Genomic DNA, 72089 nt, shown 5'->3' with positions numbered 1-72089 from the left:
TTACCGATTAGACAGTAGAAAGTACTCCAGTTGAGTAGAGGTATTGCACAAAGCGGTGGCATCTTCGTGCCTTGTTTTTCTGCCCTTCTGCCCCCTGTTAGACTCGTTTTTTGTGCCCTTTTGCCCTCTATTAGACTCATTTTTCCCTTGTTTTTCTGCGCTTCTGCCCTGTCAGACTCGTTTTTTGTGCCCTTCTGCCCTCTGCTATTCCCTTGTTTTTGTGCCCTTCTGCCCTCTGTTAGACTCGTTTTTTGTGCCCTTCTGTCCTCTGTTAGACTCGTTTTTGTGCCTTTCTGTCCCCGTTAGACTTGTTTTTTGTACCCTTCTGTTCTCTGTTAGACTCGTTTTTCCCTTGTTTTTCTGCCCTTCTGCCCTTTGTTAGACTGTTTTTTTGTGCCTTTCTGCCCTCTGCATCACCACATCATCACTCAGCGCTACCCCAGCATCACTCAGCACCACCACATTATCACTCAGCACCACCACAGCACCACTCAGCACCACCACAGCACCACCACAGCACCACCCAGTGCCACCACAGCACCACCCAGTGCCACCACAGCATCACCACAGCATCACTCAGCACCACCACATTATCACTCAGCACCACCACAGCACTAATCAGCACCACCACAGCATCACTCAGCACCACCACATCATCGCTCAGCACCACCACATCATCGCTCAGCACCACCACAGCACCACTCAGTACCACCACAGCATCACTCAGCACCACCACAGCACCACTCAGCACTACCACAGCACCACTCAGTGCCATCACAGCATCACTCAGTGCCACCACAGCATCACCACCACAGCATCACTCAGCGCCACCACATTATCACTCAGCACCACCACAGCACCACTCAGCACCACCACAGCATCACTCAGCACCACCACAACATCACTCAGCACCACCACAGCACCAATCAGCACCACCACAGCACCACTCAGCGCCAACACAGCATCACTCAGCTCCACCACAGCATCACTCAACACCACCAAATTATCACTCAGCACCATCACAGCACCACTCAGCACCACCACAGCATCACCCAGCACCACCACAGCATCACTCAGCAGCACCACAGCACCACTCAGCACCACCCCAGCACCACTCAGCACAATCCCAGTATCACTCAGCACCACCACAGCACCACTCAGCATCACCACAGCACCACTCAGCACCACCACAGCATCACTAAGCGCCACCCCAGCATCAATCTGCTCAACCATTCAACAACAACTGGTTCGAATATGTTCTCTCAATGTTTCAAGCTTTATTACAAATGTCACAAAAAGATGTTAATATTTCACTTCTGTTCTTGGATTTTCATCACAATAAAATACACTGAACATAATCTTCACAAAAGTTATTTACAAAAGTTTAAGCTATTGCCATTATAAATTAAAATCACTTTTATTTAAGTATTAATAATTTAAAAAAATTAAAAGCCATTGTAATTTATAATATCAATACATCTAAGTCACGTAAATACAAAACATGTTGCATTACAAATGCTATAGGTGTCACATTTGCGAAAGTTGTAACTATTGGCATTGTAAATGACAAAGCTATTAATTTAGCTATTTTCAAAAGCAACACATAAATAAAAAAAATTGTCATTTACAAGACCAATAGCTCAAACGTTCCTAATGCGAGACCTATTGCATTGCAAATGCTTGTTTTTATATCTGTCAGTGCTTCCTGTTGAGGTTTAATTTTCGTGACAGGCGCCTCATTGCCTACTTGTAACTATTCTCTGACCCTGATTCAAGGGTCAGAGCAGGGTCAGAGAATAGTTGCAAGTAGGCAACGAGGTGTCAGGAAGCACTTACAGGCTTACAGCAGCAGGTGCCCAAGTTGAAGTTAATTTCTTTGTAACCCTTTTGTAAAAAGTTACAAAAAATTTGCAAGAACCAGACAAATTTATAGGAGGGTCCAAGGGCATGTTTAATGACTCACATTAGGTACATGCCCCAAAATCATATGTCTCATCACAAAAAGGGTACCTAAAAGTCAGAACAGAATTGTCACTCAACTGTGGATAAGGCCCCAACACCATACAAATAACACAGTGGGAACAAACAATGTGAACTGAGTGTGACAGTAATCGAGTTAAGACTCAAGGGCATAAGGGAAAAATTCCCATCAGAAACCACACTGTACCGCCCTCATTTGCATCATTTGGGTACTCCTTGCCCAGGAGACATAACAAAACAACAACGGCCAGCTAGATGTTACCTTGACCGTTTACAAATGTGCATGAAATGTGTTTAGAAAGGGAGGTTATATAAAAGTGTATAGTATATGTGTGGCTACTGAAAAAGAAGTGTATGAATAAGTGAAAAGTGAGTGAGGAAAAACTTAAAATTGGATAGGCTGGGTGGATGTTAATGATTTATTGTTCTCCCCCAGCTCCCAACTCTGAAAACCAAGTGCAAACACAGATTTAACATAATATCCGTGATCAGTAGTGGTCAACATGTTTCAGCATATCAATGATAATGTGTCATGCCTTCTTCTAGGTAGTGTCTTCGCATCAAGTCTCGCTAATTTATACATACACAACTTCGAGCAACAGGAGGTGCTAACATCTACAAACCCATATCTATTGTCGCTTCACGTGTGGAAACGATATATAGATGACATCCTAGTCATTTGGCACGGGACTGAAGAAGACCTGTTGTAATTCCACCAATGGCTGAACACCCGGAATGCATATCTGAAATTTACTATAGAACACAGTCGAACTGGATTAGCATTCTTGGATTTAAAGATTTTAGCGACTGCGAATGGTCTTGAATCTGAGCTTAATCGCAAGCCAATGGCGAAGAATGCTCTACTCAATTATGAAAGTTTTCAGCCGCGGGCCCTGAGAAACAATTTGCCGTTTCGCCAGTTTCTCAGGGTCCAGAGAAATTGTTCTAATAAAGAAGCATTCAACACCCACTCAAAAAACCTGGAGAAACAACTTTGTGAGAAGAAGTACCCAAAGAAAATAATTCGACAATCCAAGAAGAGGGCATCAAATAACAACAGAGAGTCCCTTCTGGAAATACAACCACCAAAAGAAAAAAACAACCGTATTACTTTTGTGAGTACCTTCAACACCAGATCTAATCAAGTTCAGAAGATCATTAGAAGACATTGGTCTATTTTGAATACAGGGGGTGATGACATTCCGTTACCTCTATTTGCGTTCAAGAGAGGACAGAGCTTAAAGGACCAATTGGTCCATACACGCCCAAAAAACAAAGACCTCAGACAGGTGGGCACACTGTGGGATTTACCCCCAGTACAGGGTCATCACCCGTGCAGGGCGTGCTCTGTATGCCCTCAAACCTGCAAATCCACAACTGTGGACATAGGTACAAATAGACCTTGGGTACAATGCAGATTTACAAACTGCAATAGCGTGAATCTCATCTATTTGATAACCTGCCCATGCCAGAAGAATTATGTCGGCATGACGACGAGAAAGATACGAACCAGAATACAGGAACATAAGAGCACGGTCCACTGCGCGCCCGCTTCTCGGCCTGCATATGAGGTGGTTTGGGAGGGAGGAGCAGCTGGGAGACGGGAGTGGGGAAGCCAATGGGGGTGTAAGGGGGAGGGCCGCAGGGAAGCAGCAGGAGGAAGGGCCTGAACGGGAGCGGTGGGGGACGAGGGTAAACTGGTGCATGGGCGGGGGGAGGCGAGAGACAAGCTCAGGAACACCGAGACAGCAAGCTGGTGACGAGCAGCGGCGTGGGGGCGATCTGCCTGCAAGCAGGGTCAAAGGTCGCTCCTGCTACCGCTGTTCGGCCTGCACATGAGGTGGCTTGGGAGGGAGGAGCAGCTGGGAAGCAGGAGCAGGGAGGCCAATGGGTGTGTAGGGGGGCCGGACCGCAGGGAAGCAGCGGTGGGAAGGGCCTGAATGGGAGCAGTGCGAAACTGGCGCGCGGGCAGGGGGAGGCGAGAAACAAACTCAGGAACACGAAGGCAGCAAGCAGGTGACGAGCAGCGGCGTGGGGGCGACCTGCCTGCAAGCAGGGTCAAAGATCGCTCCTGCTACCGCTGTTCGGCCTGCATATGAGGTGGCTTGGTAGGGAGGAGCAGCTGGGAGGCGGGAGCGGGGAGGCCAATGGGTGTGTAGGGGGCAGGCTGCAGGGAAGCAGCTGCGGGAAGGGCCTGAACGGGAGTGGTGGGGGGCGGGGGAACTGGCGCAGGGCAGGGGGAGGCGAGAAACAAGCACAGGAACACGGAGGCAGCAAGCAGGGTACGAGCAGTGGCGTAGGGGTGACCTGCCTGCAAGCAGGGTCAATAGGAAACTAGTCACACCTGAAAGGATGTAACAACCGATTTTATGAAGTGGTAACAGTTAATTTAGAAGGTCTGGACATTGTTAAAAGCCAGGTATGGCTCACCGTTGAGCTCTCTACCATCAACATTTGAGATATTTACTCTGGCCTAAACCTAAATTTCTGTAAATTTAAAAAGAAAATCACAAATGTATAAATTGGCACATCGCGCATTGAACCTGGGGGCAGGACTAACCGGAGGCATTCTGGAGCCATCGCCGCTGGGGCCCTGATGCTGTTTGTTCTTCCCCGCCGCCGTTGCACCTACCATCAGACGGCCACAGCGGGGGAAGACTACAGCTCCCAGCCGGCATAGCGGCTGAACCTCCCACCTATTGGTGGAGCGCGACCGGAGGCGCTTAAAGTTCGCTAGCCTCCTCCGCGTCGCGGACGTACGCGGGCGGCGCCAGGCGGAGCCCGGGCAGAGGGCGGGCCATCTGTGGCCGTCCATGGACGACTGGGGACGGGACGGGCCACCCCCCTTTTCAGCGGCACTTAATCCTGAAAGTATCCGGCACCCTTCCACAAGTTAATTAACGAGGCAACCTACAGCAAATATGAGTAACCAGAGCAAGAAAACTAAACCATCTGCTTCACGTCCAAATACTAGACTTCAGGCCACAATGCCGCAGTCCCTCCCAACACTGACGGTAATTGATAAAAGGCTACAACAGATCATAGGGGTGGTTGCCAATGCAATTGAAAATACCGAAAGAAGATTATCCTTCCCACACACAATAAGCTCTAAAGACCATGGCGAAGATTGTTCGGCTATTGCCACTGATCCCACGTTCCTGGACTCTTACTTAACATCCACCTTTGCCGAGCTGCCCTGTGCACAGATTCCGGCTGAGACCTCAGTAGCTGATGATTTATCTTTGGCTTTAGTTGAGTCCTCTACTAACAATGACGACCAACCCTGTATCTTGACTTCCCCTCCCCCTGTGGCAAATTCAAAACCTGGTAGGGTGGGCACTAAGACAAAAAAGGATAGTCTTCCTAAAAATCTAGGTACAAAGAAACAGCCCAATCATAACTTGGTTACCCCATCTGACCATCCTCGGCACCCAACTACAGGGATACCCTGCTGGGTCACCAATATGGTGATGGAGCTCCAGAACAGCTTAGAGCAAATAATTGCTTCCCACATTAAACATTTGGTTTCAAAACTTGATAGATTATCTTCCATGTTAAACAATGAGACTTTGGGGACAACTAAGCCACATAACTCCCAAGGTAACTCGTTACCCCTTGCTCCAGTTGGTGACTCTACAAAGGTACCCTGTCTTGAGGTAGCTAAATTTACTGTTCCAGTAGTACCATATACAAAACCTGGACCGGCAATTACTGCCGCTAAATCGTTAAACCTCGTACCCCCTCCTACACCTGTAGCCAAACCACTAGGTCTTACTATATCTCCCGCTGCGGGCCTAACTTTTAAATCTAGTCAACATCCCAAGATGGGTAAAAACACAACATCAAAAAAAGTAGTACCTTCACCAAGATCTCCCCCACCTAAGGCAACCTTTAAACGATTGCCGACAATAAATCTGCCTCCAGAAGCACAACCATATGTAGTGGCCCTAGTGGGTGTTCCACCCCTTAGTGAGGGGAAGAGAGAACAGGAGGTAGACCTACATAATAAGTGTATACAGTGGCTGAGCCTAAATAGACTCTTACCTCCTAACATTTCAGGTCACACATTGGCAGTGAGAAAAGTAGACTGGATTGGAAGGGGCCCTAAAACAGTGGCAGGGGATGTTGTAACAATTAATTTCAGGGACTCCTCTGCTGTTGATCACATCTGTAGAACCCCTTCCCACAGAGAGTCCCAAATATTCCCTTTGCACCTGTCCTACTTCTATCCTACCCCAATCCACAAATCATCTCACAATAGGAGACCACAGTATACAAGAAATCCTCTCTCCCACCGAATGGGATTCACCATTGGCAGCCATTTGGGGAGGGTTTTCTTCCACACACCCCGTTCTACCCGATACAACCCCATTGGAATAGGTTTAGCGTCCTCGAGGAGGTAGACTGACTCACTCAGTCATGTACGCCCCCACGAGAACATAATGAGGGTAACTCTGAGGAAGGTGTCACAATACAGGAAAAGACACTATCCTCTGCTAGTTATGAGATCCTCTGCCCTCATGCCACAAAGAGGGAGGAGATAAGGGTTGAACAAAGCTTGGACCAGGTATTACCAAGAGAACAAGGGGGTGAGAAGACTAAAGTTAAGGTTATGGAAGGTAGTATAAAAATACTCTCGTGGAATGTCGCAGGCCTAAAGAGCAAGCTACTCGTACCAGACTGGTCCTCTTTTATGACCACACATGACATTTGCTCGATGCAAGAAACCTGGTCCCTCGAGGCGGGTGATAGTCCCGGTTTTGCTACCTATGACATCCCTGCAGACTCAGGTAGGTTGCCATATGGGTAGGCTTACACTTGGGTATGCAGGCTATACAGGTGGACACAAACTCGCCTGATATCCAATGTGTTTTGCTAACATCTGTTAGTAGATCTACATTGGCTATTATTAATATCTACTCTAGGCCTACCGTGAATGGGAAAGAATCGAGAACTATTCAAGCACTCGACCATTTCCTCCAGACACTTGACCCCGCAACCCCAATCATTCTTGGTGGCGATCTGAACTGTCAGTTCGAACCATTGGGTGGATCCGAGTTGTGTGAGGAGGATGAGGTTGATTTGCTCTGGCAAATTCCAGCCCCAAGAATTGCCCCGGTTAAGGCCTGGACCACGTTAGTACTACAAATCAAGGCCTTGACCCTTGCAATGTCTCAGCGGGCATGCAATGGAAGGGGCAACAACGAAAGTTCCGGCCTGCCCACGTATAATAGGACAAATCGAACTTCCACCTTGACTACCTCATGTTGGAAGCAAAACATTGGGGCAACTTTAAAGACTTCGGGGTTGTCGTAAGGCACAATAGTGACCACAATGAGCTGGTCCTAACGCTTAAACCCGGTGCATTTGGACTAACTAATCCTGACTCTAATTCCACTCTGATAGTTCCACCACATATTATATCTAACAATAGTCGAAGAGTCAAATGGCCTTCTTGCCTAGACTCTCCTACTCGTCTCGCAAAAATCTATCAGATAGCTGTTCCATTGATAAGCGATATGGGAAATTCCACCTCCCATGGGTAGACTATAGAGACCCATAGAAAGTTAGTTGAGAGTCTAGGGGATGTATTCTATCCGGTTAGTGGGACTAAGTCCCGCCAGAATAAAACACATCCCTGGTACAACCATGCATGTAAAAACTCAAAGAAAGACCTACTCAAGGCAATTAAATCTAAGGATATCCTTAAAACTAGACTGCTGTACAAGAAGGTGCTCATTAGAGCAAAGAGCGAGCGGGAGGAATCTAGGTTGGAAGAGTTGAGACTGGCACTACTCCTAAAAGATTCTAAGACCTTTTGGCTAATTGCTACTTCTTCAGTGACAGGAGAGAGAGACACTGGGGTCTCGAATATTGCCCCTATAGTGTGGGAGGCACACTTTAAGTCACTCTATACAAGCCCTGAGTTGGAGGAAATTGGGTGTCAGCCCCAGGAAGGGCTGCCAGACTGGTTTTGGAGCCTCGGGCCTGTGCACCACGGGACCTCCTGCATGAGAGCCGACTGCCGGGGGCCCCGGGGTCCGGGAGTTTGGTTCCACGTGCCCGCACAACCCGGGACCTCCCGCATGAGTGTCGATTGCTGTGGTCCCCGGGCACTGGGCCTTCTCCCTGTCAAAATCTTAGCTTTGACCAAGCTTCCGAGATTCCGGTTGCCCTGGACCCCCTGAATGAGAGCCGACTGCCGGGGGCCTTGGGCTCCGGGATCTCAGTCTCTTGTACTAGCACGGCCCGGGACCTCCCGCACGAGTGTCGACTGCTGGGGGCCCCGGGTGCAGGGATTTCCCCCTGTCAAAACTATAGTTTGAGCCAAGCTCCTGAGCTTCCCATGGCCCCAGACCCCCCGCACGAGTGTAGACTGCCGGAGGTCCTGGGCCCTGGACCTGGATCCTGTCTCGCAATAGTGAGAAAGGATGCCCCTACTGGGACTCCCACTTATAGTTCAGACAATATTACACTCAGGGAAGTTGAACTGGCAATTGGGTCTGGATAAGCTCCCAGGAGATCTCTTTCGCTCTCAGCCAAAGATCTGGGCCCCATATTTGATGGTTCTGTTCAATGCTGTCTTACAGGGCTCCCCAGTTTCTGAGACCTGGCTTTGAGCCGAGATTGTTCCAATTTTTAAAATGGGCTGTCTGCTCGCTCCATCAAATTATAGACCAATTAGTCTACTTGACACTACCCAGAAGCTGATGGGCTGAATCCTGCTGGAGAGATTATTGGGCTGGATGGAGGAAAACAAAACCTTGACCACCCTCCAAGCCGGTTTTAGATCAGGGGTCTCGACTCTGGACCAGATCTTTCGACTCCAGGTCCTAAACTGGAAAACTGCAAGAGTAGAGGGTGGCAGCCTGTACCTTGTTTTTGTGGTCCTGCGGCCCGCATTCGATCTGGTCCCTAGGGAGAGGCTCTGGATGGTGTTGGAGGAACTTGCAGCCTGATTCATGAAAACCGGAATCTGCGATTCTCAATTTGCAAAAAACTGCGATTTGCAATTGAGAAATCGCAGAACAGAATTCATGATGTTTTGCGATAATAAAAAGCGAATCGCACGCGGCCGCAAAAGCCGTTTGCGATTATCGATAATCTCAGAAAAATCGCTATTTCCGCCTACATCCGTGTCGGAATTGCGATATCGCAAATAGCGATATCGCTAATTGCGAGATCGCAAAAAGCGAGATCGCAAGATCGGGAAAACGGGAAGTCGCATTTCGAGCACAGTGATGACATCACAACCAGGAAGCAGCCAGTTCCCACCCCCATTCACCACAGTGAGGCAGACCTCGAGTCAGCAACTGGGAGAGCTCCTGCAGTTCTGATTTCTACTCTGAAACTACAGTGCAGCAATGTCTGAGGATGCAGTTCCTGGGCCCAGCAACACCACAGGGTGGAAGAGAAAGTTAAAATTCTCCGAGCAGGAGCTGGAGCATTTAATAGAAGGGGTGGTTGACAACCACTCCAAACTATTTGGGAAGGACTCTAGGAGGGTGACGGAGCAGGAAAAACGCAGGATATGGCAGGGTATTGCGTCCACGGTGAACTCTGTGGGTGTGGCTGATAGGTCACTGGACGAACTCAAAAAATGCTGGTACGACCTCCGAGGTCGTGCCAAAGAGAAGGTGGCTGAGCGGCTCGGAGAGTCATCGGGCACTGGAGGTGGAGGACCTACAGTCCCTCCAAACACCCCCTTGGAGGACCAAGTAGAAGACACGCTGGAGACTGAGGCGTGCATCGGAGTGACTCGCCTGGACTCATCCCACCCCACCCAAGACATCCAAGGTAAGTGGCATGCGACTGCGACCCTGTCCCCTATGAATGTCCATGACCATATAGCCTCCCATAATGTTCCATAGTCATGCCATTGTTGCACATCAGGTAATGCCCTGAAGCATTGTGGGACATGTAGTGTGGCCACAATGTAGAAGTACCACAATGCAGCCACACAGGTTCCAAAGTACGCAAAGCCATAGCCAGTCAGGGATTGTCACCCAGCATGCATGTAGCAACTGCACGTGTGACAGATACATGCAACTAATGAACGTCCACTTCCCCTCACAGGTGGCGCAGACAGCAGTGACAGCGAGAGGCTGCAAATAGATGAGGAGGCACAGGATGAGGAGGAGGTGCCGCCACATACACAGCCTCCTGCCCCTGCCGCAGCAACTACTCCCGCAGCCAGGCCCACTACTAGTGTGCCCCCTGCCTCTGCCACTGTTACCACTCCAGCAGCCAGGCCCACTACTAGTGTGCCCCCAGCCTCTGCCGCTGCAACTACTGCTGCAGCCAGGCCCACTACCAGTGTACCTCCAGCCCCTGCCGCACCAGCAACGCCCACCGTGACACCACCAGCAGCTGGTGCTTCAACATCAGGGCCCGCAACAGCGGCAACACAGCGGCCACCCACTGTGTCAGGCCAGAGGGCAGGCGTGGCAGGTCTCGCCTGCAGACCAATGCAGCTATCACCAGGAGGGGGAATGGACAGCGGCTGGCGAGAATGAGCATGGAACGACGCATGCTCCGTATACATCAGCTGCAAGCACGCCGGCAAGGTGCCATACAGCTTCAGCTGTTTAACATTGGCCGCAATGTGGCCGGAGTGGGGGACCGGATGGTCCGCATGACGGCAGCCATGGCAGGTGTGGGGGAGGGAATGGCCTGCATGACTGCTGCCATGGAGGCCAACACTGCTGCAATGACATCGCAGTGCAACGCAGCCCGCCGCCGCCACCGTCAGCTATTGACCCGGCTGACGGCCTACACCAGGTCCAATTATGTGGTAGGCAATGCCACCTCACAGTTATTGCGCCGGTCCCTTGCGCAGCAGCAGCAGCTCATCCAGTGCTGTGAGGATGTGGCCAGGGTCCTTGAGCACCTGACCACCGCCATGACAGCACTGCACCCTCCTCTAGCTGCCACTGTTGGGGGTGATGATGTCAGTGAGGGGACATCGAGTGTGAGCAGCCACTCTGCCTCACATGTCGGGGCACTCAGACGCAGCACCAGGCCCACTGCAGGGACACGTACCTTGGATGAGGAAGAGCCGCAGAGGCGCTTGGGTGGTTCGCGCAGGAGGCGCACATGACTTTATGAGACTTGTACAGGCACAGGCTGCGCATAAGCCTGGCCTGTGTATTGGGCACAGCAGTATGCTGGAATACTGTTAGCAATTGCAAAATTTAAACTGGTACCATTATTGTGAATGAAACAATAATATTTATTTTTGCTTCACACATTCGCGTTGTGTCATTATTACATTTTGCATGCAAATGTGATTTGGGGGTGAGGGTAGAGGGTGCACTAGAAACTGTTCAGTGTGATGTGGTTGCGACGTCTGTGGCCTTCAGCTGGGTTCTCCCCGCGTGCATGGCGCGCATGTGCAGGTGGCCGGTCGTCCCCTTCCGATTCACTGCCAGAGATGTCAACAGGTATCCGGCGCTTGGTAGCAATGTTGTGTAGGATAGCACACACAGCCACGATGCGGCAGCACACTTCAGGACTGTAGTACATGGCCCCACCTGTCTTGTGAAGTATGCGGAATCTGCTCTTCAGTAGGCCAAAAGTTCTCTCTATACAATTCCTTGTGCGTATATGTGATACGTTGTAACGCGAATCATAATTAGAGAAATAGTGATACGTTGTAACGCCGTTGCTGTGGTGTAGCAGGGTTGAGGTATGGGGTGAGGAGGTATTCACGCAGGGCGTAGCCACTGTCACCTGAATGAGAGGAGGAGAAGGTGAGGGCCTGTGCAGCGCAGCTACATAATCGCAATGTGACATTGTGGGCAAAGTGTACTTACCAAGTAGGTGTCCTTCCCCGAAATCTCCCCTGACCAGTCGTGTGTGGAGGCTGCTGTGCCGGAATATGAATGAGTCATGTGTACTCCCCGGGTACTGGGCCACTATGTCCGTGATGTATGTCTTTGCATTACAGACCATCTGGATGTTGAGGGAGTGGTAGGACTTGCGATTGCGGCACATGTACTCCGTAGTAGCAGGTGGGCAGATGTGGACGTGGGTACAGTCAATGCATCCTATCACGTGTGGGAAACGGGCGACATTGTAGAATTGGTGCTTGGTCTCATCCAATTCCTGTTGGCTGGTGGGAAATTTGATGTGGTGATGTAGCTGGGTCAGCATTGCGTCAAGGAAACTACGTAGGCAGCGGGACATGGTGGGCTGGGATATCCCCCCAGCTGCCGCAACTATCCCCTGGAAGCTCCCAGAGGCCAGGAGGTGCAGGCTACACAGTACCTGGACATGTGTTGGGACGGCATAGGTCCGCCTTGTTGGGTGCTGCATCAGGGGGTCAAGGTCCTGTATTAGCTTGATGATCATAGCCCCATTCAGACGGTACTTTGTGTAGATTTGCTCTCTGGTTGGGCCCAGCAGGGTGACCCGCTGGCGGAATATCCTTTCCTGGATTCTGCGTCTCCTCCTTGCTGCTCGCTGTAGCCTTTGCCGCCTGACCACCATGTACATTCCTGGCATTGTGAGACTCCTTCTGCTGATGCTGCTTCTCCTTAAGTGTGTTTGGTCAGGCCTGCACCAGTTACTGATTGGCCAACGGTTTTTAAAAAAAAAAATTTATATGGGTTTGATGGTTACCACCTGCTTTGGGTTGTCCTTAAATTGCGCCTCGCAAAATGCGATTTTTGCCTTTTTCGCTAATAGCGATTTTTCATGAATACCGATTGCGAGTAATGTGCGATTTCGAAATTATTTTCGCAGATTCTGTGCTTTCGGAATCGCAATTGCTATCCTGCCGGCATTCTGCGATTATTTTTGCGATTTCGCAAATCTGTGTTTGCGAATTTGCATTTTTGATGGTGAATTCGGATTATGGGAATTGCGCCCGCGATAGCATTTTCGCAGCTATTGCGTGCGCAATCTTGGTTCAAGAATCAGGCTGTTGGTCTCCCTCCTTACTTACTAGATGCCTTAACCCGGCTTCACACTGGGATTTACGCCCAGGTGAGGTGTGGGAAAAACGGGGAATTATCCGATCGTTTCCCTGTTACCTGGGGAGTACGCCAGGGTTGCGTACTGGCCCCTACCATCTTTAGCTTGTATGTCAATGGCCTGATAGATAGACTTAATTGTGTCAGGGATAACGATGCTGCACGCCTGGCCACTGGTAGGGTGCCCGCTCTGATGTTCCCGGACGACACTTTGTTGTTGTCGCGGACACATCGGGCATCCAGCGGGTTCTGGACGGGTTTGTTTCCTTCTGCGCCTCGCGGGGTCTGGAGATCAACCTGGAGAAAACCAAGTTTATGATCTTCAACCCCCCGAGGCACACCCGCCCAAACCCCACATTGAATAGAACCCCACTTGAGCGAGTTAAGACCTTTATATATCTGGGGTGACTTTGACTGAACACTTTACATGGGACCAACAAGTCTCTATCCTTGAGACTTGCACAGATTATGGGTGGCGTAGGCAGATTCCATAGTGCCTCAACCTCTAAACCGGCTACCCCTGCCCTAGAGATATACAAAACACAGGTCAGGTCGGCAGCCTTATACGCTGCTGAACTCTGGGGACACACTAATGCATGTAATCTAATGAAAGTCGAGCATTCTTTCATGCGACATCTGTTTGGTCTTCCACAAAGCACGCCCCTACTAACATTACGCTTGGACCTGGGTCTGGAACCTATTACTGATTTGGTGGCAGCTCGACCCCTGCTCTATTGGAGAAGGTTCTGGTCTGTGCCGGAGCTTGAACAGTTTAGAGCAGAATTTAATACTATTTGGGGGCAGCTAAAGAACAAGAATATACCTTGGTTGGTAATTGTTAAGAATCTCCTTTACCAAATTGGTCTTCCCCAACTTTGGGATACACCGGAGGACAGCTGTATGAGGATGCAAAGGACTGTACTGGTGGCAGCTGTAAAATCGCATAACCTCAAACTGCTACACTGTTCTACTTCCCTGGGCAGATTGTCCACTGAGTTCTTCATACCAAAAGTTGAATACAGGATGGAGGCGTTTTTGGACCTGGTGCAGCCTCCACTGGCAAGAAAACTATATATTCAATTGAGGCACAGCTCCTTACCGGTTGGGGCATTCACATCCAGATGGGCAAAAATTATGAAGGCTAACTGCCCTGTCTGTAATCACGCCAGGGAAGACATAATACATATCCTTTTCTTTTGCCCAGCATACAGTGAAATTCGAAAGTGCTGGATTATCCCATTATGCAAAAACTTGGGTTTTAGACACTGTGTACGTTCTCGTAGAGTCCTAACTTATGACACTGCCCCTCTTATTGTTTTTGCCATTTCACGGTTTCTATTCGGCATGTGGCGGAGAAGAACTGCATTTATCCACAAGGAATAATGGACTACTGCTTTTATGCTTTACTATTCCTTTGATAACCAATGTTTAATAACTTTTTAATTCTGAAGTATTTATGTTTTATTATTGTGCTTGTACATATTTTATTGCACTTTTATGGTCTTTGACCGAAATAAAGTTATCAAAGTGAAGTATAAATGATTGAGATGTTTTCAATGGACATCCCAGATAACAAACACAATGAAACAGAGCCCATTGATTGTGTAATCACATAAGAAAGCAAGTCTTGATTGCACTGTATTTTGTATGTTAACCGTTTCACCATTTTGAGCCTATAATCAGCATTCAGAATAGTGTTTCATAATACTCTCATCTCTCATATCAGAATGATAGGAGAATTAGTGGGATCAGATCTTGTACGTGTTTTGGTGTTTAGTTGCTGTAGCTTGCTAAAAGAAGCCTTCTTTCTCTAATAGTTGCCCATCAAGTTTGTAAAGTAGTATAATATCCGTATTGTAAATGTGAACCAGCAGCATATTTATCAAAAAGTACGAAAATTGATTGGCATTGGCAGTGTCTGGCACTTGTGTATTCGGCAACCATCATCATTTTTTAACTCTGTCTCTGGGTGTTGACAAACTTGACACCGTTTTTGTTGTTCGGCACAACACTGGGCAGTGTATGGAATCGATCTTCCACACAAGTCAATTTTAACTTAAGAATCCCTTTCTTTACATAGCTGTCAGTTGTTCTGTGTCTCTACCAATATCCAAATGAGAGGAGGTTGACAAACGGAAATACATTTTATGATATAGATAGGAATGGTAGGTGACATTTCACTACCTATGTTTTTTAACACAATAAAGGTTGGCATTTCAGACCAGTGTTGGCAAAGCCAATAGTTCGGCCATTGGCTACAGATATGTAGCTTAGTAAACATGCGGAAGACGACTACTTTTTATCTGTAAGAGTACAATGCTTTTACTCATAGAGAAGTAAAACAAGGGCTAAAGTAGGCCAACTCTTTGCCCCTGTGCCGTTTGCTATGGTGGGTGGACCAAAAATGTGAATGACGCACTTAAAGACCAGTGGATAAACAGAGGAAGCTGGTAGGCAAAAGGTACTAGGAAAAAAGTTGAGTTAGCTTGCCAAACAACGTGTTATGTAGTTTACTGTTGAAACACCTGATCTGCTATTTCAGGCACTGGGCAACGATTGCATCTGTTTGAAACAGAGAACCCGCTTTTCCGTGAATAGTCTACTCGTGAAGACTAGAGTAAGCATGGGCGAATTTTGCGAATCTGGCGTTCGCAAATTTGCGTATTGCGAACTCGCAATCTGCAAAATCCACGAATTCTCGTGAATTTGCGGATTTTTTTTGTGTTCGCAAGGGTTTCTGCCAGTTCGCGAGCGTTTGGTATCAGTTCGCAATTGCGAAACTTACTTGTCGGCTCGCAACGGTCGCGACTATGTTGTTTCTACGTCTGGTTCATCATCACAGGTTCCCAGCACCCTCTGTTTAACCACTGCCACCCTCTGTTTCACCCATGCCACCCTCTGGTACATCAATGCCACCCTCCAGTTCATCATCACTGTAGATTATGGGGAGCAAAAGCAAGCACACCTGCCCTGCTTCAACTGACATGAATTAATTTGGGGTTGGTTTATTAATGTGTTACTGTTTTAAAATTCCATTCTGGCACCTGCTTCCTTATCTGTAATTTGCTTTCTGTTGCAGTGCAACTTTTTTTTTCCAGGACCTTTGTGGCCTATTTGTAGCTATTCTATGAGCCTGCTGTGAGGGTCAGAGCAGGGTCATTCAATTGTTGCAACTAGCAACTAAACTCTGGAGGGGCCCCAGTCAGGAAGCACTACAGGGAATGGTTACTATTACTAATGAGGAGTTTGAACATTTGCACCTGCTGAGTGCTTTCATTTTTGAAAATTCGTTTTTCTGCAGAACAGCAACTGTAATGCCCCAAACAAACATAGGCAACTAAACTCTGGAGGGGGCCCTCAGGAAGTACTACAGGGAATGGTTACTAATGATGAGTGAACTTTTGCACCTGCTGAGTGCTTTCTGCAGAACAACAACTGTAATGCCCCAAACAAACTTACTTATGAAAGTTGATTTCTAATCCAAAAGTGATCTAAAGAGAGTCAAAAGGCCTCAAATCCAAAAACGTGCAGGAAAATGTCAACCTGAGGAGTTATTCTGATAAAAATCATCATTTTCAGAAGGTCTATGCTGCTTGCTAGTGGATTTATTATGCAGAATTGCAAATTTTGTAATTTCGAGAGCGCGAGATTGTTGTTGCCCGCCGCACCTACATGTTTGCAATTACGAACTCTCGCGATGCGTCGCCAAACTCCCGCGGGATCCCACAGCAAGATCCAAAATAGCGCAGCACTCGCAATATCGAGAAAAACAACTCGGCAAACGCTGAATGACGGTAAGTGAACGCCGCACGCCGCAAAATTGTATCACCAAGAAAAAAAATCCGCTGCGTACGAATTTGCGGATTTTGCCGGAAATTCACAAATCTCGCGGATCGCGAATTTACCGAAAATCCGCAAAATCCGCGAGCGGAACGGATTTTCCACCCATGCTTAGACTAGAGACAGTCCCAATTTCGATCTAAATAAATATGTGAACAATTGTAGAAATATGTGAACGTTTCAGTGATAAATATGTGTACACAAACTAAAATCTTTGGAAATGACTAACACTTATTTCTTGATTTAATGCAAAAAATAATACAGTGAAAGTTACTGCAATTTACTTACAGAATTCACGCTAAGTTAAATATGCGAGACCTCTATCCCTCACGCACCTCTTTTCTTCCTGCATTTGTGTGTATTTGTCAGTCGAATTCCAGCACTTGTCCCGCAGTATCACGTGTTTTGTCACTTATCCACACCCTCCACCCCTTCAAAATCACTGATTTATCTATGCCTTTTGTGTGATTGGGTCCCTGAGAGGACACATGCTTGCCACACTGATGTAGAAGACGGTCTCCACAAGGTGGCTGAAAGGAGTGATCAGAGTAGCTTCCCTACAGAAGTTTGCACTGCATTTTTTTGGTCATCAGCACTGCTTATAACACTGCTGCTATTTGAATAGGCAAGCATTGGCTAAGTCAGTAGGTCTGGCCCTAGAAGACTGATTCTGTGGTTACCTAAATGGGGCAAACAATTCTTATGAAATGCTTGCCAAATTATATTTGTTTAAATTAAAAACAGGAGGTCCTCTGATAAAACGCTGTCACTAACCAAGAACGCAGCTTTGAAATTTGCCTGGACACATTTTTACATGCAGAAAAGAAAAGGGCCCTCTATCTACAATTCAGACTGGGCACATTGCCAGTGGCATCATTTACTAAAAGATGGTCACCAAATCCTGAAAAGGGAGTAGATATGTGCACGTGTCCCTTTGGAGGTACAGAAACACTAACCCATTTCCTAGAAATGGTCTTCCACAAGCACCTGTAGACAATAATATCTTTTTCAAATCTTATATTTTCCGTAATATGACCATTGAAAGCCCTGATTTATATAAAAAACCAAGCTTTGGATTATACCATTTCCCACTGAAAGGCAATATTTATCTCATGTGTCCTCATACCTGGTGTGTCACGCAGTTAGATGCTTACTTTCACTCCATGTTAAAGAACAGAAGATGTTTCAGCACCCAGGATAATGCCCTGCATACCTAAATACATATAGGGTCCCAAAGGCGAGACTGATTGAATTGCAAATGCTTGTTTATCTAAGGTTTTCATGTTCACAAAATGAATGCTATGCATTACATTGACCTGAGAATAATAAAGGACTGAGTAGGAGCTGCACTGAGTCTGACCCACTCAAATTATGGGTTCTGAGTCAAGGCACACTGTGGTTAATATGCTATTTTTATTCACAAGCATAACAGTGAAAATCGGTTATGAAAGAAACATTAGTTAGTATACAGTCAACTGCTAGTCACATTGAGCGCAGATATTATGAAGAAACTCAATGGCCTCATCATCACCACGAGGCATAAATTACATAACAAGAGAAACAGAGATGCCACATTTAATTTGGATGCATTTGATCATTAATTAAGGTAGATGTCCATGTGTTTATTTTAGGAAAGTGGCCATGTGCAGTGCATCATACTGATAATCTCAGATTCTAATACATTGGACAAATACAATTTAGTGTGTGAAAAGTTCTAAATTCCTCCAGACTATTAGGGTCAGAATTATAAGTCTTCCCTGTTCCCTATCAAGGTTAATGGAAGTCTTTCAGGTTGGAATCATTGCAGTATTGTTTTCTCAGAGTTTCATACTGAGCAGACCTGACCTGAGGGCATTGGAACACTTTGCAAAACAACAAAGTGTTCATCAATGGGAAGGTTAAGTGACTTGTCCAGATTTGCAGGATGTTGAACTGCGGTCCAGAATTCAAACCAGGGCCAAGATTACCTCAGTGTTTGCCTTGTCCTCTCGTCAACAAGGTAAAGTATTAAGTAAGAGTTATAAAAGCAAGCAAGGGGTGATATGCATGAACTTGTAAATAAAGGTAATGCAGCACATTAGCTTGTGCCACATTGCTTTAGAGTTCATAGTAGTAGGCATTTGTTGACTGAAGCATTGGCGTTCCTGTGCATCCACGTGAAGCATGAATATTCCTGCGCATCCACAATTAAATTTGATGCAATTCTAAATTAATTGAAATCAGAGAATCTGAGACTACACTAAAATGGTACGCCACTCAACCATGGCATAATGAGGACAGATATATTTATTTGTCCTTGTTATTTCTTCTTTCAATATGTGATGCATTTTGCATCACACATTGAAAAAGGAAATTGCTTCAGAAAGCTATATACCTATAGTGTGGCTCACTGGTTAGAGGCGGCAGACCCGAGAGCAGAGGACGGCCCGGGACCAGGGTTCGATTCCCGGCGCGGCAGGTTTCTGGACCAGGGTCAGCGGACTCGATAATTCTCTCGCCTCGGTGCCCACTCTGATCAGCGTTCACACTCGGCAACTCTGGGCATTAGCTTGCCTCATCTTCACTAACGGCCCCACCAGACCGCCGGGGATGCCTGGTCTCACCCTGGAGATACCCATTAAGGGACCATCTCTCAGGGAAGCCAGGAAGGGTTTCGCAGCGGTCGAAGCGCCTTGGGACCCTCCGGGTAAGTAGTGCGCTATATAAATGCCTATACATTTACATTTACATATATATAGGTATATATACACACACACCACAGGAACCCTTCCTCCTTGTGCGCTAGGCATCCTCAAGTTCAAAAGTGATATGCGAGTAGATATTCATCTCTCTCCCATTAATGTGACAAAGAGCAGCAACTTTTGTTTGCTGTCCTATATTTTGAATGTCTAGTAAATATACCTCATGGTTTCTTAAGTTTAAAAGTTGGCAGCTCAGGCCCCTAAGCCACATCTCATTTCACCTGTTATGTTGATCCTTTCAAAGTGTGGAAATGTTCTGAGAGCTAGAGGAAAAGTGTCTTCATACAATGCATCCTAGAGTAAAACTGACTGCACTTAAAGGAAGTACTCTAGCAGATGGGAGCAAAATTTATTTTAAAATTGCATATTCTGCATACTCAAGCCTGTTTGCCACATCTAAATCAGATCATGTCTTTTATATCTGCTGTAAGCTTTCCACAGGCCAACTATCTGGCATAGAGTTACACATTTACAAATGTAAAGAAACTCACAGTTGGCAAAAGAAAAGACAATCACTCCTAAGAAAGCGTGACAAGGATCATTGAACTCACAGACTTTGCTCAGGGGATCACTAACACCGAAACCCTTTCCGTATACTACATCTGTGAAACTTCTATCTAACAGTATACCTGCTTATAGGCTGACCACAGTATAATAACAATCCATCCTTACATAGCTATTGTCTTTAACACATGATTTTCACAATACATAGTTTGAGCCTACTGATATGGTTTCATGATAAACAGATGAAACCTACAATAGCTGTCATGACGTTCAACTTTACCCTTTGGAGATTGCTTTACACCTTAACCATGAAATTTTTATTCAAGTGCTCGTAAACTTGAAAACATCATGCATACTAATATAAAATTACAAATACAAATGCAAAACAAGAAACAATACCTCTAGATAGGGTCTATCAAGGATCATCACCTCAACATTTGCCAGAATAGGTGGCCAGTGCAATAACCCCTTCCCACTATGGTAATCTGTGAGATTACATGGAACAAAAAATCAGTCTATAGCCTGTAACGCCATTTGATAATCAACTACTAAAGGTTTCCTGACTTTAAAATATGCTTTTCACAATTCATAAGCTGGACCAACTGCCTTTATCCTTAAGTCATCAGAGATAACACTTCCACTGCACCAAACAGACACTCAGTTTATCATCCTAACCATCTAAGGCTTACCGTATTGAAAGTAAGCTTTCCCACAATACAGCCATCGGACACATAGTCATAAAACTGGAAAGGTATGCGAAATAATGTCTGTCTAAATACCCGCTAATAACGATTCTGACACAGCAAGCCTTCTACATCAACAGTTTGTTACACTGAGTGACCAACACAAAAACTATTGCCTACTATGGCCCTTATATCAGATTCCATACAATATCCCTAACTGTAGGCTTTAAAAGAGACTAATAACATACCAAACGTAAATGTCTATCGACCTAAACACATGCTTTTCACAATAAATGTGTCAGGCCTAGTGCCTTTATCATAATATTTATTCATAGACAGTTGTTGTGAGTTTACACTTTGGAATAGAATGTAGTGTTTTAGTGGAAGCATTCTAATCTACAAGTTATGAGAACCATGATGTGAGAGGAGCCTTTGCCCCACTCTCAGTAAGACTTCCAAAGCTCTTTTACGATGATCATATAAGTTCAGGTAACAGTTGCATTTTTACGCTCGAAAGAGAAGTCCATGTTGATTAGTGAAGCCTGGGTATCAAAGACAAAACTGAAGTATGGAGTGCAAAGGTAATAGCCACACTACTCCCATCTGTGTTGCTGCCCGAGAAAAACAAACACTGCAAACGATCTTGTTATCTAAGACATTTTTGTGTGTGTCTATGAACGTTTAAGCTCAGGCAACTGCCTTCATAAACAAAATTATCACAGCTGTTTGTAGGGCAAGCAGTTTTTTGTAGAAGCACATATCTTTTGCATTCTCAAAATATGTACTCCATACTATCAACATAAGGCCATAGTCAAAGCCTCTCACCTGTTAGTGCTCCTTAAAGTCAGTTTTTAGATTGATCGCATAATGTATGGCAACAGCTGCAATAATAGCCAGATGCCATGAGCTTGCAGATGAATACAAATGAGTGATGGGCTGAACGTTAGTGAGGTCATCAGTGTCCAGTGTCAGATTCTTTAGTAATGGGAGTATCTGGCCTGTATTGAAAGCTCATGAAAAGATACCTTGAGTAAGGGAGGCATTGGCAAAGGAGAGTATGGGTAAGCGGGAGTTTGCTGAGTGGGCTTTGATGAAGACATTATAGGCTTCATTTACAAGGACCCTGCACTGCCTGAATACCACTTTAATGATGCTCCATTGGCACAATCCGCAGTGCCATAGCTACAAGGTCATGTAAATCCACCCTTCCTGGCTTTTCATGGCATGGTAGATATGGTGCTAGGCAACGCAGCGCAAGTCGCTGAGTTGGCATGCATTGAGATGAGGAGGCCTGCCAAGGGCATTACTGTAGGTGTTCTCACATAACACCGATGGCACTTGACACATTCCTAGATTTACAATGTTCTGTAAACTTGGGAATTTGTCAGAAGCCTACACATGGGGAGGAGTAGGGGAGGCGTAACAAGGAGAAATAACTTTTTTATCTCACCATTTTGTTCCACTGCATTGCCTCCATTGATTGCTTTTGTACAGGATGATGTCCTTTCCTGCACAATAACAATTCCCACAACGCAGACACCCTTGCACCATGGCGCATGGCAATCACATTAGCACCAGTGCAGGGAAAGAGGACAGGAATGAGCAGTATCTCATCAACAAGGCACATTGCTGCCCTTTTCTTTTGCTTTAGGGCAGTGTAGCAGGAAAACTTGCAGTGCTGCCTTTCAGCAAAGTATTATGATGGTGAGATAGGAATTTTGAGATATTTTGTTGTTGGATTTTAGGGCAAGGTGCAGTTGTAAGAGATGAAGTAGGGTTTGTGCTGTCGATGTGCTGTTGGATGTTCTTTATTCATTGACTGAAAACGAGGTTAATGGGATTGCACTTTTCTGTGTAACAGGGAAAGGTGGGTCTGGCAGGGAGTTGATGCTGTGCTTCATTTTAGGTCTTCTTTAGGCTACATAACCAGGTCAGCTAGCAGCACATACACAATTAAGGAGAGAAACTTAGGAGATGTGAGAGCTCCAACCAAAGTTATTGCAGAGCAAAATATATGAAACAAAACAGATTACAGGGATTGACACAAATTGCAGTGCTGTAGGAATGCACTGACTTAGGACGCTGCAGCTTTCTTCAATTTACGGCTAGCCTCTTCCAGTTTCTGTATGATGGTTGGTAATTTATCAGAGATTAGGAACGAATACTCTTTACTACTTTCAACAAGGGGCCGTAAAGTCACTACAATTTCACCCAAGACTCCCAGCAGACCATCAATCACTCTACTGAGCTCCAGGTACATGTTGGCTGAACTGGTCAGGCCGGCAACAGTGCTCAGTAAACTGGTGCATTTCTTTAACGAGATGAGGAATGTATTCAAATTTTGATGCCGTGCCGTTTCAGAGTTTAGATCCTGTTGGAGAAATTTTATTTTTTCTGTATTAGTTGCAATGGTCTGTTCCGTGGAACGGATTGCAGTCTCGTAGGTTTGAATCTCAGATGTAAACTTCTCCACAGCTTGCGTGTGTATCCTTCTCTTCGCTTGAGCTTCTCTTAATTCCTTGTATGCCTTTTTTAGAGCTTCTGCACCTCTACCCATTACGATACCACCTAACAGAAAGGGAAAAAAGACTACATGTTTATTGGTACACTGTAACAATGAAGTGTGTTAATACATATAAATAAACCATGCACTTACCAGAGGACAAAGCATCTCATTGCAAATGTTTAAAATTTGGAAGGATTTCATGTTTTGCTACTAGCATAAAATGATAACTAATAATATTCGCTCTGGATGGATCTTTGGGTAATTATGAGTTGCTCTTGTTATGCAAAATTACTGAAATTCTGAAACTCCACTGGCTGAAATAATTGGCAATAGTTGGTTTCTAAACTGGGCAGGAAGAAGGAGCAGTCTTTCTATGGTTAAGGAAGACATTTAATCAACAATATGTTTAAACATAGAGGGACTGCCCCCTCTTCCAGACCTGTATTGATGTAACAGAGAATTTTGCATTAAGAAAATAGTGCCAAATGCCCACTCTACCCCGTCTGAATTCCACAGAATCTCCCAGAATTTAATGGAATTCTGCAGAATCAAACTCTACCAATTCTGTCTGCTGCTTGTTATTATATGGAAAAAAAACTATCAATTGTTTGAACACATATCAAAGACTAGTTTTGTCCCCAGCTGGTTTTAGCCAGCCTGCCATCACCGGGCATGTTTCTGGACCCCTGGGACGAGAGCTAGAACTCTCCAGATCCAGAGACAATGGCTGTTTGGGCAGAGGTGGTGACACCTCCCCCCTAAAAGATCTGCCTCAGCTGAAGAGGGAACTTCAGAGGACATGCCACCTTTGAACCCTGCCCCCAGCCCTCTGCTGTTAGAAGTAGATGGCAGCTCCCCAGTCTTGCTCCAGTGTTGGTGGGGAAATTAGGTAAAGCAGGAGGTGGGTCTACCCTCACTCTGTACAACCCTTCAGGTCAAGCAGGCAAGATAGACCCTACTTTTCACCATCTGCCATCTTAAGATTGGGGATGGTCACTTATTAGGAGTTGGGGTATGCAGACTCAATATGTGGATGAGCATAAAGCGGGTGTAGGCACCCTACAGTTAGGCAGCCCATTAGCTACTACCTGGCCTCCCCTAAAAACGCCCTCAAATTCAGTATTCAGGTGGCTTCCCGCGAACCAGACTAAACATTTGACTGACCAATAAAAGACAATGGAAAAAGACTGCTGGCAGACAAGGAACTGAGCCCTACTGCAGAAGAAACCAGCACAGATCCCTGCCAACTGCAAGCAGACTTGAGAACTGGAAATTGCTCTTCTTCCTGAAGCCTGCAAGGCCTCCAAGAAACCAAGAGGCCCCTGCGGACTTTGTAAATTGCTAAGATCCTCCATTTAGGCTAGAGGATATGGGCCCCGGCATCTGCCAGTCCTAAACCAACCTGGTTGAGGACTGGCACACTCCAAGTTGATGCAACTCAGCACTGGAAAAGAAACTTTGCAGCTTCCAAGGCCTATTGGTTTACCAGCTCGTTGGAATTGACCCATGTTGGGACTGGCCCTTCTTGCGGGGTCATCCCCAAACTTTTTGCTTCTTCCTCCCTTATTTTTCCTGACCCGTGGCTGTTGGCAATAGGACTCTGCGCACTTTACCACTGCTGATCAGTGCTAAAGTGCATATGCTCTCTGTGTAAATTGTTATGATGATTGGATATACATGATTGTCATATTTGAATCACCAAGAAGTCCCTAGTAAAGTGCACTAGGTGTGCCAGGGCTGGTGATGACAAATGCTACTAGTGGGCCTGCAGCACTGATTCTGCCACCCACAGGAGTAGTCCTAAAAGGGTTTATCAGGCCTGCCACTGCAGTGCCTGTGTGCAGTCTGTGAACTGCCATGTCCTCCTGGTCAGTGTCCCCACTGACCAGACCTAACCCTTCCCTTTTTGTGCACTTTGGTCACCCCTATGGAAGGCCCAAGGTACCCGCCTGGGCAGGGTGCAGTGTATGTGAAAGGTAGAGCATGTACTGGTACAGGTGACATGCTTTGGTAGTAAATTCCAGCCATTTTCATTTTCACTATTGTAAGGCTATCTTGCTCCATAGTTTAACATGGGGGATGCTGGCTACAGTGGCTACCAGCATTTCTTCCCATAGGAACACGATAGGACATAAGAGTCTAGTATCCCTGAACTCAGAATGTAATAACACATATTTTAGTAAAGGTTGTTTTTGAATCCTGTGTATGAGAACATCACTTTTAGAAAGTTGCTGTTCTCTTGTCTGACCTTCCTGTGTGCATTGGCCTGTTTGCGTGTTGACTGTCTGGTTTGAGAGTGACAAGGGCTGGGGATTCCCCAGGAGGCTGGCTGAGTCAGCCCTAGACTGAATGACTGCATTTGCAACTTGAGTGGTGGGAGGAGTTAGCACCTGGGCCTGAATAGGGCTGTGCCTGCCTTCCACAATGCTGGCTCCACCTCCTGCTGGGCGGCTAACGATAAGCCAGGAAAACAAAGTGCTCAAGAAACATGCAGAACTGGTTCAGACCAGGCTCAGGGCCCACTTGCACAAAGAGAACAAAGACTTTTAGGGGTATAAGTACAGGACCCCTGACAACAGAAAATTAGATCATCCTGGAATCAAGAAGGAACCTCTGCCAAGGAGAAAGCTAAAACTGAAGAAGGAAGATTGTCCAGCTGTTGCTCTGCTCGATTGCCCTACTGTTGCTTTGCTGCCAAGTAAGAGGGAAATGACTTTGCTGTGCTGTGTCCCTTTGCTTGAAGGAATCTCCAAGGGCCTGAGAAGAGTTGGCTCCCTGTTCTAAAGTCCCAGGAACAAAAGGACTTCACCCCCCAGCTTCCCCTGAGCTCTATTGAGAAAGTTTTGTCCTTCCTGGAGTGTTTGGCCCATGTGTGGTGCCTCTGGAAGTTGTACCTGAGCTGGGAAGCTGGAAACTAAGATTGGAGAGACTTTGCTACAGAAAAATTATTACATCGCTCGCTGCGGAGCGCATCCCCGACAGTGCGAGAAGATTACCGCAGCTACGAAGGTCGAGATCGTCGCAGTGCCTGTTGCCGCTGTCAGAGCCGTCGCATCCTTCGTTTGCGGGACGCACCCGATCGGTGCGGAAAGTCTAACATCGCTGCAAGTGTCGTCACAGAGCATGTCGTCGCTGGGTGAGATCGCCGCACCGCCTGCTTGCGGACCGCATCACGTCGCTGCGAGAGTCATCGCCGAAACCATCGCATCGAGGAGCTGCGAGAGAGAGGATCACCCCTGGATCTCGCATCGTCGCCTTGGAGATCGTCACAGCCCCTACGAGATCAACGCATCATGCCTTTGCGAGAAAAAACTTCCTACGGAACCTACGCACCGGAATCCATACAAGTGGCCTTCCTCCCCATACAGACCGGATTCGTCGCAGCACGCCGGCTGCTGCAGCAGGGCTGTCGCAAACGCCTTCCCAGGGTTCCAGGAGCAATGCATAGTTTGTTTTTCACCGCACCAGTTTCTGCTTTTGGAACTTTGTCACGACTAAAGGTACTGTGTCTGAAACGTGACGCAACTGTGAACTTTTCACGCAACTGTGGATTATTTTATTGCAACCTTAAGAACTCTTTTGAAACCATATTCTTGAACTGTGTATGTTGGATTTTTGTCGTTTTGGTCTTGTGTAGTTTAGATTAAATACCTTTATTTTTCTAAACAGTTTTGGTGTCAGTTTGTGGTGTTTTCACTGTGTTACTGTGAGTGTTGGTACAAATACTTTACACATTCCCTTCTGATTAGCCTTGACTGCTCGTGCCAAGCTACCTAGAGGTTGAGTAGGGGTTATCCCAGAGGGTTTCCTCCTTACCCTGACTAGAATCAAGGGTCCCTATTTGGACAGTGGTACCAACCTCTGCCAACTAGAGACCCCCAGTTCTAACAACCCCTGTACAACTCCATCACCTTGAGGGATCCTCTCAGCAGGATGACCAATGTTAGAAACAGCCCCGTTCCGGAGAGCCCTATCCTCTTCCAATGACACTGATGGCGTTCAGTAGCAACATTGGCATGATGCCTACTCCTGTGCTCTGTCGGTACTGGTGAACTTTGACATTCCTCGGTGGAGCTCTCTTTCCAGTGACCTCGAGGGCATCTGAGGGGCAGTCCTCTACCATCCAAACAAAACCACCCATCGAGCAAAGGGACACATCTACCTAGACTACTAAGGGCATTACAAGTTAACTACGAAAGAGCAATTTGAGTAATTGTAACAATGAGAAGTTACATCAGAATCTGGTAGACCTGGATCTACTTTCTCCTCCAAAGTTGGGAAAAAATAAAACCACTGGATCAAAACTATTCAGAAAAGGGGGTGGTGATGGACAGAGTATCTGAATTGAGCAGAACACTCCTACCCAGTCCAAAGATCAGGGCTTGATCCATCACCATTTTTTAGCTCACTGCACCATCCCAGCTCAGAACCTGGCTACATGCAAATTAGTCTGTCCCTGGCCCAGTGCATCATGGAAACAGGGCAGACCAAACTACCAAGCCAATTCTTATGCTGGGAAGGAAACAAGCTTCCGGGGAGCGGTTTCTGGCATTTCAGCAGTCTTCGGACCGGCTTGCTTGAATCCTGATGGTGCAGTGAGCAAGGGACTCACATCTGAGTATACCCTTCCACGCTTATGGTGGACAAAACGATTCAGAAAAGGGGGTGGTGATGGACGGAGTATCTGAATTAAGCAGAACACTCCTACCCAGTCCAAAGATCAGGGCTTGATCCATCACCTTTTTTTAGCTCACTGCACCATCCCAGCTCAGAACCTGGCTACATGCAAATTAGTCTGTCCCTGGCCCAATGCATCATGGGAACAGGGCAGACCAAACTACCAAGCCAATTCTTATACTGGGAAGGAAACAAGCTTCCGGGGACCGGTTTCTGGCATTACAGCTGTCTTCAGCCCGGCTTGCTTGAATCCTGATGGTGCAGTGGGCAAGGGACTCACATCTGAGTATACCCTTTCATGCTTATGGTGGACAAAACGATTCAGAAAAGGGGGTGGTGATGGACAGAGTATCTGAATTAAGCAGAACACTCCTACCCAGTCCAAATATCAGGGTTTGATCCATCACCGTTTTTCAGCTCACTGCACCCCGGAAGCTTGTTTCCTTCCCAGTATAAGAATTGGCTAAAAAACGGTGATGGATCAAGACATGAGTCCTTTGCTCACTGCACCATCAGGATTCAAGCAAGCCGGGCCGAAGACGGCTGTAATGCCAGAAACCGGTCCCCGGAAGCTTGTTTCCTTCCCAGTTTAAGAATTGGCTTGGTAGTTTGGTCTGCCCTGTTCCCATGATGCACTGGGCCAGGGACAGACTAATTTGCATGTAGCCAGGTTCTGAGCTGGGATGGTGGAGTGAGCTAAAAAAAGGTGATGGATCAAGCCCTGATCTTTGGACTGGGTAGGAGTGGTCTGCTTCATTCAGACACTCTGTCCATCACCACCCCCTTTTCTGAATCGTTTTGTCCACCATAAGCGTGGAAGGGTATACTCAGACATGAGTCCCTTTCTCACTGCACCATCAGGATTCAAGCAAGCCGGGCCGAAGACGGCTGTAATGCCAGAACCCGGTCCCCGGAAGCTTGTTTCCTTCCCAGTATAAGAATTGGCTTGGTAGTTTGGTCTGCCCTGTTCCCATGATGCACTGGGCCAGGGACAGACTAATTTGCATGTAGCCAGGTTCTGAGCTGGGATGGTGCAGTGAGCTAAAAAATGGTGATGGATCAAGCCTGATCTTTGGACTGGGTAGGAGTGTTCTGCTTAATTCAGATACTCTGTCCATCACCACCCCCTTTTCTGAATCGTTTTGTTCACCATAAGCGTGGAAGGGTATACTCAGACATGAGTCCCTTGCTCACTGCACCATCAGGATTCATGCAAATTAGTCTGTCCCTGGCTCAGTGCATCATGGGAACAGGGCAGACTAAACTAACAAGCCAATTTTTATACTGCGAAGGAAACAAGCTTCCGGGGACTGGTTTCTGGCATTTCAGCCGTCTTGGGCCCGGCTTGCTTGAATCCTGATGGTGCAGTGAACAAGGGACTCACATCTGAGTATACCCTTCCACGCTTATGGTGGACAAAACGATTCAGAAAAGGGGGTAGTGATGGACAGAGTATCTGAATTAAGCAGAACACTCCTTCCCAGTCCTAAGATCAGGGCTTGATCCATCACCGTTTTTTAGCTCACTGCACCATCCCAGCTCAGAACCTGGCTACATGCAAACTAGTCTGTCCCTGGCCCAGTGCATCATGGGAACAGGGCAGACCAAACTACCAAGCCAATTCTTATGCTGGGAAGGAAACAAGCTTCCGGGGACAGGTTTCTGGCATTTCAGCAGTCTTCGGCCCGGCTTGCTTGAATCCTGATGGTGCAGTGAGCAAGGGACTCACATCTGAGTATACCCTTCCACGCTTATGGTGGACAAAATGATTCAGAAAAGGGGGTGGTGATGGACGGAGTATCTGAATTAAGCAGAACACTCCTACCCAGTCCAAAGATCAGGGCTTGATCCATCACCGTTTTTTAGCTCACTGCACCATCCCAGCTCAGAACCTGGCTACATGTAAATTAGTCTGTCCCTGGCCGAATGCATCATGGGAACAGGTCAGACCAAACTACCAAGCCAATTCTTATACTGGAAAGGAAACAAGCTTCCGGGGACCAGTTTCTGGCATTACAGCTGTCTTCGGCCCGGCTTGCTTGAATCCTGGTGGTACAGTGAGCAAGGGACTCATGTCTTGATCCATCACCGTTTTTTAGCCAATTCTTATACTGGGAAGGAAACAAGCTTCCTGGGGTGCAGTGAGCTGAAAAACGGTGATGGATCAAGCCCTGATATTTGGACTGGGTAGGAGTGTTCTGCTTAATTCAGATACTCTGTCCATCACCACCCCCTTTTCTGAATCGTTTTGTCCACCATAAGGGTGGAAGGGTATTCTCAGATGTGAGTCCCTTGCTCACTGCACCATCAGGATTCAAGCAAGCCGGGCCGAAGACGGCTGAAATGCCAGAAACCGGTCCCCGGAAGCTTGTTTCATTCCCAGTATAAGAATTGGCTTGGTAGTTTGGTCTGCCCTGTTCCCATGATGCACTGGGCCAGGGACAGACTAATTTGCATGTAGCCAGGTTCTGAGCTGGGATGGTGCAGTGAGCTAAAAAAAGGTGATGGATCAAGCCCTGATCTTTGGACTGGGTAGGAGTGGTCTGCTTCATTCAGACACTCTGTCCATCACCACCCCCTTTTCTGAATCGTTTTGTCCACCATAAGCATGGAAGGGTATACTCAGACATGAGTCCCTTTCTCACTGCACCATCAGGACTCAAGCAAGCCGGGCCGAAGACGGCTGTAATGCCAGAAACCGGTCCCCGGAAGCTTGTTTCCTTCCCAGTATAAGAATTGGCTTGGTAGTTTGGTCTGCCCTGTTCCCATGATGCACTGGGCCAGGGACAGACTAGTTTGCATGTAGCCAGGTTCTGAGCTGGGATGGTGCAGTGAGCTAAAAAACTGTGATGGATCAAGCCCTGATCTTAGGACTGGGAAGGAGTGTTCTGCTTAATTCAGATACTCTGTCCATCACTACCCCCTTTTCTGAATCGTTTTGCCCACCATAAGCGTGGAAGGGTATACTCAGATGTGAGTCCCTTGCTCACTGCACCATCAGGATTCAAGCAAGCCGGGCCCAAGACGGTTGAAATGCCAGAAACTGGTCCCCGGAAGCTTGTTTCCTTCCCAGTATAAGAATTGGCTTGTTAGTTTAGTCTGCCCTGTTCCCATGATGCACTGGGCCAGGGACAGACTAATTTGCATGAATCCTGATGGTGCAGTGAGCAAGGGACTCATGTCTGAGTATACCCTTCCACGCTTATGGTGAACAAAACGATTCAGAAAAGGGGGTGGTGATGGACAGAGTATCTGAATTAAGCAGAACACTCCTACCCAGCCCAAAGATCAGGGCTTGATCCATCACCATTTTTTACCTCACTGCACCATCCCAGCTCAGAACCTGGCTACATGCAAATTAGTCTGTCCCTGGCCCAGTGCATCATGGGAACAGGGCAGACCAAACTACCAAGCCAATTCTTATACTGGGAATGAAACAAGCTTCTGGGGACCGGTTTCTGGCATTTCAGCCGTCTTCGGCCCGGCTTGCTTGAATCCTGATGGTGCAGTGAGCAAGGGACTCACATCTGAGAATACCCTTCCACCCTTATGGTGGACAAAACGATTCAGAAAAGGGGTTGGTGATGGACAGAGTATCTGAATTAAGCAGAACACTCCTTCCCAGTCCTAGGATCAGGGCTTGATCCATCACCATTTTTTAGCTCACTGCACCATCCCAGCTCAAAACCTGGCTACATGCAAACTAGTCTGTCCCTGGCCCAGTGCATCATGGGAACAGGGCAGACCAAACTACCAAGCCAATTCTTATGCTGGGTAGGAAACAAGCTTCCGGGGACCGGTTTCTGGCATTTCAGCAGTCTTTGGCCTGGCTTGCTTGAATCCTGATGGTGCAGTGAGCAAGGGACTCACATCTGAGTATACCCTTCCATGCTGATGGTGGACAAAACAATTCAGAAAAGGGGGTGGTGATGGACAGAGTATCTGAATTAAGCAGAACACTCCTACCCAGTCCAAAGATCAGGGCTTGATCCATCACCGTTTTTCAGCTCATTGCACCCCCGGAAGCTTGTTTCCTTCCCAGTATAAGAATTGGCTAAAAAACAGTGATGGATCAAGACATGAGTCCCTTGCTCACTGCACCATCAGGATTCAAGCAAGCCGGGCCGAAGACGGCTGTAATGCCATAAACCGGTCCCCGGAAGCTTGTTTCCTTCCCTGTATAAGAATTGGCGTGGTAGTTTGGTCTGCCCTGTTCCCATGATGCACTGGGCCAGGGACAGACTAATTTGCATGTAGCCAGGTTCTGAGCTGGGATGGTGCAGTGAGCTAAAAAATGGTGATGGATCAAGCCCTGATCTTTGGACTGGGTAGGAGTGTTCTGCTTAATTCAGATACTCTGTCCATCACCACCCCCTTTTCTGAATCGTTTTGTCCACCATAAGCGTGGAAGGGTATACTCAGACATGAGTCCCTTTCTCACTGCACCATCAGGACTCAAGCAAGCCGGGCCGAAGACGGCTGTAATGCCAGAAACCGGTCCCCGGAAGCTTGTTTCCTTCCCAGTATAAGAATTGGCTTGGTAGTTTGGTCTGCCCTGTTCCCATGATGCACTGGGCCAGGGACAGACTAATTTGCATGTAGCCAGGTTCTGAGCTGGGATGGTGCAGTGAGCTAAAAAATGGTGATGGATCAAGCCCTGATCTTTGGACTGGGTAGGAGTGTTCTGCTTAATTCAGATACTCTGTCCATCACCACCCCCTTTTCTGAATCGTTTTGTTCACCATAAGCGTGGAAGGGTATACTCAGACATGAGTCCCTTGCTCACTGCACCATCAGGATTCATGCAAATTAGTCTGTCCCTGGCCCAGTGCATCATGGGAACAGGGCAGACTAAACTAACAAGCCAATTCTTATACTGGGAAGGAAACAAGCTTCCGGGGACCAGTTTCTGGCATTTCAACCGTCTTGGGCCCGGCTTGCTTGAATCCTGATGGTGCAGTGAGCAAGGGACTCACATCTGAGTATACCCTTCCACGCTTATGGTGGACAAAACGATTCAGAAAAGGGGGTAGTGATGGACAGAGTATCTGAATTAAGCAGAACACTCCTTCCCAGTCCTAGGATCAGGGCTTGATCCATCACCATTTTTTAGCTCACTGCACCATCCCAGCTCAAAACCTGGCTACATGCAAACTAGTCTGTCCCTGGCCCAGTGCATCATGGGAACAGGGCAGACCAAACTACCAAGCCAATTCTTATGCTGGGTAGGAAACAAGCTTCCGGGGACCGGTTTCTGGCATTTCAGCAGTCTTTGGCCTGGCTTGCTTGAATCCTGATGGTGCAGTGAGCAAGGGACTCACATCTGAGTATACCCTTCCATGCTGATGGTGGACAAAACAATTCAGAAAAGGGGGTGGTGATGGACAGAGTATCTGAATTAAGCAGAACACTCCTACCCAGTCCAAAGATCAGGGCTTGATCCATCACCGTTTTTCAGCTCATTGCACCCCCGGAAGCTTGTTTCCTTCCCAGTATAAGAATTGGCTAAAAAACAGTGATGGATCAAGACATGAGTCCCTTGCTCACTGCACCATCAGGATTCAAGCAAGCCGGGCCGAAGACGGCTGTAATGCCATAAACCGGTCCCCGGAAGCTTGTTTCCTTCCCTGTATAAGAATTGGCGTGGTAGTTTGGTCTGCCCTGTTCCCATGATGCACTGGGCCAGGGACAGACTAATTTGCATGTAGCCAGGTTCTGAGCTGGGATGGTGCAGTGAGCTAAAAAATGGTGATGGATCAAGCCCTGATCTTTGGACTGGGTAGGAGTGTTCTGCTTAATTCAGATACTCTGTCCATCACCACCCCCTTTTCTGAATCGTTTTGTCCACCATAAGCGTGGAAGGGTATACTCAGACATGAGTCCCTTTCTCACTGCACCATCAGGACTCAAGCAAGCCGGGCCGAAGACGGCTGTAATGCCAGAAACCGGTCCCCGGAAGCTTGTTTCCTTCCCAGTATAAGAATTGGCTTGGTAGTTTGGTCTGCCCTGTTCCCATGATGCACTGGGCCAGGGACAGACTAATTTGCATGTAGCCAGGTTCTGAGCTGGGATGGTGCAGTGAGCTAAAAAATGGTGATGGATCAAGCCCTGATCTTTGGACTGGGTAGGAGTGTTCTGCTTAATTCAGATACTCTGTCCATCACCACCCCCTTTTCTGAATCGTTTTGTTCACCATAAGCGTGGAAGGGTATACTCAGACATGAGTCCCTTGCTCACTGCACCATCAGGATTCATGCAAATTAGTCTGTCCCTGGCCCAGTGCATCATGGGAACAGGGCAGACTAAACTAACAAGCCAATTCTTATACTGGGAAGGAAACAAGCTTCCGGGGACCAGTTTCTGGCATTTCAACCGTCTTGGGCCCGGCTTGCTTGAATCCTGATGGTGCAGTGAGCAAGGGACTCACATCTGAGTATACCCTTCCACGCTTATGGTGGACAAAACGATTCAGAAAAGGGGGTAGTGATGGACAGAGTATCTGAATTAAGCAGAACACTCCTTCCCAGTCCTAAGATCAGGGCTTGATCCATCACCGTTTTTTAGCTCACTGCACCATCCCAGCTCAGAACCTGGCTACATGCAAACTAGTCTGTCCCTGGCCCAGTGCATCATGGGAACAGGGCAGACCAAACTACCAAGCCAATTCTTATGCTGGGAAGGAAACAAGCTTCCGGGGACAGGTTTCTGGCATTACAGCAGTCTTCGGCCCGGCTTGCTTGAATCCTGATGGTGCAGTGAGCAAGGGACTCACATCTGAGTATACCCTTCCATGCTTATGGTGGACAAAACGATTCAAAAAAGGGGGTGGTGATGGACAGAGTATCTGAATAAGCAGAACACTCCTACCCAGTCCAAAGATCAGGGCTTGATCCATCACCGTTTTTCAGCTCACTGCACCCCCGGAAGCTTGTTTCCTTCCCAGTATAAGAATTGGCTAAAAAACGGTGATGGATCAAGACATGAGTCCCTTGCTCACTGCACCATCAGGATTCAAGCAAGCCGGGCCGAAGACGGCTGTAATGCCAGAAACCGGTCCCTGGAAGCTTGTTTCCTTCCCAGTATAAGAATTGGCTTGGTAGTTTGGTCTGCCCTGTTCCCATGATGCACTGGGCCAGGGACAGACTAATTTGCATGTAGCCAGGTTCTGAGCTGGGATGGTGCAGTGAGCTAAAAAAAAAGGTGATGATCAAGCCCTGATCCTTGACTGGGTAGGAGTCGTCTGCTTCATTCAGACACTCTGTCCATCACCACCCCCTTTTCTGAATCGTTTTGTCCACCATAAGCTTGGAAGGGTATACTCAGACATGAGTCCCTTGCTCACTGCACCATCAGGATTCAAGCAAGCCGGGCCGAAGATGGCTGTAATGTCAGAAACCGGTCCCCGGAAGCTTTTTTCCTTCCCAGTATAAGAATTGGCTTGGTAGTTTGGTCTGCCCTGTTCCCATGATGCACTGGGCCAGGGACAGACTAATTTGCATGTCGCCAGGTTCTGAGCTGGGATGGTGCAGTGAGCTAAAAAACGGTGATGGATCAAGCCCTGATCTTTGGACTGGGTAGGAGTGGTCTGCTTAATTCAGGCACGCTGTCCATCACCACCCCCTTTTCTGAATCGTTTTGTTCACCATAAGCGTGAAGGGTATACTCGGACATGAGTCCCTTGCTCACTGCACCATCAGGATTCAAGCAAGCCGGGCCGAAGACGGCTGTAATGCCAGAAACCGGTCCCCGGAAGCTTGTTTCCTTCCCAGTATAAGAATTGGTTTGGTAGTTTGGTCTGCCCTGTTCCCTGATGCACCGGGCCAGGGACAGACTAATTTGCATGTAGCCAGTTTCTGAGCTGGGATGGTGCAGTGAGCTAAAAAACGGTGATGGATCAAGCCCTGATCTTTAGACTGGGTAGGAGTGGTCTGCTTAATTCAGACACTCTGTCCATCACCCCCCCCTTTTCTGAATCGTTTTGTCCACCATAAGCGTGGAAGGGTATACTCAGACATGAGTCCCTTGCTCACTGCACCATCAGGATTCAAGCAATCCGGGCCGAAGACGGCTGTAATGCCAGAAACCGGTCCACGGAAGATTGTTTCCTTCCCAGTATAAGAATTGGCTTGGTAGTTTGGTCTGCTCTCTTCCCATGATGCACTGGGCCAGGGACAGACTAATTTGCATGTTGCCAGATTCTGAGCTGGGATGGTGTAGTTAGCTAAAAAACGGTGATGGATCAAGCCCTGATCTTTGGACTGGGTAGGAGTGGTCTGCTTAATTCAGACACTCTGTCCATCACTACCCTCTTTTCTGAACTGGATCATAACTAGCATGACCAGAACTACGATTGGTAGGGGAAGACCAAAAGAGGGAGACCAGAAATCCTTCACCCAGGTAAAAAGGGTAATTCTAAGAAGGAACAGTCTTCATCAGGCACTAAAAATCTGTTCAGGAGGGTGGGCCCTGAGACAATTCAAAGCCAAGGGCTGTACCAGGGGATGAATTGGGATCCTAAGATGGCTTGGTGTCAGGACTGTTGGTCCTTTGGGCACTAATCCGGACACCCTTGCTGTAAAAACAAGAAAAATGCCTCAAGTTCTTCTGCAGTAAATGCAGTGGCCAGCCTCCAGATGTGATATCAGGAGGGCCCTGACCATGTCAGAGAGCTCACTGAGGTGACTCTCATGGGGAATGTGGACTTAGCTGCCTTACTTATCTGGCCCAATAACATGCAAAAATACAAACAGTATCCTTTTGTTAATGGGGTTAGGGTAGGAGGATTGCGAGACACTGGTGCTTATGTTACCATTCGGACTTAGAATCTAGTGTCCCCTGATCAGTGCATGCCTAGAAGGTCCTATCCAGTCACAAACATTGACAATGTGACGACAATCCATCCCATGGCAATGGTGTCCTTTGACTAGGCGGGGGTGCTGGTAAGTACTAGTCCTTTGACTAGGCGGGGGTGCTGGTAAGTAAGAGAGAGCAGTCTCTCTCACACTCCCTGCTGAATGTTTGCTTGGTAATGATTTGGAAACTTCACTATGGGCTGAGGCATCACTAAGGATCCATGGCAGAATCCTTGGAATCACACAATGGGCGTGTGGAAAACCATGAGCGCAGAGCTTAGACTGCAAAATAGGTGCTGGAGTCTGGAAGAATGACCCAGCCCTCCAAGAGGAAAGGCAATAACACTGTGAAACCAGCTTCTGAACAGACCTTTCTCCTCAGGGAGAAGAAGAGTCAGTCTCAGCACGAACTAAGCCACAGGAGTTTGAGCCTTACCAGCCTGAGCTCTTGAACACAGGGGGACCCTCTTGGGAAGATCAGTGTCAGGGGCAGAGGACCTGTCCCACTCTTGAAAGCCTGCAACAGCAAGCTGCTGAACAGGACAGTGGTGATGTCAGTGGTTCCCACAAAACCTGGTGAGAGGAGGGGACAATTTACACTCATGCCGAGACCTAAAGCTTCCACAGCGTTCAGCAGTAATGGTGGCATGACTGCCTACTCCATGATGGTGTGCTCCGCATCACCCTGTGGCCTGTCGGTTGATGGTGAACTTTGAAACTCCTTCTTGGAGCCCTCCTTCAAGTGACTGTGAGAGCATCTGAGTCAGTGGTCCTCCGCCATCCAGATCACACAAGCTACCCAGCCACCAAGATCGCCGGGTTGGCGGTGTTTGTCATCCGTAGACCTAGAGAGACCTACTGCCAGTGACCACAACAGTAACTGTGTTGGCGGTTCCATTCAAGTTATACATTTCCATTGCATTCTCTGACGACTGCAATAGTAAATATCTGTTGGTATCGACGGCCAAGTGCCTAGATACTGAAAGTGCTACATATGCATTTCTCTCCTTAATTAAAAGTCTACGGAAGTATTTATTCAAGTAATTGAAACTGTATAAAGTATATTTCCTATTTGAAGTCTTGCCTCTCAAAAAATATGTATAAAGAATGGTGTTCATGTTAAAATAAATAGATTCTGGACTTATTCTAAAGTGTTTTTCTCGTTGAGTACAACAAATGCTTTACACTGTCCTCTGATAAGCCAAACAGCTCGCCCACTCTGCCTGAAAAAGTCAGTTAGTACTATCTGCTTGTTGCCTATATCTTTCTCTGAGGATCTCACACTCTCTCTATATAGAGTATTTCATGTTAGTTCCCTTTACAGAGGCAGTATTTTAAATTTACAAAGCTTCTATGCAAATCAGGGCAGAAACCAAAGATTGTGCAATGAACTGCATTGTGTTAAATGGATAGAGCAGAATTGCTTCATATTTACAAATATATAGATCATTTATGCTCTCTTCTTAAGCTGGTACACTGTGTGCAGCTTAGTGCCAATGCGGACACCCGTGCAGCATAGTGCATGGGTGCCTGTGTTACATACATTGTTTTTGTGCAGAAAGGGGAACCGTCTCGCACAAAAACAATCTTTAGAGGTGTTTTTCTTTTTCTATGTGAGCTGTATAATGCAGCACACTGATATTTCTCTTTGTCACACCTCACTTGGGAAAGTGTAATATTCTGATGCAATCACAGTAAATATGGGATAGTATAAATATTCCATGGAATGCATTCTCAATACAGAGTAATTAAAGGAAGTAATTAAGGATAAGCCATGCAGAGCCACTCAAGGTGTGTATGCATAGCTTAGTAAATCCCATTTAACGGTTTGTGTTGTCTTCTGTCTCCTACGACCTTTTTGTCTTTCTGTAGTTACGCCTAGAGTTGGTATTTGTCCTCTATGTGTGTGTGTGTTTGCGAGTTATCTTTCCAGCTGAATAAATATATGTATGTATGTGTGTGTGAGCATGGTGAGTTTTTATGAATATGTCTTTCAGAGTGATATACCCGTCTTTGTGAATGTATGTGTGTTAGAAACCAGGGCCAGATTTGCAGATTTTGTATCAGTTTGTGTTGCTTTTCAAACACAAACCTGTATCAAAATACAGGATGGCATTTATAAACTAACAGAAATGATGAGCTGTGTTGCCATAAGACCAAAGGTAATGCATCAAATGAGTGAACAATGGATGGTGCATGGGCAGTCCTGTGAATCCACCCATGGATTCTGAAGCAAATTTATATCCATCAAGATTTGTGTACATTGATTTACACCACCCAGAGGCTGGCATAATGAGAACCTTTTTTATGATACCTCCTTTCTTCCTCTGTACATGTGTGCTGCATTCTGCAGCACCCATAAACAGACGAAATAGCATTAAAACATAGTGTTTGTGCAGGAAGGCAAGCCTTTCTGCACAAAACTATCCTGCCCACAGCTTACTTATCCTCGTCCTATGATGCAAGGGTACCTGCGTTGGTTCATGGCTGCAGAAAGTGTGCCAGAACATGGAGAGAGCATTACTGTGCCAATCCTTTGTAGCTATGCCACACATTTCAGCTCTCGCCAGTTGAGGCAAAACAGTGCAGCAACTTTTTTTGCGGCCCTGTGTTGCGTACAATCTTTGACATTTTGGCCCTGGGTGTTTATCTGGGTTTTGTTTCGGACCAAGTGATATGAATGTGGGTGTGTTATTTCTTTTATGACATTCATACAAGTCAAGAGCAATATATACCTATTATTGGTCCAGCTACAGGAATAAACATCATGCCAATGCCCTTCTTCCTTTCTGCCTGTGCATCGTACCATGCTTGCTTTCCTTTGTCTATATCACCATTTGCATTCTTGAGATCTTTCTGTGCTGCTTCTCGTTGTCTGGCAAGGGACTCCTGTTCTTGAAATCCACCTTTTTGCTTATCTTGTAGCACCTTCTGTTCATCATTCATACGCTTTATCTGGTCTGAGTGCTCTCCCACATTTTCGCTCAATGATTTAACTTGCGCTTCAGAGGACTTCTCTGCCTCTGACAGACTTTTGTGTGATGACTCTAGGAGTTGGCGAACATTTTGAATGTCTTGCCGAAGGTTGGAACTGGTCAGCAAAGTTTCAGCAACGGACGTCAAGGAATTTAAGCCATCCACAAAGTGTGTCAGAACAGCCTGTTCAAAACTATTTTCTGTAACTGGAATGAGACTCAGAATGTGACCCGGAAAGACTGTGCCTTAAAGAGGAGAAGAAAAGAACAAAGGTTAGAAATGTATTCCGGAGGAGGCAGTAGTGTTTTTCAATATTTTTACATAGGGAGGATGTCAGAACACAAATATACAATATAGCTAGACAGTATTTTACAACTAATAAGGCTAAGACTTCTTGGGCTTCAAAACAGTGCTGGAAATGCAGGGGATCCATATGGATCTTGGATCTGGCCGCTATTCAATCAATCATGGGTTTTAAGGTGCAGCTACTAAAGCGTCTCTAGGCGCTGGGGGGGGCGGCTCTTTTGAGTGCTCGGTCATCTGAAGAACCAGGTCATGAGTTCCTTCCTGAACTGGAGCAGTGTAGGGCTTTGCTGGGGGGGGAGGTCATTTCAGTTCTTCTCTGCGAGGTAGGAGACAGACTTTTCACCCGTTCTGCTCTTTTAGTTGCGTGAAATGGTGGCCAGAGAGAGGTCATCTTGGCAGCATGGAAAGAGAGGCGGTGTTTAAGTATGCTGGTTCGATGTTGTGGAGGGCCTTGTATGTGTGCGTGAGGAGCTTGAAGGCTATTTTTCTTTCAATGGGGGGCCAATGGAGAGCAGGAAGTTGTTTGGTGATGTGGTTCTGATGGGGGCTGTCTATGATCAGTCTGGCTGCGGCCTTCTGGCATGTCTGGAGCTTGCAAAGGGATTTTTTGTTGATTTCGGCATAGAGGGCATTGCCGTAGTCCTGTCTGCTAGTAAGGGGGGTGTGCCTGACAGTTTTTATGGATTTGGAGGGGATCCATCTAAAAGTTTATTGGAGCATGAGGAGGATGGTGAAGCAGGCCGAGTGTACGGCGTTGATCTGGCAGTTCATAGTGTGTAATGAGTCCAGTATGATGCTGATGTTTTACGCATGGTCTGTTGGGGTGGGGGGTTCCAAAAGGCAAGGGGCTACCAGGTGTAATCCCATGCTGAGGGGGTAGAGCCATGGATGAGGACTTCTGTTTTCTCTAAGTGGAGTTTCAGGCAGCTCTTCTTCTTCCAGGTGGCTACGGCTTTTATCCCTTTATAGAAGTTGTACCTGGTGATGTCGGGTTTCTTGGTGGGGGAGAGGATGATCTGGGTGACGTCGATGTAGGAGACTATGTTGAGCCCATGGTTTCTGACAATGGTTGCGAGGGAGATCATGTTGATGTTCAAGAGGGTGCAGTTCACTTATGTTCGACATGCAGTCTTCTAACATTCTATGATGCACTAACTAAACGTGGGCTGACATATCGTGGGGAAAGCATGAGAGACTTTTCAGAACAATTCCAAATATTGGTTACATTGTTTCAAAAGGATCACTGTTGCTTACGCAGGGGACGCACAAGAAATCTTACGCGTCACGGTTATAAAGTTTTATTTAAAGAATGTTGCTTCTCTCACTGGGGACGTGCAAGGGGCCTTTATCATTCAACAGAAAAGGATTTATAACACTGATTAACTCAAACTGAATATATTAATGATTCAAAAAAAATGTTGAGATGCATGCACACTGAGATATAGAATTGTATTATAACACACAAACAGATACTTGTGTTGTACACAATCTCTAGAATCCTCACTATTAAGTGTTTCAACCGCGTATAAATCCTTTTCTGTTGAAGAACCACAAACACATCTGCAGTAGAGCATACCATTCACTTTTTGTGTAGAGGCAGTTAGCGGTATTGTATACATTACCAGCAGATAAGAAAAGGTTGTTTATACAAGAAAGAAATTGAAGTATAAAACTAATGATACGAAATCAACAAAGATTGAAGTGAAAGATATATGATTATCAATAAGAGGAGAAACTTTTGTTTCAATAAAAAGGTGCACGCATCTACGGGAAGGAGTTCCTGACCCACATAGTTTTGGATACTCAAGTGCACTGTCAGACACAGTGCAACAGATGTTGTAGCACACCACAAACAAATTAAAAAAAGTAAGAACAGTAACAAAAAATTGAGTGCACTGAGAAAACTCATAATTATACGGAATCGTGCAGGGCAATATTTTTAGGAATCCTAACGCATGCGTGGTAAAGCCATGTGTTGCAACGGAATGCGTTGTAATGTCATACAACCCCATGGAATATATCCTATGGATTGCACAGTAATATACCGGGAAATGCTTGTTTGGTACAACTTTCCAGGCACAATGCTAGTTCAAGCGGATGAATACATCTCTCTTTGAATGTAGGGCTCATCTATGAGCTTTTGATGCTGTGTGGCGCAGCTAGCACCTTGCTGCACTGTGTGACAGGGAAATGACAGGAATGTGCCCTATTTATGGCAATATGGTGCATTCCTATCCGCTCCCTTCCACCCTTTTGGCATACTAGTGCCGCTGCAGGCAACACGACACCAGGGCGATTTGTTACATTCATGTTTTCGTGCAGGAAGGGACAAGTTCCTCTTGAAAAACAATCCTGGGAAGCAGATTCATTCTTTCTATGTGTACTGCATAATGGCGTTGGTGCAGCTGGGTGTGAGGGGGCAGAATGCAGCAAACATAGCAAGAGATAGAAATTAGAAGAAATAGAGATATTTCTTCTTACACCTCCCCTGGGAAGATGTAAGATTTTGGTGCATTCCCAGGTTTACAAGTTCTTGTAAATCCCGCGATGCATCAAAATACATGGGAGTTGCAGGGGAACACCCACACAACACTCATGAAGGGCCAGCCCTGGGCAAAGTAACACAAAGCAGCCATTTGCGCTGTGTTGCGTTACTCCAGATTTCTGAAGCCACTCAGAGCCACGCAAAATAGCTTTGTGTGGTTTCAAAATCTGACTTAGAGGTTTTCATCACACATCTACCACACTGCATAATGCAAACGTGACACAACCCTCTAAAAAATAATCAATAGTTTTTGGTAAATTTAATCAGTGTGTTTGCCCCTGACCATTTTTCAAATCCCTATATGCAACCCAATTATTTTTATTTATTAAAAAAATAATGTTACCATAAATAAATGTGGAATGCAATTTAAAGTGGCTACACACGAGTACAGATATGTAGCAAGATTGATTAAGTGGAGCTTTGCAAGGGTCCATGTTGAATAGGGTTGTAATGTCTATCTCACTTGTCCATATAAAATCATTAATTATCAGGCATTTAATCCCTCTGGTGAGTATTCATATTGTTCTTATGCACATTTGTGTGACATTGTCACATGAGGTCACTAACCTGTGATCACTGTTAAAAGTAAGGAATGGAGTTGTGTGGAATCCATGGCTTTGATGTGTTTCACTCAGCTGGAGGAATCCGAGCTCCTGAAATACTAAGAAAATAATTTTTGTCAATTAAGTCAAAGATTCATGTAGTGGCATCTTAGGGTGAAGATATATATACTATTTTTAAGTTTTTTTAAACGCTAATTTTTTAACTATAACGTCTCCTTGAAACCTGTGGTTTTTCAGTGAATTTATATATATTACCTACTGGTAGTCGCTATTATGCATAGGAAATCCGCAACATTCTATTCCCAATATCTTTGGCGCCGATTGACGAATCTTTGCTAAATTTTCAAAACTTTTGGCCAGCTCCGGTCCGCTCCTATTCCGGAAGTTCCACAATGATTCATCAAGCGGGGGCCGAGAAAAAAGGGGGGTCCCAAAACGCGTTTCCTCATGCATTTTCCCATAGGACCTTTAGCCACAGCTACAGCCGGAACAGCTGAACGGAATTACACCAAATTTGGCAAAGAGGTATTCCTTGGTTCAAACTTGGGCCTTTTGCTTCTTTGGTGTGAATCATGTCCGAGTCCGTGGTGTCAAAAAAAGTGGTGACTCGTCGGTTGCCCCATCTTGGGGTACCACCCCGGGAATTGGATTCATCCGCACTAGTATAGAAGTTGGCGGCCAGCTCGCTCCTTAGTGAACATACGGATATCCTTTTTTAATTTTTCTGTCTTTCTTTTCAGAAGATACTCTGAAAAGGAATCTAATTCTGCTATCTCTTCCAGTTTCTTTTTCCCCAATTCAACCGCATTCTCCTGTTTAATCTTTTCCTCGAGGTCCTCAATTTCTTTATTCAGGAAGGCTAGAACCGCCCTGGCTGTCTCAATGATGAGCATCATCCAATCCCTGTAGCATCTGTTTGATATTAATGCCCATTTCTCCAGGAATTGGCGGATCTCAACAAACAGCCCATGGATGTTACAAACCCTCAATCCTATAGGGATAGTTCCTGCCTTCAAGTACTCTAGCATAAAATGTTCATGCAGTTCACTGCGCTTGATTTTTTTCTTTAGGCTGAGGAGTTTGACCCATTCCCCCTCAAGTCCTTTGGAAAGAGTAAACTGTTTATCACTACCACTAGCTAGGCCGATCATTTTGGCAAAATCTTCATCGGAGAATCTGAAGGTTTTGATACTTTCCAGCTTGGTCATGGTGGAAGCACCTAATAGTGTGGAAAGAGTCTCAAAACAAAAAATCAATGAAGACACTCACACAACACCCCATACAGAATGAACGTAGGAGATGCCACGGACATATAAGAAAAACATCAAATGCCAGAAAGCCCTTCTCCAATATTTAGACAAATCACGTCAAACAGACAGATATTTTTACACATATTTCAAAAAAGTTAAATGCTTAGCATAATACTGAACAGTACATCAGACATCAATCACAAAATACTCAATTATATCAAGTCCCACACTCCAATTTCATAATGTACATTCAAACCAAAAAACAAGTTTTATTCAATTTTAAGTATTAAAATCATAAAAGCATACATACAGAATAAAAAATTCATCATCAAATATCACAATAAGAATACATTTATATGCAGCAATTGACCGAGTAATACTGGTAAGTTCATAATGTACTTGTAAACGTGTTATGGTTCCCTTGGACAGATTTTCCAATACGCTCTTCTCAGAATTCACTAATTGATCGCTTTCCTAATCCTTAATACGTTCTTTAGGAATCCCACCATAGAACCAATACAAAAAAACTATCCAGCATCTCCAAATGTATAAAAGCAGGGCGGCATTGCCTTCAGGCTCCCTGTTTTAATAATGGCTTTAACCATATTAGCCTCTTGATAGTATAGAACTTACAGAATAAAACCACATGTATTCTACTTTGTTGTTATACATTATCACAGGGGCACCGGCATAATTCCCTAGACCAGTCATTGATAGTTGGGTATGTAATTAGATGGTGAAATGTCCCAAACCTAAATCTGGTCAGGAGATATCTGTCGTATCTGCTCAGGACGTGTTGCAAGTATGGTTGAATATTACACGTGATTGTGATCACTTGATGGTGGATCACCATGGGTTTGTTCAAATCAAGAGTTGGGCTATTTTCTTCTAAATTAGTCATATTAACTCTTTTAAACTCTTTATGTTTCATAGAATTCAAGTTATCGGGCAGGGTAAAATATTCAGGATGCCCAATGTCCTGCATAAAATTCTCAACATATTTCAGCCATCAAATTTTACAGGCGTTATCTAATTTCATTGCATCCCTCGCTATATATCCCTTTTAAGGCCGGCACTCTCTGTGGTACAAATTCTGTGCCATAACAGAACTCGCTGGGCCTTAATAAGGTCAGAAATATATGTGACTACCAGCTCAGAGTGACAATTAGAAACTGGTGCACTGGTTGGAACACTTAAGAGGGACCTCAAAAAAGCGTTTTCCGTACGCTGAATTAAAGTGCAATCTTGGAATCCCCAGATTCCCGCCCCGTAGACAGCTATACTCACGCATTTTGCGCGATATATCTTTAGCAAGATTTCTAAAGGCCTTTTCCCCAATTCATAGAAAAGTTAAAAAGAACTGCTATAGACTTCATATAAAGTAAATACCTAGCCCTAACAGCCGGTGCCCAGGAGCATGACCTATCAAAAAGCACTCCCGGTAACTAAATAAGTGGATAGTTTCCACGTCGCTCCCCCCCACCTGAAATCTTCTAGTCTTGTTTTTCGTTGTCCTACATGACATCACAAAGCTTTTCTTGGTGTTCAATTTCAGGCCAAGCTTATCGATAAAAATAAAATAAAAAGAGAGTGCCCTTTGTAGAACTACTTGGCTGCGGGCCATGAGGACAGCATCGTCGGCATAAAGGAGGGATGCAATTGGGCGTAAGTTTACGTATGGCGGATCCCTAGTACGTGACACCAACTCCTGTTCCACACATTCAATCCTTCACATGTTCCCAAGACTCATCCCACATACCCATACCTCAATCATACAGTTCACAATACATTCAATGATAAAGCTGGCCTCTGTTCTTCAGTGAGTTGTTTATTTGATAAATTAGGAGGAAAGGATGTGTTTTTTTTACCGAAAAGTGCATTCCCAGCTGTTGTATTGTGAACGTGTACGTGTGGCCAGTGAGAGTGGAAGACTCTGTTTGGATCTAAAGGAGTTTTGTTGTTGGACGGGGCCGGTGCGACACATCATCAGAAAACACAGCTAATGGAAAGCGCCTTCCCCTAATTGTGGAGCAGTGCCATTACAGGTCAACGAGTGTGCTTCCCACTGCTTTATGACCGTACCGTGCTTCACTATCTACAGGAGGACATTTACCGCTGCTGCGTGACACATGTGCCGCCTCCAGGGTACGGGAGGCAGAAGCGGCATCCATTGCAAGTCCTATTGAAGACTGCTGTAGCACTAATTCTACATTTTGGAATTACGGCATTTTAACCTTGTTATTCCTGCCTGATACAAAGAGAATATCCTGTGTTATTCAGTGCCCTTGTTACTTTTTTGTGGGTATTGGTGCTTGTCACTTCACTGCCCTGCTGGTGCACACGACTGGGCTCCCCCACCTTGTGTGCCATCTGCATGGCCTCTGCCCTCGGATCACTGGTTTCTGGAGATGCAACATAAACAGTTGCTCTCAAAGGACTAGCATGAACACTTAGGTGACAAAAATATTTGAGCTAATCTGTAAAAGGGAGGTGAAGCAAAAATCGACCTCACTCTAGCAATCACAGACTGTTAAGTATAACTGATAATCTGGTGTTAGACTATTGTAAAAGATTGGCTGACTTAGTACATTCTGTCTCTCACCAGGTTGGAGAAAATGCAGTTGCCGGGCAGCCGGATCAAGCACATGATATAAATCCTGGAGACTGGGTGGTGGTGTAGAATCACACCCGAAAGACGTATCTAGCACCCAGGTGAAGTACTCCGAAACAGGTCATACCGATTACAACAGCAGTAAAATGTGCAGGTTTGCCTAACTGGATACATGCTAATCATACCAAGGGAGTATGAGCTCCTGATGTGGAAAATCCTCAACCGACATCAGCAGTTGAGGGTGCAAAGGGTTGTGCAGCTGAAGAGTCTACAATAACAGACTCTGAAGTAGCTGGACATGAACAACCAAGCACTAGTCAGGAGGATTGGATACCAGTGGTTGACATACATGATGTAAATATAAAAACTAATAGTAGAACAAATTTAGAACAGCAAGAAACTAGAGAGGGCCAGACAGGTATAGAAGAACAAGCTCAGGAAATTGAATTTGAGATTGTTGGAGACTTTGAGCAGGAACAGATACGGAAAGAAAAATACACTCAGATAGAGGTGAACCAAAATAGTCACCGTTCTGAAGAGGGACAGATAGGTTTAGAAGAACATGTTCAGGCTGTAAAGCAGTCAAGTGCGATAAGACCTGAGCAGGACCAGTTAGGAAAAGAAGAACAAGTTCCGGAAGAAGAAGAGCAAACTAGAGTAAAACCTGAACAGGACCAGATAGGAGAAGCAGAACGCGTTCAGGCATATGATGTCACAATAAGAAGCCCGGAACTAGGTCAGTTAGGGAGGAATTCAGAAGATGAAGAAAATCAAATTGTGCCACTAAAAGAACCCTCAAGATTGAGGAGGAAAGTGAAGGTGCAGTGCAGGCCAAAAGAGTTAGAAAAGGTGATAATTGGCCTAGATATGTCAAAAGATTCAGATATCATTTAAAGACAATAAATGCAGAACCTGACCAAGTGAATGAAGTCACTAGTCAGTCAGGACAGGTAAACGAGAACCCCAGGCGAAGGAGACAAAAAATAAAAATACTGAATAATACATTCAAAGGCCCCAAATGGACAAATGTGATTCTTGAGTAACTTGAGAACTTTAAACGAAGAAGGAAAATAGAATTAGAAGAAGACCGCGGAAGAATCGAGGAGGAAGTTAGTATCAGAGAGGGGTGACACAGGCGTTGAATCCAGAAGAGGTCATCTGTCCTGTCCTATCCTGAAGTACCTGTCATCTGAACTTTCTGAGGGGCCCATGTACACTTGGCCAGAGGGGTCTGATTTTCGCACCATCCTAGGTAAATATAAATCTGTGTATTGTGTCATTGTGCTTTCTCTCTCTATCCTCTCTTTCCTGAGGTACTAGTTATTGTTCCAGCCTGGTAATAGATACATAAATGCCTGTAATGACCAGAGTTCCATACTCTTCATCATTTTTTAGAAGAGAGAAACTGAGTAATATCTCCACAACTAGAAGTAAGGTTGAATCTTCAGTGCAGCTCCCTGCGTATTTTAAGAAGAAAAGAACCCAACGGGACTGTTTTTAAGTAGGTATATGAGTGAGACCATAACGCTAAAATGAACTAGCAAGTGATGTTCATTTAGGGTCTAGATAAAGTCCAAACCTTATACCTCCCTCCAGATAATACGAAAGGATATCGGAGAAAGAAGTGTCTGTCGAACATAAGTAATTCCTGACGAATCAGAGGAGAGTAAGGTAATTATCTAATAAAGCCCTAGATGTAGCATAACCAGAATGGCCATGAGAAATAATCCAAAATAGTAATAATAGATTTTATTTGCGTTACAGAACCAACGTATAGTCATAATGGTCATAGAAATAAAAACAGGATGAATAAAAGATATGCAGCAAAATAATATGCGATAAGGTAAATAAATTAAGCTACACAATGCCTGTATAAACAGTCACTGTGATCTAGATTTAAGTATCCACTGGGCAACACATGAGGGGGGAGGTGATTTTGACAGAAATTGTTATATGCTTAATCTTCAGAATGAGCATACAGGGTAGTTTGAGCATGTCTCAGAAGCCCAGATATTAGAATTGGAAAAACATGACTATATATGTGAATATTGGAAAACTGGTATTGCTTTTCTTGGAATAATACGCTCTTGGGGCAACAAAGTATTGATATGCAAAGAGATGCACCAAGAATCCCCTAGATAACATTGAGAGGGTTAGATAAATAATTATAATGTTAAAGATAAAAGACAACATGAATGCGATATTTATGCAAAATACTCATGTAAAATATGTTTATCTACAGGTAATCTTTTAAGTGGCAACCAACCAGTGCCCTATAAGTAGGAGAGACCAATTTTTCTGTCTTGAAAAGGATGGCAGAGTATTATTAAAAGCCATCGAAATGCATCGACTCCCACACTTGCACAATAAAGGCACACAGTCTATCCTGCAGACAAGATCAATTAAGCGGGTCCAGGATTAGTACTGTTCGAATATTGGGTCTTCTTGATGTGCCTATTTTCTATGACAAATCTGAGTGTCTATGTCTGTCTCTCCTATCTTTGTTTGTTTTTTTAGGATGTAGTGTGAAAACGATTTTGTCGTCCAACAATTTTATTTGCCTGCAATATATTCATGTTAAATATGATAGTGATGATACTGTATATGTTTTTTTAATTAAATTGTATTTTGGTGTTTTTTAAGATTTGTAGTATTGATGATATGTGTTTTTAACAGAAAAAAATAAAAATCGTGATTTATAGAATCTATTGTTTGTGTAGTGTATAGCGCTAGAGACCCCTGCTAACATATGGGCTAATGGAAGTGAGATCAATCTAGTGCACGATTGATTTCTAGTGGTGTCCACCAAGGGATTTCCCCCTTTTTAGGTTTCACCTGCGGCACGGAGCTTTAGCTCCGCCCCCAGGAGAAATCTTTAGTTTTCAGTATGGTGGACTTGAATACGCCCTCTGTTCCATTGGCTAGCTCCATAAATGGAGGCTAGCCATTGGAACAGAGATCTGTCCGTCATTAATGGACCAGATTCGTGGGCGTTCCTGCATTTTTTCCCCTCTCCACCCTTTTTGCATCGTCATTGGGCGGTGGGCGGATTTTCGTTTTTTTTTTATTCGTTTGGATTCGTCATTTCATGCCGACCACGGCCGGCGGAAGAAGTCCAGGTGAGTGGTTTTTAGGTCTCAGCCTATTTCCATTCCGCAGGAATGGAATAGGACGAGTCTATAGCAGTGAAACCAAGAGTTTCACCATGAGCCCAAAAAAGAGGTTTTTCACGAGTGCATGTGCTCTCGTGCACGAGCTTGCCCGAGCCTTCTGCCTGCCTCCTGCCTAGAAGGCAATCTGCTTCTGCGCCCCCTGCTGTTCCCTCCCACTCGCTCGCACATCAAAGGCTGCTCACTCAAACACCATATGGCTGCTCCCCTTCCCCGCCCCCCCATGCTAAAAGTCTTCGTTAGTGCTTGCAGCAGCGCTGTCAATGCGGACATGAGCCCCTCAGATAACGAACCTCTCAATAATGCCCCTGGTACAACAAGCTAAGATACACTTACAGAACAACTGAACTCTCGGGGGGGTGGGGGCACGTCACTACCCTACGTAGAGATGAAGACAAGGTCAAGATCCTTGAGGCGGCTCCACGTGTCTCCAGGACGGCCCCCATGGGTCCGAACATTGCACACTGACGAGCAGAGGTTCTCGGGAGGACGAAATGCGAAGGGGTGAACTTGCGCTGGCTGGCAAATAGAGGACTCCACTCCCAGGAGCATGCCACATCTTGGAAAACTATTTAACGGGACATCCCCCCCCCCCTCCCTCCCCCCACCCCGTCCGGCTAACTCCTTTCCGCTTTCGCCCCAGGCAGCGCAATGAAAGACCAGATCCCCCCGAGTGTTGGAGCGATTCAAGCCCCCCTCCAGCCACTGCTGAAAACCTCCCTGCCCGTCTTTCTCCTCTCGCCCCCAGACAGCACAACGGACGTGACAGATTAATACCCGCCTGGGGCAAATTCTTCTCACTTGGGTGTTGGAGCACTTCCATCGCCACCCCCTATGTGTTCTATTGCAAATGTTCCCGTACCAACTAAAATGTCTACACTGCTAATTGTATTCATTCCTAAAAATTATTTAATTGTGTATAATTATTTAAAAAAACTACCAGGTATCCATGCATTCGATGCATTTTAGACACTTGCAGGATAAGCTCAGGGAAGGGGTTAACTGCAGAAGCAAATTGCCGGATACTTAATTGCTGGGCCCGTCTTATCTGGCGCTGTTGAATTGCTTTAAAAAAAGCAGCTTGAAAAGATCAGCAGAACAGGGCTGCCGCTCCGGGGTCAGCCGCCCTGGCCGCTGCGACACCGCTCCCATAGGTCAGCTCACCGTTGGCGTGCTACTTCGCACTGCAAGAGGTGACCTATGCTATACTTGGCAAGACACTGTTTAATCACGTAGTAACCAAGTTTGAAAATGATGAAATAATGAAGTAATACTATTACAAATTGTGCAGCATTATGCCGCATGATTTGACTTTTCTTGCCTCGTAATTTACTCCACACTACCGCATAGCGTGAGCCTCGACTGCCGCATAATTCCAAGGTTATGCCTTAACATGCGTCCTTTGGTGGGGTCGCTGAGGGCATGAAAAGAGCATCACTTCAGCGCACACAGTGCGTGCAGCCTCCAAGACTAATGTTCATTTTCCACTATGAAATTCTCCAGCTACCCGTGGTGACACACGGCTCACCCACCCCCTCCACCGGAAGTGAACAGCTGGCACCGTTGGAAGGCGGTGAAGGATGCGCCTCTGTTTTGTTTCCTCATCTCAGTTCTAGGATGTGCTTGTGAATGAGGGTTTCCATCGCCCTTCCAGCCCAGGCGCCCCCACGCACCTCCACGTTTAATTACCTGTGAATCTTGAGGGCGGGGTCGGTGCCAAAGGGGCCGGTGGCAGAGGAGAGGTATGAGCCCTTTTTCCCCTCTGTGGATGAAGCCCCCACATACCTGGGCTGGTTCTTCTACCCAGTAGACTGCACCAGCTGCAGGTGAGAGGGGTCTGAGCAAGCCATGTATTAGCCCCATTAATTATCTGCAGAATGACAATTGGGGGCCTGAGGATGCACATCATGTGGTGACATCCCGCCCGCCACGGACCCCAGGCGGGTGCAGCGAGCCTAGGAGGGAGATAGTCTATTAGCAGTAACATGAACAAGTCTTTGGTGTGTGTGTGTGTGTGTGGGGGGGGGGAGGGGGGCGCTCTGGCCTTCCACAGCTGAGCTGGACACCACAATCCTACAGCAGGTGCCTGCTGACAGCTTTCTTGGCTTGTGACTGGGAGTTTCATTCAAATACTGTGCAGTGAAATGAGAGAAAAAAAACAAGAACCACAAAAGTTTTAAATAACGTTGCAGTTTAAAACAAGCATTTGCAATGCAATAGGTCTCTCATTTGCGCAAGTTTAAACTGTTGGCATTGTAAATGACAATGCTTTTTTTTTTATGTTAAAAAAAAAACATAAATAAAAGGCATAGTCATTTACAATGCCAATAGCTCAAACTTGTTTAGGTCAAGTTTGTGCTCTTAAGTATGTATCCCTGTCTAACTTTTTGTGTATGCGTATATGTATAATTGTCGCTGTTCGAAAGTGTTTGTTTTCAGGTATCTGTGGTAACCTCTGTTGGTGTGTGTGTTCATGTTTTTGCTTAGGCTGTGATATGTGACTGTAAGTGTGTTTGAGGTCTTGTGTTTATCAACAGATCCCCATACCTAGTCTGTTTCAGTTGTGGTGAGTTGATGTAATTTTGCCTTCTCCTGCCACATGATTTAATTAGCTGTGCCGTATCATTCCAGTGGCCCTGGTCTTAGCCTTTGTACGTTATTGTGTGAATATGGAAGTATACTACAATGTGTCTATTAAATGTGCACTTGTGCAATGTAACTAGTGCTCACATAAAGCACTCCAATACATTTGGGTCAGAGTTTGTGCTTTATGAAAATGCAAAAAAATGAGGCAATATATAAGCACAAAACCATGTTCTCCCAATTTCGAAGGGATTTTGCAATTGTGAGCATACCTATTTGCGCTTCTGCATTTCACTTATACGTACATGCAAGGAGATTTAACAATGAGCCCCCGCCCCCCAAAGGCCATGGAAGACTAAAAATACGTTTTTCCACCATATTAGAAAGGGTACTGGTCTTAGTTGTAATATTAGAAAAAATAATACTTTTAACTCCACTTCTTCTCAATAAGCATTGCAAAAACTAGAAGACATTTTTATTTATTTTCCACCCCTCTCTACCCGAGACCACTGTGTCACTTATCCCCCCAGCCCCTTACCCGTCCCACAACAGCTCGTTTAATTTGAGGTTGTCCAACAACAATGCACTTCTCTTGTTACGCAGAGCCTCCTCTAAAAGGCTGGACCATGGGGCCTCATTTATGAGAAATGACGCATCGCTGTGTGAAAACAGCGATGCGTCACTTTTCACTGCGCCTTCCTTGTAACATACCTGAAGCGTCATATTTAATGTATGACGCATCATGTCGCAAGGAGTTACAGATACGTCAGTATTTCTGACGTATCTGTAAGCGCAAAAGTGACGCATTGCTGAAGTGTGTCACAAAAGTGACGCAACTCCAGCAATGCGTCCTTTCACATAGGGTAAGCCCCATGTCCTAGAAGTGACGCAGTGAAATCTCATAGATTTCACTGCGTCACTTCTACGACCCTTCCTTGCGTCAATACGCCCCCTTGCATACATTATACCTGATGCAGGTATAATGTAGCTCAGGGGTTTACAAAGTGACGCATCTGCTTAGATGCGTCACTTTGTAAATAGTGCGCAACAGGAGGCATGTTTTACGCTGCTGTTGCATCACAAAAAGTGACGCATCGGAAGCGCAAAACTGACGCAAGGCCCCATAAATGAGGCCCCATGTTTTTGCTTTCAGATGCTGCCAGTGTTAATGTGTGGTCACTAGTATGAGAAGTGGCTAAGACCCAAGGGAACTCTTTAATGCAGCCTGCTCGGTTTTTTATACAAAGAAAATTAGCTCACCTGCCTTGCCTGTGTTTTTATTACACTTTGGTGCAGTTTCATCCTTAATCGCACTCCATTGCTGCATTGTTTTTCTTACACCGAGCCTTTACGGGAAGGCTGGACCGCACTTTCCCTTTTAGTTATAAGAAGCTTGGTCATGCTAAATGTAGGCTAACACCAATGTGTCCACTACAATGATGGGACGGTCATCCCATTGAACTTCAGCCACCAGTACTTCTAAAACGGAGGAGCTGGCTGCACTAGTCCAGTTATTGTTGTACCATTGTTGTTTCATTTATTTGTTTGGGCAATAAACAATGGCGATTTGTTAACATTTTATGAAGCAGATCAGATTGTCGTTGGTGGCCTCAGGTGTTCGTCTTAGAAAAAAAAGTAAAAAACACTGTGACTTGTTATTAGTATGTTTGTTGGTTGCCCCAAGATATTACTTTCTCTTATCGGAAAGTGACGTGGTTTGGGCTTATGCGATATGCAGCGATTAGCTTAGAAGCTCCCACAGGTTGAACCGACTAAAATTTCTGTCTCCCTGGGCATGACAAAGTGGGCTGATTTGTAACTGTAAACTTGTGCTATTAGTTACTTATTTTTCAAACTGATAACCCTGTATTGAGGAATACTGTAAAAATTGCTAAGGCTTGGTAATTGGGTGCAAATTCTCATACTACAAATTCACTAAGATTCCAGTTGATAACTGCCAGCGGTGTGAACTTCAATCAAACATCACAAATCTCCGCATTTGTCTTATTAATAAGATCCGGACAAAAAAGTCACTTCATTTGTTCCAGTTTATCATCAGAAACAGCAAACTTGAATAATTAACCTGTTCAACACGCCAACCACTGTATGTTAGCAGTCATGTAACTTATGAACTGTTTGACATTCAAGCACACCATTTTTTTAATGAAAACTCCAAATTAAGGAGCAAAAGGTAGATTATGACATCAGACCACATAATTCACGCCACATAATTACACTGCACTCAAGGCAACATACACTCCAAATACCACTTAGTGCCACATAATTACACGCCACACAATTACACTCCAAACAATACCACTCAGTGCCACATAATTACACGCCACATAATTACACTCCAAACAATAACACTCAGTGCCACATAATTATGCTACATATTTACACTACACTCAATGCAACATACACTACAAATACCACAGTGCCACATTATTATATGCTACATATTTACACTACACTCAAAGCAACATACACTACAAATACCACTCAGTGCCACATAATTATATGCTACATAATTACACTGCACTCAACACAACATACACTCCAAACACCACTCAGTGACACATAATTACACTCTACAGATTTACACTGCGCTCAACACAACAAACACTCCAGATACCACTCAGTGCCACATAATTGCACGCCACATAATTACACTGCACTCAATGCAACATACACTCCAAATACCACTCAGTGCCACATAGTTACACCCCACATAATTACACTCTATCGCATCACCACAGCATCACTCAGCACCACCACAGCATCACTCAGGAGCACCACAACATCACTGAATAACACAGCATCACTGAACGCTACAGCATCACTGAACGCCACAGCATCACTCGTCTCAACCATTCAACAACTGGTTCAAATATGTTCTCTCAATGTTTCAAGCTTTATTACAAATGTCACAAAAAGATGTTAATATTTCACTTTTGTTCTTGGATTTTCGTCACAATAAAATACACTGAACATAACCTTCACAAAAATTATTTACAAAAGTTTAAGCTATTGCCATTATAAATTACAGCAACTTTTATTTACGTATTAATTATTTAAAAAAATTAAGAACAATTGTTATTTGTAATATCAATACATCTAAGTCACGTAAATACAACACATATTGCATTACAAATGCTATAGGTGTCACATTTGCAAAAGTTAAAAGAATTGGCATTGTAAATGACAAAGCTATTAATTTCGCTATTTTCAAAACCATCACATAAATAAAAAAATTGTCATTTACAATACCAAAAGCTCAAACTTTCCTAATGCGAGACCTATTGCATTGCAAATGCTTGTTTTAATTCTTGCCTTCCCGCCCCCCCCTCCCACGCTGTTCGTGTGTCCGTTCAGCCCCCCTCCCCGTGTTCCCGTTCCCGCCCCCCCTCCACTTTCACTCTCCGTTTGCCTCGCTTTGTATCCTCTGAGGTACATAATATTGTTTGGTTTCACACAAGCCTCGACTTTCTTTTGATGTGCAAATCTCCCCACTTTGAACCCCATTCACCACGTAAACTGCTTCTATCTTGTTGTTTGTTAAGGAGGAAGGGGTGGGGCGTGCAGAGTACAAAAAAAATGTGTTCGTTTGTTTAAGTCGTTTTCCACAAAATACTACACACAGCAGTAAAGCAGAAATGTTCAGCCATACAAAACGAAATTCGCTCGAATCGTTATTAAACACAACCTCTCGGAAAGAAACTTTTCAATGCCAAACCACTTCCCCGCGATCGCTTCATTGGAAGGGCCGGTTCCGCCCCCTAGCGGTTACTTCGTAGTGCGCATTGATGGCGGCAAAAAATGCGACAGAAAACTGTCTCCAGGCATTGAAGGGGCTCGTGCGACGCCTGGCGTTCGTCCCGACAGGAAAGGGCAGTGCCCTGGGGGGAGGGGGAGGGGAGATGGAATGAGGGTGCGGATGGGTGAAGAGGCAAAGGTGCAAACGAAGTGATTGGGAAAGACAACGAAAGACAAACGGGGAGAGTGGTTGGCGAGCAGGTGGGGTCTATTGTCTAATGTAGGAGGGAAGAGCCACTAGAACGTTCGGGAACTCTGTCCTGTTTTACACTGTGGTGTGCACCACTGTCCTAGTATCCATGGATGCAGACTATCTCTGCATGACCTGGATCCGCACAGGGCCCGCACACTGCCCCTGTCTGTCCTGATCCGCGCAGGGCCTGCACACTGCCCCAGCTTATCATGGTGGATCTGTGCAGGAACCACCACCCCCCAGTTTCATACAGCGCAACGCGCCTTGAAGTCCTGGATGGTAGCCCTGGGCCCCTGGCTTCTCGAAGCCAGGCCCATGGTCTCACAGGAGTCCAGAAGAGCTTGGAGATAGCTCGGTTAAAGCTCAGTGGGCTAGAGCGCCTGCTGCAGATGTGCTGTTGGGTCGACTCCCTCAGAACCGACCTCGGCTTTCGGCTTTCATCCTTCTGAGATCACCAGCGGACGCGCATTATTCAAGCGCCAAGAGGCCGGTGGCAGCGTTATCTGTGCTTAATCTCACTTTCATTGTGTACTCGGATGTGATTTCGGACTGCAGTTCTTTGGGGTGGTGCACGTGCACCGACTCTGAAGAGCTCAAGCCTGATGGAAACATTTTGAGGGGGTGGGAGGTCATTCATGGGCGCGAGCTACACAGACAATAACTATTTAAATGTGCCTGAGCAGGGAGGGGGCAATTCCAATGGAGGGGGCTGGGCGATGAATTACTGAGCACAAAGAGGCACTTGGTTGGCCAGGGGTGATATTTGTATGTGTAAAGGTTAATTAACAGGTTTGCCAGGGGGCGGGAGAGCGGGGGTGAAGGCAGCGTTGCAAAATCGGAGGAAGTCACAAATCGGCCCCGTTTGAAGCTTCGAGCACAATCACCGCAGGGGGGGAAGAGACGTTGACCTTTGACACCTGCATGCAAGGTCTCTCCTTAAGGAAGTCGGCGCAGGGGAGAGACCAGATAAAGGGTAACCGTGTGATCTTGTCCACTGTTGCCACCCAGGGCTAATGGTGACATCTTAAACCACAAGGTCAAAGGTCGAGCAGTTTGTAAATACAGAAGTTAGCCCAGGACAATATTACACTTTACCCATTATTTGCATATTTATTTTGCTTTCTTTCGGGTAGTTAAACCGAAGAAGTGATCATCTTCAAAGTGCAGTTAACAATGGGCACTGTTTAGAATTGGAATATTTCGGTTTTATTTGCCTTTCATGAATGAATTGTTGCTAAAACAATGGACGCCAGGTTTATGCGATTCTGTGGTTGCTGCGTTTACAACATACTTAAAGGTTGCTGCATTTGCCACATAATATGCCTAATTTGGAGATTTAAAAATCTGCTGCTTCTAGTTGAAATGGATGGATATGACACTGCCAGAGAAAGTGCTGCATAATGTACACTTGTTCCTGCATTATGCTGGTGGAGTGTGTAGTTATGTCCCTGTGATGTGTGGCGGGTGTTCTAGTGGCACACTTTCAGTGGGTGTATGTCGCGACTATCTCGGATTGGCGGATATACTCTGCCCTGAGTAAGTTACTTAAACTGAGCCCACATGAGTTTGTGTGTGTGGGGGGGGGTAGTATATGATATTCCCTTGCATCGTTGTGTGTGGAGGAGAGTTATGATCTGCCCCCCCCCCCTCCTCCAAGCCATGCGACATCATATCGTCCCGAGGGGTGTGGGTGGGTGTGGAGGTATTGTGTGCAGTGTGATCCTTTGGTGCTGGGTGAGTTCTGTCATCGCTCCCATCAGTGTAGTGAACACAGTGCTGCTCTGAGGGTTGTGTGTGTTTGGGGGGTAAAGAGAGAGAGGTACACGCTGGGACTCCTTAAAGCTGAGTGTGTAGGTGATGTGTTACGCTTGGGTGACTCATACCACACCGCTCTGAGTTGTGTGTGTTGTACCCCTCAGAGGCCTCGTGATATCGCATCATGTGTGCCGCGGGTATGTTGGACTTTCCTCTGAGCAGTGCACAGCATCGCCCTGACAGAGGTGTGTAATAACATTATATAGTGCCTCTCGTTATTGAAGTCTCCGTCGCCTTTACATTTAATGCAATGCCTTTCCGTGTGAGTTAAACAACGGGTTGAGGCAGGAAAGCATCCAAGGGTTCCTAAGCCTTAGGTTTGCAATTATCTTTCATTCAGTTTTTGCTTTGGACTGGGGACGCAGTTCTTTTCCTCGCACTGAAAGCAATCTCAGCAGCCAGTTGCAGTGGGTTCAAGGGAAATAGAAGTAACGCTTTTCAAAGACCTACTTTCTTCGACTGTTTGTTTTAAGAATGCTCCAACTTAACAAGTAAAAGGGAGTGAAGAGGTGCCAAATTCTATGTTGACTTCCCTGTAAAGGAACTGGTGACTTAGAGAGTCTGATGATGTTCAGCATCGTATTTGAGCCACGTGGTTCTCAATGCACAACTGTAAAGCCACAAGCTATCTATCACTCCAGCTGGGAAGCCAATTTCTGTATGGGCATACTGCACCTGACTGCAGATGCCACTAGGGTCATTCTGCCAGTCTTTGGTGCAGCTATTAATTAAAAAAACCTTTTGGTTTCTAATCCCAGATTCAGCATTTGACCAGCACTGTGTGATTTTGAGCAATTTAATGTGTGCTTGTATTATTACCAGCGTAAAATTGAAGCATGCTGTATACCAGCAACAAGGGTCTTGATGTACTTCAAGCAATAAGGGCCGCTATGGGTGTGTGTGGCTGGCTTGTGTGTGTGTGGCTCTGGGTGTGGGTGTGTGGTAGTAATTGCTGTCTGCTGAGCTCGTCCGTAGGGTACAATAGGTCTCGCATTTGCAAGAGATTAAGCTATTGGCATTGTAAATGACAATGTCATTTATTTATCTGTTTTCAAAACCAACACATAAATAAAAATGTTGTCATTTACAATGCCAATAGGTCTAACTTTTCCAAAGGCGAAACCGTTGCAATGTAAATGCTTGTTTTCACTAGTTATTGTTCCTTCATAACAACAAAATAGCAGAAAAAGAGGGAATTTCAAGGGCAGAACGAGGAGAAACCTCTTTATTTAAAAGATCCCTCACTCACCAACCTAGTTGGTGACATGCCTCATCAATGGGTTCTCAGCAGAGGGACCGAATGTCCCCCTGGTGTGCTACAGAGCCTGAATTACAGCGAAGCGTTTTTTTTTGTGGGGATGGTGTTAGGGTTAGGGTAGTGTAGATTAAAAGATAACTGGTTTTATCCCAAAGTAATTTTAATGGTGGAAAATCAGTGATCGTTTAAAACAAGTGAGACGGACGTGATCTGGATGGATAGGTTTACTAGTATAGTCCGATTTAATAAATGAAGTGAAAATTGGTCAACATGTTTCTGCTTATCGATGCCTTTTTAGCTAAGCATTCTTCAGGACCAGAAACCCCACAACGGTATACGGACACTAAGGAGTATCCTAACCTGTGGGGGTTGGGTGAAAGGCAAAACACAGTGAACATACATCAAAAACACACGACTACTATGTGACAACTGTGATATTCCTCATCAGAAGCCACAGAGAATTAGAGTGCTAAAACGCTTCATGCTAGTTATTGTGAAAACGTATTTTAAATTTGATAGACCTATCATACTTCCTCTGAAAGATGAAGTTAACACTGTAATTTGTTCTGCTCTTATGATTAATGTGATAAACATTTAAAACGTACCAGAGTATGTGGTTATTCAATGAGATAATTAGGCAAATGAACCTATGTTATAATCATCAAATCCTATTCAACTAAAATAGATAAATTAGTTATAGAAAGGGCTTAGGATCAGTAAAAAATTAGAGAAATTCATAAGCAAATGAACCTACAATTTTAGCCCTATATACTTGACCCCCTGCGGCGGAACAAACACTTAAATTTTTTTTTCTTACATGCTTGGCAGCACCCGTGGATCCCACTTAAGACGCGTTAGTGTTTTTTTAATTGGGGTTCGACAGAGTCCCTATAGGACCTTCCTGTTTGTAAAGGTATATCAGCATGGAAAAATATTGTCTTGGTGGAGAGAAAAACAAGGGGAAAAAGTGCATTCAATTGCATATTTCCACACCTTTAAATCCTTGAATACGAGAGAAATGTGCCTTGATAGAACTTAATAATTTTCATTGTCACATTAAAATATTTTCAGTTTGTGAAATTACTAAATCTGCGTTAGTTTAGGCATGCGAATAATCAAAGTATTATTTGTTTTGTAGATTTGCTACTTGAATCTCCTAAGAACAGCACAACTAAAACGCTTTCTCTATTTTGAAATAAAAGGTTTATCAAGAACAATCAGAAGAGATGGTAAATAAATCACAAGATATGAGTCAGGTTTGACCCCATTTTGTTTGTTAACTTAGTCAGGCCAGTCCATTGCCCCAGGTACTGATCTGCGTTAGTACCTGCAGCAGGGGCGCTGGTTTGGATTCCCCAAAATTGCATGCCCCTTACCTGGTGTCTGAAGAGGTCACTGCAGGTACAGGTGCTTCAGTCTGTCATGAAGTCCAGCCCCGTCCCTGTGACGGCTACATAGGGGCGGGTCCGGCCACCAGACTAGTGGAAGACCACTGACGGCATCACAGGGCGGGGCCGACCTTCCTCCAGGACACTAAAGACAGAACACCGGAACCGCGCACCATGACGCCATCCTATGTGCATACGTAGGGGTTCCCGGAAGGGATTCCCCTATGGTTATGGCAGCATATGGGTGACAGCCCCGGTGCACGGCAGGAGTCCCGGGTGCTGTACATCAAATGCGAGACTGCCATGCTGTTTGTCTCATGCAACTTCCAAGCAACCACATAAATAAATAATCAACTAAATTTTTTTTAAAAATGTCCAGAAGACCGGTGGATTACTGTTCTTTTTCCTTTAGGGAGATCGGAGTTTTGTCTAGTTGCGGTTTTTACCACTCTTGAAATATCACAGAGGCTAATAAGCCTGTTGCAAAGATTGTGCATCATACAGCCCACAAAGTACATATCCTGTAAAGAGGTCAGTGGCTGTCTGCTTTTCCAAGATACCTCTTTTTCTTACTTGCTTAGTCAGGCCAGTCCATTGCCCCAGGTACTGACCTGGGTTAGTACCTTCAGCAGGGGCACTGGTTTGGATTCCCCAAAATTGCTTGTCTCTTACCCGGTGTCTGAAGAGGTCACTGCAGGTACAGGTGCTCCAGTCTGTGCTCGAAAAATCCCTCTGCACAGTGCATGCCTCCGCGCACACACACTCTTCTTTTAAAGAGCCTGGAAAGCAAATGTAGGAGGAACAGGGTCAAGCCTGATTTGCATATGGCTGGTTCTCAAATAGGGTGGCATGGTGGCACTCTTGATGGTGGTGAATGTATGATTCTTTCAGCATTCTGTCCATCATTTGTTTGTGTAACACTTTTCACCCTAAGTGCAATAGGTTGCCCAGACGGAGGTCTCTTGCTCACTGTGCAACTGGATTAGCCTGGCTGATGATATATAATACCCCGAAAAACAGGATGCGGTTTCCGGTCCAGGGAGGACGTAATTTGGCAGTTCGGGATGGACTGGTCCCATGAGGAACAGGTTCGTGCCTGATTTGCATATGGCTGGGTCTAAACTGGGGTGTCATGATGAGCAAAAGAAAGATGAATTTAACCCAGACCTCTTGACTGGGGTTAAATATGCAATTCTTTCGGCATTCCGTCCACCATTTGTTTGCGTAACGCTTAGTACAAAGAGACCACTCTGGGAAACAACCCATGTATGTGAAATGAGGTTCAAGGACAGATATTACTTCAAACTTCCCACGAGAGGGGACAATCATGATTAGCAGATGTCAAAGTGTAAAGTGACCGCACCTGGGAAACAGCCCAAGGCTTTGAAATGAAACCCCCAAATCACTAACACCTATTAAGAGTCCAACCTTACACAAAGTGAGGCAAGTGCATAATTAGCATGCAGTAACAGGTTTACAAACGCCACCATAAGGGCTCATGCACACAGCCACGTTCACAAGCCAGTTTTGAACTACGTAATTGAGGTTTCCCGGAGAGATGGGCCACCCAGTACCGCAGGTTGAAAAGCATGGATCAGTATGGCAGTGCTCAATCTAATGCTGCACACCAGCTGTTTCATGTAAATTAATGGGAGTGGGGGCTTGTTTTATATTTAGAATGTCTTTTTATAGGTATTTAAAGCAGGTTTGAGTTGTATTTAATGCGCCTAATACTGTAACATATGTCTGGCCGTTTTGGGTGGCACACTAGGCTATACCCATAAGGCGTTTATAGCTCCTAGAAACCATTATCCAGGGTGGGTGTGTTTTTGTAAGGCGTAACAAAGCATTCGAATAAACTAAGCAATTTTACAAATAAAGCCACTGCTTGCTGTACTCACCCGAGAGCCTGGGGTTGAGGGTCGAGTCGCTGAAAGAGCAGTGGTGGTCCCCGTTGTCCTGGGCATCGAGATTCAGCCCCAGAGCCCGCTCCAGCCGTGCGGTGCTCTGGGCTGTGCTTCGTTTACTGGGGCTCGCTGCCCCCAGTCAGGCCGATTCTTCCCCAGGGCCTGCCGCAGCTATGCCGGGCTATGGGGCCGGTGCGCTGCCTGGTTCTGCCCCTGGGGAACGCGGTCCCCGTTTCGCAAGCCATGCCGCCAGAGACCGCTCCACCAGTGCGGCGCTCTGTGACTGGGGCCTGGGGTCGGCGCGGTGCTATATGTGGCCCCTTTGTCCCACACATGCCAATCCAGGCCCACCAGAGCCACCCTGTGGTGCTCGGGGGTTGTTGTTGTTTTCATCGTTGGACCCTCGTGGCTCGTGCTGCTGGCCAATAGGGAGTCTTCTTTCCGCATCCTCATGGAGTCCAGCCCCGTCCCCGTGACGGCTACATAGGGGCGGGTGTAGTGTTTCCCAAAATGAAGTGAGAAGGAAACAAAGTGTAGATCAAGAGTCCAGTTTATTCGCCTCATCCACCAACAGCTTCAGGTCGTAACTGACCTGGAATCACACGTACATTCCTATTCTAAGAACATGGAGACATTCCTATTCTAAGCAAATGGGGCCAGAATGTAGAGGGGAGAAAACAGGTAAGAAAGCACAACATAACACATCTCCCTTCTTTACCAAAACGTAGTGAACAGAAGATTAAGTAAAAGAGAGAGATAAAAGAAATTGATAAATAAGCAGAACAAATGAACATTGTTTACACATAATCTTTCATGTACATTGGAGCACTACGTAACCTTTGACTCCTCATGCGAGAACTGGGTGAAGAGTTGTGACAAGAGCGAGAAAAGTTGCTTATGCCAAACAGATTAGATTTGACATCAGAGTCAGACTGAGTATAGTTCTTTGACTTAACAACTACAACTCGACTTTTGTTCCAAATCCTCCCATCTTGTGTTTTGACGGCATTACCAAAAACTTTAATGACAGGCCTAACATTAGTATACTTGGACCAAGGCCTTCTCCCTACAGGTGCCTTTATTCTTATAAGGTCACCTACTTTTACTTCATGAAATTTAACACATTTAACTTTGTCAAAATATGCTTTCCTGCAAGTTTGTGTCTCTATTTCTCTCTCCCTCCAAGCACCCACACGATTATCCACAAACCCCTTCTTCATATTCATCCAACCTGGACACCACATCGTGTTCGGAACTCTACCTCTAAATAGTTCAAAGGGAGATTTTCCAGTGGTCGAGTGAGGGGAGCAACGATAAGCGTCTATTCTTTCTCTAGGTGCATCCTTCCAATTTAAGCCACTAGCTCTTGCGAGCTGAATGCATTCTTTCAATGTAAGGTTGACCCTCTCAACTGCACCATTTGTCTCAGGGTGATATAACGATGTTCTCTTGTGTACTATACCACATTTTTTAAGATAGTCCTCAAAGAAGCTAGAACAGAACTGAGGACCGTTATCTGATAGTAAGCTATTTGGGAAACTCTCTCTCAAGAATATGTCAGATAAAAACTTGATGACGGAATTTGAAGTAATTTCACTGACTGCGCGAACCTCAATCCACCGTGAATACAAGTCAATTAAGACTATCAGGTAAGGGGTGTCAGAAACTCCGGTAAGAGGCCCTAAAATGTCAATTGCCAATTCATCCCAGGGATGATTGGGTAACTCCCTACATACCATGGGCATTTGCCTGACTTTTAGAATCTTATCACTAGCACAGCATTCCACGCATTCCCTAACCAAACGTTCTATTTCTAAGTCCATTCCTGGCCACCAAAACTGAGTACGAACCATCTCCTTGGTTTTTACTATCCCCAAATGACCAGAGTGTGCATGAGAGAGCAGTTTTTTTCTTAAAGCGAAAGGAGGTATAAGTCTCAATCCACGAGTTAGCATGTCATCTGAAATTGAAAGTTCATGAGAAACAAGAGACCAAGGTTTGTCCAGACGCTTGTTATCTTTTAATAGAGACATTACCTTAACCAACTCCTCATCCTTTGACAATTCCTCTTTCCACTCTTCTTTACTTACAATACCCTCTGTGACCTCACAAACATTTAAATAATCATCTTCATCAACATAGTCATCTTCGCACCCCGTATCATCACTTTTAACCAATCTAGAAAAACAATCAGCAGCCTTGTTAGACACACCAGGTAAATACTGAACTTCAAAGTCAAATTCCTGTAAAGATATGATCCATCTTCTAATCCGAGAAGAAATAGAATCTAGTCCTTTTTTACAAAATACTTCTTTTAAAGGCTTATGGTCAGATTTGACAATAAATTTAGTCCCCCAAACTAAATTCTTGAACTTTTTTAGTGCCCAATATATCGCTAATGACTCCTTTTCGATTACAGAGTAGTTTAACTCAGGACCACGAAGACATCTGGATGCACATGCAATTAAAGACTCATGGTCATGTTTATTTTGTACCAACACCGCTCCTAATCCCTTTTCACTTGCATCAGTGAAAATGAACGTAGGTAAACCAGGAACAAATGCTTGCAAGGACGGAGCTTTCTTCAATTCCTCTTTTATTCCCTCAAATTCCTTCTTACACTCATCTGACCAGATAAAAGTGACACTTTTCCCAGTGAGTCTCCTCATGTTCTTTGTCTTGTCCGCAAAATGTACAATAAACTTCCCATAAAGTTCTACCATCCCTAGAAAGGATAATAACTCTTCTCTATTGATAGGTTCTGCAACATTACTGATGGAAGCAACCAAATCCGATTTTGGAAAAACCCCTTGACTCTTAATACAGTGCCCTAGGTAATTTACTTCTTCTAAGCCAAATTTACACTTCTCTTTCTTAAGAGTCAAACCAGAATCAGCCAGTCTTCTCAACACTTCACACACACGCTCATTGTGTTCCTGCAAGTCCGACCCATATACAAGAAGATCATCCTGGTAACATTTTACCCCATAAAGACCTTTAAGTATGTGTGTCATGATTCGCTGGAATACTGAGGCAGCAGATATCAATCCAAATGGCATCCTTTTGAACTTAAAGGTACCCATCGGTGTTACAAATGCAGTTAAGTCCTGACAAGAAGTGTCTAGTTCTACCTGGTGGTAGGCAGATGCCAGATCCAGGGTAGTGAAGTATTTCGCACCCTCTAATGTGCCTACAATTTCATCTATGTTGGGTAATGGAAATCTGTCCACCACCACCTCCTTGTTTAACGCTCTTAGGTCAATGCACAAACGAATCTCACCAGTTGGCTTCTTCGCAACCACAATGGGAGCCAACCATTCCGTGGCTTCTACAGGCTCTATAATGTTATTTGAAACTAACTTTTCTATCTCTTCTTGTACCTTTACCTGTTCCGCTAGTGGAATCCTTCTAACCTTCGCTACTATAGGGATAGCATTTTTCTTAAGCTTGATACAATGCTTATAGCCAATTAAACATCCTAACTTGTCTTTAAACACAGATGGAAATTTTCCTCTACCTCCTGAATTCTCACCTGAGGTGTGGCATTAGGATCAAGTGTGACTCCAAGATCACGTTGGTCTCTCCAACTAATTAGTGCATCCCCAAAATTGGTAACATACATTTTTCCAGGAATGATTCTACATCCTAATTCCATAGTGGCAGTAAAATAACCTAAAATCTTAATGGGTTTACTGCCATACCCTAGCGGTAAGATGTCACTCTTGAACAGCTTTACATTTTTTCCAAAGGTTTTGTGCAGAAGCTCTTCATCAATCATAGTGATCTGGGAACAAGAATCAAATTTAAATTCAATCATGGCATCATCTACTTTAACTAAATGTGTGGGATGTTCTAATACTCCATCACTAACCTGAAACGTAACCGTTTTCACTTGTGGTTGTGCCCATTTCTTGTACGTATTATCCCTTTTATTACCTTTTGTCCTACAACATTTTTGAAAAATTACCTCTTCTCCCACACTCATTGCAAATAACTTTCAAAGCAGGACAATTTGGTGAGTTAGCTAAATGTCCGGGATTGGCACACCTGAAACAAGAAAATTTGTTAGACATATTAAAATTCGGATTAAATCTATTCGTCACATTGTCATTCCTCCCACTGTCTTCTTTTCCCTCTTTCTGAACCTGACAAACTACTTCCTCTACTTTGGATTCGGCTTTCTTCTCAGGTTCCACCATTTTCTCTTTTTCTCCTTTCAGTTCATCTACACATTTGGTCATGTGTTCGACTTGCTTTGCTATCACAAGTACTTCCTCTAAGGGTGGTTCATCCTTTAGCCATAACTCTTTACAAATGCTGTCATGAGCACATTTTAAGACAAACTGATCTCTTATCCTTTCTTCTAATGTTTGTCCAAATTGACATGAAGACGCCAATTTTCTTAGAGCGGACACGTAGTCTTCTACAGACTCATCTCTCTTCTGACCTCTCAAGCCAAAATGGTATCTCTCCATTATTGTGCTCAATCTTGGAAGATAATGACGGTCTAATTGCTCTATGGCTATTTCGTACTCATTTAAGTTTCTCTGTTCTGCTGCTGTGAGCTCCGGCAAGTGTTCTAGTACGTCTTGTCCTTCACCTCCTAGACAGTGTAAAAGTAAAGAAAGTTTCCTTTCTGCACTCAGGTTTGTGCCACAAACTCTCGCATAATTCGCAAAAATCTTCTTCCATTTCTGCCATTTCACACTAGGTTCACCTGGACTTATCAAAAAGAATGCTTGTTGGGTGACATTCTAGTGGAGGACCACTGACGGCATCACAGGGCGGGGCCGGCCTTCCTCCAGGACACTGAAGACAGAACACCGGAACCGCGCACCATGACGTCATCCCAGGTGCCTACGTAGGGGTTCCCGGAAAAGATTCCTCTATGGTTATGGCAGTCCCTGCCTATGGGTGACAGCCCCGGTGCACGGCTGGAGTCCCGGGTGCTGTACATCAAATGCGAGACTGCCATGCTGTTTGCCTCATGCAACTTCCAAGCAACCACATAAATAAATAATCAATTACATAAAAAAAAATGTCCAGAAGACCGGTGGATTGCTGTTTTTTTTCCTTTAGAGAGATCGGAGTTTTGTCTAGTTGCGGTTTTGACCACTCATGAAATATCACAGAGGCTAATAAGCCTGTTGCAAAGATGTGCACCATACAGCCAACAAAGTACATATCCTGTAAAGAGGTCAGTGGGTGACTGCTTTTCCAAGAGACCTCTTTTTGTTTCTCGCAGTTTATAAATTAAAATCCTCACATAAAACAGTGAATTATTAAATGTGATCAAAGAAGAGCATGCACAAAAATATGTACATATTAATGCTGCAAAAAGATTAATTAGGGTGGATTCTATTCTCATTATTAAAGGGAACCTAAACGACGGTGTTCCATTTTCAATTCTGAGTTTCTGCTTCTCCTGAACATCACAGTTTAACGTCTACCAGTAGAGATGACATGGCTCCTACATCTGTTAGTACTCTGGCTTATGTAACATTTCCTACATTCTGATTTAAACATCTATGCTTTTGTTTCTCTACCTCATGTGTGTGATTTATACTGTTCTGACACCCTACGGTGGAATGAGTTGCACAATATAACTAATTAAATGGATCTGAAAGAGAGGAGGGCACTGTTAACAAGCATTTGCAATGCTATAGGTCTCGCATTTACATTGAGCTATTGACATTGCAAATAAAAATGTCTTTTATTTTTGTTTTAGTTTTTAAAACATAAATAAAAGGCATTATCATTTACAATGCAAATGGCTAAAACTCGGGTAAATGCGAGACCTATTGCATTCCAAATGCTTGTTTATTACTCCTTTGTCTGTCCATAGCATATTCCAGGGAGACTGGCAAGCTTCTTGTAACACTATTTGAATATAAAATGTGCTGCGTCTTGGCTGTTCTAAGGCTGTTGCTAAAGATTCGCCATGCCCTGTGACTTAAGAAGATACACCGTTCCCCAGCAGGCTGTCAAGGGACAGGCTGGTACAAGACAGCATTGTGCCCTATGTCTGAAATGATTAATGCCACCCTGGAAAATGAACTAAGTCCAATTAAACTGCGTCCATTCTGCTGCAGGGGCTCCTAATGCATCAGCAGCAAGACCCCCTAAGGATGTTGTGATGTTGTACTGTGTAGAAAAATAAGTTAAAAAAAGTTGCAAAATTGGCACTTTTATGTAAATCATGTGTTGCTTTTTACCCCTAACAACATACACAACAGTTTGTGAAGCCAGGTGTGAGAAGGTGGCCTGATATGCAGTGCTCACTATTCTAGTGAACACTATGTATCAGTCCAGCAACCCTTATTGATGATTGGTTGTAAGTCAACCTTATAGACCAGCTATCCTAGTAGCGTGGATACGAGCAGTCTAAGGCTAAAGACTCGAGAGGGCGTGTTAAGCCAGCTGTTATACCACACATATACCCCTTGAACACCAAGTGAAAGGACACCACACAAGTGTTATGAAAATAAACAGTATATTTATTAAGAATCACAACAGCCCTGTACTCTTTATGAGGACAGGGTACTAAGCACAAAACAAAACTCTTACGAAAATACTTAAGTTAGCACAGTATATACAAATGCCCGAGGGGCACGGAAAACCATATACTCTGAAAGTGGAATGCGAAATTACTAGCAGGTAAGTACAGTACTAATAGGCTTTGGAATCGCTAGATCTTGACTATAGAATCTTCAGATTACTTCTAGGAGACCCAGGGGACTCGGGTGCAGAGTGTGCACTCTCACGCGTGATGCGGGACAAAGTCTATGGTAGCTAGTTTTCAGAAAGTTAGTGTTCTCGGGCGAACCCGACCTGGTAGGAGGAAAACGAAAGTGGATTCTGACCCTTGGATAGTGAGGCTATGCTGGGGCACCGAAATGCCGAAGTTACCTAGCCCAGGGGCTGCAGCTGCATATGTCTCAAAAGACGTCGGGAATCCTCGTAGACGGACCAGGAGCCTGGAAGGAAGATGCTGGCAGGCGACCAGTGAAGAGAGTTCGAAGTGATCCAAGCCTGGATCTTGAAGATGGACGATACCTGAAAGCAGAGGGGACCAAGTTCGAGACTACTAGCCAGTAGTCAGGTGGCACCAGGAGGGCACCGGATGGTAGTCACCTCGACTAGGTGAGTGGGCGACGCTGTGCTCTGCAGATCTCACAGACCAGGAGGCGTTGTCGGCGACCAGGATGGAGGAGCGAGCTGTCCCACGATGGATGAAGCTGTCGGCGTCGCTGGACCCAGGGTTGGGCAACAAAGCCTTGGCAAATTCAAGCCCACGCGGTGGACCTAAAATGGCGTCTGGAGTGGACCAGGAGGGTCCGGGGTGCTTCTCTTGAAGAAGGAAGCAAGGGCCAGTCTGGAGCAACCAGACCAGCAGCAGTGATGTCGTCGGGCGTCGTTCAGAAGGCCACAAGCCAGCTGGCTAGTAGCCAAACAACGCGGTGAGCAGGCAAAAGCAGAAGGGCCCCACGCAGATCGTGGAGATGCTGGAGGGCTGATCTTCGGTGCTGGAGCTGCTCAGGGTTGGGGCTTCTCGGACCCCAAAGCACTCACCAGAGGGACACTCGGCGGCCTTGTTGTGAAGAAGTTGTGCAGTCTTGGCGATCGTCGGTCCCTCGAGGTCTCGTCGCACTCACGGTTCTCAGCTTGGCTGTAGAGGTGAGTAGAGGTCAGAGGTGCCAGGGAAGCCGGGTCTCGTCGAGCTGTGTCGTCGGATTCCTGAGGAAGGACTTGCAGCAGACCGCAGTGTTCTTGATGGTGCCTGCGGATGCAGGGTGACTACTCCTTAGCCACAAGGGAGAATCTTGAAGAAGAAATCTTGATGTCCTTTCGCAGAAAGTCGTGTCTTGATTCCCAAGATTATCTAATTTGAACAGGGGGCCCGCTCCTATCTTTATACTAAGAAAAGGGGCTGACCCGGTGACTAGGTCTGGCCTATGGGTGGGACTAGGAGGGGGGTGGTTACACCCCTCTCCCATGCCAGACTTCCCCCAGGCCAGGGGCTGGTGTGCCCCTGGAACTGGTTCTGACCGGCCTATGCGTAGTGAGCACCGGGGTGCCACTCAGCAGTCACCTTCCTGTAAAGCCCTGCCTACCCAGGATACACAAAACCCTGTCTGGGATGGTGCTAGCACTGCCCCGGACAGGAAACCCTTTGTCCAGGCTCCCCTCGCTGGAAGGACTCCCAGCTGCAGGGGGTCAGACTCGTGTCTGTGGTGGCAGCATCCATTTTGTGGAGCTGAGGCTTCGTTTAACTTTAACCGGGGTTCACAGTTACCTACATGTTGTGTCCCTCTAGAAGGGTGGAATGCTAACCCCGTCGCCAGAATTGGCGAGGGGTTAGTATTCCAATTCGTATGACACCTTACTCGACATGTTTTGATAAAGCAATACCAAAGATAGCATTTATCCGCGAGGATTATAAAGCACTTAAGAGTATATGGTATGTGTTATCATGGAACAGCTATTAGGACTTGGTTCCGCAAGCTGCAGACAGGCTCAGCTCATGCCAGAGCACCATCTCACACGATTCCAAGCACTCTGCCTTCAGGATTGTCAAGGCCTGCCATAGGAGTGACTGATAGAAATCTGTGTGTCCATTTTTAGGGTTAGATATAGGTATACTATATCTACAGCAAAGGGTGATTACACGACTTTGCCCCAGCTGTCATGCAGCCAGTTGTGTCAAATTTAGGAGGCCATCCAGGGGTGGCATAATACATGCTTCAGCCCGTGGTAGGCCCTGGGTACACCTATGCCCCGAGTTACAGGGTCTGATAAGGTGGCCCAGTACCAATTGGTAAATGCACCTAGGGTACACGTTGTAATTTAGAGAGAGAACAGCCAGGCTGTGGGTCTGATTGGCAGGCCCACAGCCAGAGAAAGTCGTAAACCAGTGAAACAAAGCAAAAAATCTGGGTGATCATAGGA

At 45.5% G+C, this 72089-nt stretch overlaps 1 protein-coding gene across 2 annotated transcripts; it reads right to left on the bottom strand.

The window, feature by feature from the left end:
- Window positions 1-21117: 21117 nt before the first annotated feature.
- LOC147726097 (uncharacterized) lies at window positions 21118-63373 on the bottom strand. 2 transcript variants are annotated; one of them, XM_086960203.1, is made up of 5 exons: window positions 63135-63373; window positions 61906-62012; window positions 43154-43247; window positions 39495-39980; window positions 21118-23292 (listed from the first exon to the last, which is right to left on the bottom strand). In XM_086960203.1, exons 3-5 carry the CDS (start codon window positions 43197-43199, stop codon window positions 22799-22801), a joined length of 1026 nt encoding a protein of 341 aa, XP_086816329.1. In that variant the 5' UTR covers window positions 43200-43247; window positions 61906-62012; window positions 63135-63373; the 3' UTR covers window positions 21118-22798. The 2 variants fall into 2 exon arrangements, with proteins under 2 accessions (XP_086816329.1, XP_086816330.1); XM_086960204.1 differs by lacking the exon at window positions 61906-62012.
- Window positions 63374-72089: the final 8716 nt, after the last annotated feature.

The sequence above is a fragment of the Lissotriton vulgaris genome, chromosome 3_1, assembly GCF_964263255.1.
Source record: "Lissotriton vulgaris chromosome 3_1, aLisVul1.2, whole genome shotgun sequence".
Lineage (NCBI taxonomy): Eukaryota > Metazoa > Chordata > Amphibia > Caudata > Salamandridae > Lissotriton > Lissotriton vulgaris.
The sequence above is the reverse complement of the archived record's forward strand: the minus strand, read 5'-3'. Positions and strand labels throughout refer to the sequence as shown.

Bases quoted from the DNA above. Each gene is read 5' to 3' on its own strand.
- LOC147726097 (XM_086960203.1), bottom strand. From the start codon at position 43,199: ATGGATTCCACACAACTCCATTCCTTACTTTTAACAGTGATCACAG. The intron at 39,981-43,153 runs GTTAGTGACCTC...CTCCTCTTTAAG, and splicing joins ACTTTTAACAGTGATCACAG to GCACAGTCTTTCCGGGTCAC. The intron at 23,293-39,494 runs GTATATATTGCT...CCTTTCTGTTAG, and splicing joins TGTAGCTGGACCAATAATAG to GTGGTATCGTAATGGGTAGA.